Below are 72,089 nucleotides of genomic sequence, written 5' to 3'. Positions count from 1 at the left end.
TGATACTGCTACTGTCTACAGTCAGTCAGGGAACATGATACTGCTGCTGACTACAGTCAGTCAGGGAACATGATACTGCTGCTGTCTACAGTCAGTCAGGGAGCATGATACTGCTGCTGTCTACAGTCAGGGAACATGATACTGCTGCTGACTACAGTCAGGGAACATGATACTGCTGCTGTCTACAGTCAGGGAACATGATACTGCTGCTGTCTACAGTCAGGGAACATGATACTGCTGCTGTCTACAGTCAGTCAGGGAGCACGATCCTGCTGCTGACTACAGTCAGGGAACATGATACTGCTGCTGACTACAGTCAGTCAGGGAACATGATACTGCTGCTGACTACAGTCAGGGAACATGATACTGCTGCTGTCTACAGTCAGTCAGGGAGCATGATACTGCTGCTGACTACAGTCAGGGAGCATGATACTGCTACTGTCTACAGTCAGTCAGGGAACATGATACTGCTACTGTCTACAGTCAGTCAGGGAGCATGATACTGCTGCTGACTACAGTCAGGGAGCATGATACTGCTGCTGACTACAGTCAGTCAGGGAACATGATACTGCTGCTGTCTACAGTCAGGGAACATGATACTGCTACTGTCTACAGTCAGGGAACATGATACTACTGCTGACTACAGTCAGGGAGCATGATACTGCTGCTGACTACAGTCAGTCAGGGAACATGATACTGCTGCTGTCTACAATCAGGGAACATGATACTGCTACTGTCTACAGTCAGGGAGCATGATACTGCTGCTGTCTACTGTCAGGGAGCATGATACTGCTGCTGACTACAGTCAGGGAACATGATACTACTGCTGACTACAGTCAGGGAACATGATACTGCTGCTGACTACAGTCAGTCAGGGAACATGATACTGCTGCTGTCTACAGTCAGTCAGGGAACATGATACTGCTGCTGACTACAGTCAGGGAACATGATACTGCTGCTGTCTACAGTCAGTCAGGGAGCATGATACTGCTGCTGACTACAGTCAGGGAGCATGATACTGCTGCTGTCTACAGTCAGTCAGGGAGCATGATACTGCTGCTGACTACAGTCAGTCAGGGAGCATGATACTGCTGCTGTGTACAGTCAGTCAGGGAGCATGATACTGCTGCTGTCTACAGTCAGGGAGCATGATACTGCTGCTGTCTACAGTCAGTCAGGGAGCATGATACTGCTGCTGACTACAGTCAGGGAGCATGATACTGCTGCTGACTACAGTCAGGGAACATGATACTGCTGCTGTGTACAGTCAGTCAGGGAGCATGATACTGCTGCTGTCTACAGTCAGGGAGCATGATACTGCTGCTGTCTACAGTCAGTCAGGGAGCACGATACTGCTGCTGTCTACAGTCAGGGAGCATGATACTGCTGCTGTCTACAGTCAGGGAGCATGATACTGCTGCTGTCTACAATCAGTCAGGGAACATGATACTGCTGCTGGCTACAGTCAGGGAACATGATACTACTGCTGTCTACAGTCAGGGAACATGATACTGCTGCTGACTACAGTCAGGGAACATGATACTGCTGCTGACTACAGTCAGGGAACATGATACTGCTGCTGGCTACAGTCAGGGAACATGATACTGCTGCTGACTACAGTCAGTCAGGGAACATGATACTGCTGCTGTCTACAGTCAGTCAGGGAACATGATACTGCTGCTGACTACAGTCAGGGAACATGATACTGCTGCTGACTACAGTCAGGGAACATGATACTGCTGCTGACTACAGTCAGGGAACATGATACTGCTGCTGGCTACAGTTAGGGAGCATGATACTGCTGCTGTCTACAGTCAGGGAACATGATACTGCTGCTGACTACTGTCAGGGAGCATGATACTGCTGCTGACTACAGTCAGGGAGCATGATACTGCTGCTGTCTACAGTCAGGGAACATGATACTGCTGCTGTCTACAGTCAGTCAGGGAACATGATACTGCTGCTGTCTACAGTCAGGGAGCATGATACTGCTGCTGTCTACAGTCAGTCAGGGAACATGATACTGCTGCTGGCTACAGTCAGGGAACATGATACTGCTGCTGACTACAGTCAGGGAACATGATACTGCTGCTGGCTACAGTCAGTCAGGGAGCATGATACTGCTGCTGACTACAGTCAGGGAACATGATACTGCTGCTGTCTACAGTCAGTCAGGGAGCATGATACTGCTGCTGTCTACAGTCAGGGAGCATGATACTGCTGCTGACTACAGTCAGGGAACATGATACTGCTGCTGTCTAAAGTCAGGGAACATGATACTGCTGCTGTCTACAGTCAGTCAGGGAGCATGATACTGCTGCTGTCTACAGTCAGGGAACATGATACTGCTGCTGTCTACAGTCAGTCAGGGAACATGATACTGCTGCTGTCTACAGTCAGTCAGGGAACATGATACTGCTGCTGTCTACAGTCAGGGAACATGATACTGCTGCTGTCTACAGTCAGTCAGGGAGCATGATACTGCTGCTGACTACAGTCAGGGAACATGATACTGCTGCTGTCTACAGTCAGTCAGGGAGCATGATACTGCTGCTGACTACAGTCAGGGAACATGATACTGCTGCTGTCTACAGTCAGTCAGGGAGCATGATACTGCTGCTGTCTACAGTCAGTCAGGGAACATGATACTGCTGCTGTCTACAGTCAGGGAGCATGATACTGCTGCTGTCTACAGTCAGTCAGGGAGCATGATACTGCTGCTGACTACAGTCAGGGAACATGATACTGCTGCTGTCTACAGTCAGGGAACATGATACTGCTGCTGACTACAGTCAGGGAGCATGATACTGCTGCTGACTACAGTCAGGGAGCATGATACTGCTGCTGTCTACAGTCAGTCAGGGAACATGATACTGCTGCTGTCTACAGTCAGGGAACATGATACTGCTGCTGTCTACAGTCAGTCAGGGAGCATGATACTGCTGCTGTCTACGGTCAGTCAGGGAACATGATACTGCTGCTGTCTACAGTCAGGGAGCATGATACTGCTGCTGTCTACAGTCAGTCAGGGAGCATGATACTGCTGCTGACTACAGTCAGGGAGCATGATACTGCTGCTGTCTACAGTCAGTCAGGGAACATGATACTGCTGCTGTCTACAGTCAGGGAGCATGATACTGCTGCTGACTACAGTCAGTCAGGGAGCATGATACTGCTGCTGACTACAGTCAGTCAGGGAACATGATACTGCTGCTGACTACAGTCAGGGAACATGATACTGCTGCTGACTACAGTCAGGGAGCATGATACTGCTGCTGGCTACAGTCAGGGAACATGATACTGCTGCTGTCTACAGTCAGTCAGGGAACATGATACTGCTGCTGTCTACAGTCAGGGAGCATGATACTGCTGCTGTCTACAGTCAGGGAGCATGATACTGCTGCTGGCTACAGTCAGGGAACATGATACTGCTGCTGTCTACAGTCAGGGAGCATGATACTGCTGCTGTCTACAGTCAGTCAGGGAACATGATACTGCTGCTGTCTACAGTCAGGGAGCATGATACTGCTGCTGTCTACAGTCAGGGAGCATGATACTGCTGCTGGCTACAGTCAGGGAACATGATACTGCTGCTGTCTACAGTCAGTCAGGGAACATGATACTGCTGCTGTCTACAGTCAGGGAGCATGATACTGCTGCTGTCTACAGTCAGGGAACATGATACTGCTGCTGTCTACAGTCAGGGAACATGATACTGCTGCTGTCTACAGTCAGTCAGGGAACATGATACTGCTGCTGTCTACAGTCAGGGAACATGATACTGCTGCTGTCTACAGTCAGTCAGGGAACATGATACTGCTGCTGTCTACAGTCAGGGAGCATGATACTGCTGCTGTCTACAGTCAGTCAGGGAGCATGATACTGCTGCTGACTACAGTCAGGGAACATGATACTGCTGCTGTCTACAGTCAGGGAACATGATACTGCTGCTGACTACTGTCAGGGAACATGATACTGCTGCTGACTACAGTCAGGGAACATGATACTACTGCTGTCTACAGTCAGGGAACATGATACTGCTGCTGACTACAGTCAGGGAACATGATACTGCTGCTGACTACAGTCAGGGAGCATGATACTGCTGCTGGCTACAGTCAGTCAGGGAACATGATACTGCTGCTGACTACAGTCAGGGAACATGATACTGCTGCTGTCTACAGTCAGGGAACATGATACTGCTGCTGTCTACAGTCAGGGAACATGATACTACTGCTGGCTACAGTCAGGGAACATGATACTGCTGCTGTCTACAGTCAGTCAGGGAACATGATACTGCTGCTGACTACAGTCAGGGAACATGATACTGCTGCTGTCTACAGTCAGGGAACATGATACTGCTGCTGTCTACAGTCAGGGAGCATGATACTGCTGCTGTCTACAGTCAGTCAGGGAACATGATACTGCTGCTGTCTACAGTCAGTCAGGGAACATGATACTGCTGCTGACTACAGTCAGTCAGGGAACATGATACTGCTGCTGTCTACAGTCAGGGAACATGATACTGCTGCTGACTACAGTCAGGGAACATGATACTGCTGCTGGCTACAGTCAGGGAACATGATACTGCTGCTGACTACAGTCAGGGAACATGATACTGCTGCTGACTACAGTCAGGGAACATGATACTACTGCTGTCTACAGTCAGGGAACATGATACTGCTGCTGTCTACAGTCAGGGAGCATGATACTGCTGCTGTCTACAGTCAGGGAACATGATACTGCTGCTGTCTACAGTCAGGGAACATGATACGGCTGCTGTCTACAGTCAGGGAACATGATACTGCTGCTGGCTACAGTCAGGGAACATGATACTGCTGCTGACTACAGTCAGGGAGCATGATACTGCTGCTGGCTACAGTCAGTCAGGGAACATGATACTGCTGCTGACTACAGTCAGGGAACATGATACTGCTGCTGACTACAGTCAGGGAACATGATACTACTGCTGTCTACAGTCAGGGAACATGATACTGCTGCTGTCTACAGTCAGGGAGCATGATACTGCTGCTGGCTACAGTCAGTCAGGGAACATGATACTGCTGCTGACTACAGTCAGGGAACATGATACTACTGCTGTCTACAGTCAGGGAACATGATACTGTTGCTGACTACAGTCAGGGAACATGATACTACTGCTGTCTACAGTCAGGGAGCATGATACTGCTGCTGGCTACAGTCAGTCAGGGAACATGATACTGCTGCTGACTACAGTCAGGGAACATGATACTACTGCTGTCTACAGTCAGGGAACATGATACTGCTGCTGTCTACAGTCAGGGAACATGATACTGCTGCTGACTACAGTCAGGGAACATGATACTGCTGCTGACTACAGTCAGGGAGCATGATACTGCTGCTGACTACAGTCAGGGAACATGATACTGCTGCTGTCTACAGTCAGGGAACATGATACTGCTGCTGTCTACAGTCAGGGAACATGATACTGCTGCTGTCTACAGTCAGGGAACATGATACTGCTGATGGCTACAGTCAGGGAGCATGATACTGCTGCTGGCTACAGTTAGGGAGCATGATACTGCTGCTGTCTACAGTCAGGGAACATGATACTGCTGCTGACTACTGTCAGGGAGCATGATACTGCTGCTGTCTACAGTCAGGGAACATGATACTGCTGCTGTCTACAGTCAGGGAACATGATACTGCTGCTGACTACAGTCAGGGAGCATGATACTGCTGCTGTCTACAGTCAGGGAACATGATACTGCTGCTGACTACTGTCAGGGAGCATGATACTGCTGCTGTCTACAGTCAGGGAACATGATACTGCTGCTGTCTACAGTCAGGGAACATGATACTGCTGCTGACTACTGTCAGGGAGCATGATACTGCTGCTGACTACAGTCAGGGAACATGATACTGCTGCTGTCTACAGTCAGGGAACATGATACTGCTGCTGTCTACAGTCAGGGAACATGATACTACTGCTGACTACAGTCAGGGAACATGATACTGCTGCTGGCTACAGTCAGGGAGCATGATACTGCTGCTGACTACAGTCAGGGAACATGATACTGCTGCTGTCTACAGTCAGGGAGCATGATACTGCTGCTGTCTACAGTCAGGGAGCATGATACTGCTGCTGTCTACAGTCAGTCAGGGAACATGATACTGCTGCTGTCTACAGTCAGGGAACATGATACTGCTGCTGTCTACAGTCAGGGAGCATGATACTGCTGCTGACTACAGTCAGGGAACATGATACTGCTGCTGACTACAGTCAGGGAACATGATACTGCTGCTGACTACAGTCAGGGAACATGATACTGCTGCTGGCTACAGTCAGGGAGCATGATACTGCTGCTGACTACAGTCAGTCAGGGAACATGATACTGCTGCTGACTACAGTCAGGGAGCATGATACTGCTGCTGACTACAGTCAGGGAACATGATACTGCTGCTGACTACAGTCAGTCAGGGAACATGATACTGCTGCTGTCTACAGTCAGGGAACATGATACTGCTGCTGACTACAGTCAGGGAACATGATACTGCTGCTGACTACAGTCAGTCAGGGAACATGATACTACTGCTGTCTACAGTCAGGGAACATGATACTGCTGCTGACTACAGTCAGTCAGGGAACATGATACTACTGCTGTCTACAGTCAGGGAACATGATACTGCTGCTGACTACAGTCAGGGAACATGATACTGCTGCTGGCTACAGTCAGGGAGCATGATACTGCTGCTGACTACAGTCAGTCAGGGAACATGATACTGCTGCTGACTACAGTCAGGGAGCATGATACTGCTGCTGACTACAGTCAGTCAGGGAACATGATACTACTGCTGTCTACAGTCAGGGAACATGATACTGCTGCTGACTACAGTCAGGGAACATGATACTGCTGCTGGCTACAGTCAGGGAGCATGATACTGCTGCTGACTACAGTCAGTCAGGGAACATGATACTGCTGCTGACTACAGTCAGGGAGCATGATACTGCTGCTGACTACAGTCAGTCAGGGAACATGATACTGCTGCTGTCTACAGTCAGGGAACATGATACTGCTGCTGACTACAGTCAGGGAACATGATACTGCTGCTGTCTACTGTCAGGGAACATGATACTGCTGCTGGCTACAGTCAGTCAGGGAGCATGATACTGCTGCTGACTACAGTCAGTCAGGGAACATGATACTGCTGCTGACTACAGTCAGTCAGGGAACATGATACTGCTGCTGTGTACAGTCAGTCAGGGAGCATGATACTGCTGCTGACTACAGTCAGGGAGCATGATACTGCTGCTGTCTACAGTCAGTCAGGAACCATATGAGAGATATGACTGCTTGGCTATAATGTTTTTCAGCTGCTCACACAGAAAACAGACCCAGAAATAAAATGTTACATTTTCAGGTTGATCTGTTAAACATGACAGACACCTTAAAGAGAAGTGCTCTCTGCACGGAGCATTGTGTAGGAGGGAGACAGGCAAACATTTTGTTAATACACAGAAGACACAGTATAATACCATGATCTTTAATTGATGGTCTGGTGACCCGTGAAATGTTGTTGTGGATGTATCCTAGCAACCAGTACATGCAAACAGCCAATGGCAGTGATTCTGGAGGGAGAGAGATAACAGATTATTTACACTCAGATTCTTACTGTAGGTTACTGCAGTGGAGCTTTATATCCCTTTTCCTGTGAGTGTAAAATGGTAAAGGGATTGACCTGTTATCTGTGGAACCTGGTGTTGTCGTACTGTGGAGTCCTTTCATCTTGTATAATAATAACATTCATAAATGTATTGTACATTTTGAAGTCACCAAAAGCAGGACATGAAAATACATCCTTCATCTTAACGATATGCCAGACCAGTCTAAAAGCCCTATTTCTAGAAACACAATACAGTAATAACATTAACAGCCTGGTATCACAGTAACGATATGCCAGACCAGTCTAAAAGCCCTATTTCTAGAAACACAATACAGTAATAAGCATAACAGCCTGGTATCACAGTAACTAGGGGTGGCAGGTAGCCTAGTGGTTAGAGAGTTGGACCAGTAACCAGCAGGTAGCCTAGTGGTTAGAGTGTTGGACCAGTAACCAGCAGGTAGCCTAGTGGTTAGAGCGTTGGGCCAGTAACCAGCAGGTAGCCTAGTGGTCAGAGCGTTGGTCCAGTAACCAGCAGGTAACCTAGTGGTTAGAGCGTTGGTCCAGTAACCAGCAGGTAACCTAGTGGTTAGAGCGTTGGTCCAGTAACCAGCAGGTAGCATAGTGGTTAGAGCGTTGGTCCAGTAACCAGCAGGTAGCATAGTGGTTAGAGCGTTGGTCCAGTAACCTGCAGGTAGCCTAGTGGTTAGAGCGTTGGTCCAGTAACCAGCAAGTAGCCTAGTGGTTAGGGCGTTGGAAAGGTAACCAGCAGGTAGCCTAGTGGTTAGAGCGTTGGTCCAGTAACCAGCAGGTAGCCTAGTGGTTAGAGCGTTGGTCCAGTAACCGAAAGGTTTCTGAGATCCCTGAGCTGACAAGGTAAAATTCTGCCTCTGAACTGTTCCTAGGCCGTCATTGTGTCATGACCGTCTGAAGAAGTGGACCAAAGCGCAGCGTGGTGAGTGTACATTTTTTGTTTATTTATATAAATGTCGCCAACCAAACAAGAAACAAAGAAACGACCGTGAAGCTTACAAGGGCTATAGTGCCTCTAACAAAGTTAACTACCCACAATAACAAAAGGAAAAAAGGTTGCCTAAGTATGATTCCCAATCAGAGACAACGATAGACAGCTGTCCCTGATTGAGAACCATACCCGGCCAAAACATAGAAACACAAAACATAGAAATCAGAACATAGAATTCCCACCCAAATCACACCCTGACCAAACCAAAATAGAGACATAACAAGTCTCTTTAAGGTCAGGGTGTGTCACATTGAAAATAAGAATTTGTTCTTAACTGACTTGCCTAGTTAGATAAAGGTTAAACGTATATATTTTTTTTTAACTACAGGGTCAAGCGATTTACTTCTCCATACTGAATCATGTCCAGTGGACAGCAGATCATTCACCCAAAGTGTTTTCTAATCGTCAGCTGCTGAACTAGCCCAGCTGTGAAACCTAGGAGTCAAATTCAACTGACCAGGGTATTCATCAATACCCTATGTAAAACCACTACGACTGTCCCAAAGGACACCCTATTACCCACATAGGGCTCTGGTCATCAGTAGTCAGACTCTGAGTCTCTCGCCCCAAGCTGTAAGAAATCCAGATAGCTCTGTAATTTTAGCAGCCTTTCTACCTTTAGAACGACGGAGAACAAAAATAATATGGGGGTCCGTCGTGAAGTCTGTATTTTAGAAAGCAGCCACAGACAGAAACGCTTCTTTGTTTTAAAGTATGTGAGGCTGTCCTAGCTGTCTCAATGAGGAACCCATCTTCTCTCTGTCTCCCTGTTATCTATACCTTCCCTGTTCCTCTGTCTCCCTGTTATCTATACCTTCCCTGTTCCTCTGTCTCCCTGTTATCTATACCTTCCCTGTTCCTCTGTCTCCCTGTTATCTATAACTTCCCTGTTCCTCTGTCTCCCTGTTATCTATACCTTCCATGTTCCTATGTCTCCCTGTTATCTATACCTTCCATGTTCCTCTGTCTCCCTGTTATCTATACCTTCCATCTTCTCTCTGTCTCCCTGTTATCTATCCCTTCCATCTTCTCTCTGTCTCCCTGTTATCTATACCTTCCCTGTTCCTCTGTCTCCCTGTTATCTATACCTTCCATGTTCCTCTGTCTCCCTGTTATCTATACCTTCCATGTTCCTCTGTCTCCCTCTGTCTACCTTCCCTGTTCCTTTGTCTCCCTGTTATCTACACCTTCCCTGTTCCTTTGTCTCCTCCAAGAGGGCAAGACTGTTTCTTCTCCAGTTAGGTCATGGAATGTCTGAGCATGTTGGAGGCAAGAGGACCATCTAAAGGACACCCTATTCCCTATATAAACAGTGATACCCTATTCCCTATTTAAACAGTGATACCATATTCCCTATTTAAACAGTGATACCCTATTCCCTATACATACAGTGATACCCTATTCCCTATATATACAGTGATACCCTATTCCCTATATATACAGTGATACCCTATTCCCTATATATACAGTGATACCCTATTCCCTATAAATACAGTGATACCCTATTCCCTATATATACAGTGATACCCTATTCCCTATATATACAGTGACACACTATTCCCTAAAATATTTAGATGGGCAAAAGAACACAGACACTGGAAGGCCAACATCCCGGAATCGCCTCTTCACTGTTGACATTGAGACGGGTGTTTTGCGGGTACTATTTAATGAAGCTGCCAGTTGAGGACTTGTGGGGCATCTGTTTCTCAAACTAGACACTCTAATATACTTGTCCTCTTTTTCAGTTGTGCACCGGGGCCTCCCACTCCTCTTTCTATTCTGGTTAGAGCAAGTTTGCGCTGTTCTGTGAATTGAGTACACAGCAATGTACGAGACCTTCAGTTTCTTGCCAACTTCTCGCATGGAATAGCCTTCATTTCTCAGAACAAGAATAGACTGCCGAGTTTCAAAATAAAAATATTTGTTTTTGTATATTGTGAGCCTGTATTCGAACCCACAAATGATGATGCTCTAGATACTCAACTAGTCTAAAGAAGGCCAGTTGTATTGCTTCTTTAATCAGGACAGTTTTCAGCTGTGCTAACAGAAAAAGGGTTTTCCAATGATCAATTAGCCTTTTAAAATGATCAACTTGGATTAGCTAACACAACTTGCCATTGGAACACAGGAGTGATGGATGCTGATAATGGGCCTCTGTACACCTAGTATGTAGATATTCCATTCAATATCAGCCGTTTCCAGCTACAATGGTCATTTACAACAATAACAATGTCTACACTGTATTTCTGATCAATTTGATGTTATTTTAATAGACCCATTTTTTTTTGCTTTTCTTTCAAAAACAAGGACATTTCTAAGTGACCCCATAGATATATATATTTACCTCCCAAATATATGGGGGACATTCAAGTGACTTCAAATTTTGAATGGTGGTGTATGTGTATATATTTAAATTTTTTTGGGCCTTGCCTGTTTTGAATGTTATTTTGGCATTAATACGTGTCACATATCAGTTTGCAAACAATGTAAACAAATATATATAATTGAGGTAATAAAGCCGCATACAAACATGGTCTCTTTTTGGTTTTCTTGAGTAAGGCAGCTCCAAAATGAGGGTGTTTCAGCCTAGCTGTAACGGCTGTCAGACGAGCGACTCTGGCAGCTCAGGACAGACGGGCGACTCTGGCAGCACTGGACAGGAGGAAGACTCTGGCAGCGCTGGACAGGCGGGAGCACCTGTAGGAAGGAGACGGAGAGACAGCCTGGTGCGGGGGGCTGCCACTGGAGGGCTGGTGGAGGTGGCACCGGATAGACCGGACCATGGAGGCGCACTGGAGGTCTCGAGCACCGAGCCTGCACAACCCTACCTGGCTGAATGCTCCCCGTAGCCAGGCCAGTGCGGCGACGTGGAATAGACCGCACTGGGCTGTGCTGGCGAACCGGGGACACCATGCGTAGGGTTGGTGCCATGTACCCCGGCCCGAGGAGACGCACTGGAGACAAGATGCGCTGAGCCGGCTTCATGGCACCTGGCTCGATGCCCACTCTAGCCCGGCCGATACGAGGCGCTGCTATGTACCGCACCGGGCTATGCCTACGCACCGGGGACACCGTGCACCTCACGGCATAAAACGGTGCCTGCCCGGTCCCTCTTTTTCCACGGTAAGCACGGGGAGTTGGCGCAGGTTTCCTACCTGACTTCGCCACCCCCAATACATTTTTGGGGCTGCCTCTCTTGCTTCCAACCGCGCTGCCGTGCTGCCTCCTCATACCACCGCCTCTCAGCTTTCGTTGCCTCCAGCTCAGCCTTGGGGCCGTCCAGAATCTCCTCCCATGACCAGGAGTCCTGAGATCGCTGCTGCTGCCCGATACCACTCTGCTTGGTCCTTTGGTGGTGAGTTTTTCTGTAATGGCTGTCTTCCTCTGACGAGGAGGAGTAGTAAGGATCGGAGGACGAAGGCGCAGCGTGGTACGTGTTCATGCTTTCTATTAAAACAAGCGAACACTGAAACAAAACAATAAATGAGAGGTGAAATAACCAACCGAAACAGTTCCATGTGGAACACATAGACACAGAAAATAACCAACCGAAACAGTTCCATGTGGAACACACAGACACAGAAAATAACCAACCGAAACAGTTCCGTGTGGAACACACAGACACAGAAAATAACCAACCGAAACAGTTCCGTGTGGAACACACAGACACAGAAAATAACCAACCGAAACAGTTCCGTGTGGAAAGCACAGACACAGAAAATAACCAACCGAAACAGTTCCGTGTGGAACACACAGACACAGAAAATAACCAACCGAAACAGTTCCGTGTGGAACACACAGACACAGAAAAAAAACACCAACGAAACAGTTCCGTGTGGAACACACAGACACAGAAAATAACCAACCGAAACAGTTCCGTGTGGAAAGCACAGACACAGAAAATAACCAACCGAAACAGTTCCGTGTGGAACACACAGACACAGAAAATAACCAACCGAAACAGTTCCGTGTGGAACACACAGACACAGAAAAAAAACACCAACGAAACAGTTCCGTGTGGAACACACAGACACAGAAAATAACCAACCGAAACAGTTCCGTATGGAACACACAGACACAGAAAATAAACACCAACCGAAACAGTTCCGTGTGGAACACACAGACACAGAAAATAAACACCAACGAAACAGTTCCGTGTGGAACACACAGACACAGGAAATAACCAACCGAAACAGTTCCGTGTGGAACACACAGACACAGAAAATAACCAACCGAAACAATTCCGTGTGGAACACACAGACACAGAAAATAACCAACCGAAACAGTTCCGTGTGGAACACACAGACACAGACAAAAACCAACCGAAACAGTTCCGTGTGGAACACACAGACACAGAAAATAACCAACCGAAACAGTTCTGTGTGGAACACACAGACACAGAAAATAACCAACCGAAACAGTTCCGTGTGGAACACACAGACACAGAATATAAACACCAACGAAACAGTTCCATGTGGACACACAGACACAGAAAATAACCAACCGAAACATTTCCGTGTGGAACACACAGACACAGAAAATAACCAACCGAAACAGTTCCGTGTGGAGCACACAGACACAGAAAATAACCAACCGAAACATTTCCGTGTGGAACACACAGACACAGAAAATAACCAACCGAAACAGTTCCGTGTGGAACACACAGACACAGAAAATAACCAACCGAAACAGTTCTGTGTGGAACACACAGACACAGAAAATAACCAACCGAAACAGTTCCGTGTGGAACACACAGACAGAGAATATAAACACCAACGAAACAGTTCCATGTGGACAAACAGACACAGAAAATAACCAACCGAAACATTTCCGTGTGGAACACACAGACACAGAAAATAACCAACCGAAACAGTTCCGTGTGGAACACACAGACACAGAAAATAACCAACCGAAACAGTTCCGTGTGGAACACACAGACACAGAAAATAACCAACCGAAACAGTTCCGTTTGGAACACACAGACACAGAAAATAACCAACCGAAACAGTTCCATGTGGAACACACAGACACAGAAAATAACCAACCGAAACAGTTCCGTGTGGAACACACAGACACAGAAAATAACCAACCGAAACAGTTCCATGTGGAACACACAGACACAGAAAATAACCAACCGAAACAGTTCCGTGTGGAACACACAGACACAGAAAATAAACACCAACCGAAACAGTTCCATGTGGAACACACAGACACAGAAAATAACCAACCGAAACAGTTCCATGTGGAACACACAGACACAGAATATAACCAACCGAAACAGTTCCATGTGGAACACACAGACACAGAAAATAACCAACCGAAACAGTTCCGTGTGGAACAAACAGACACAGAAAATAACCAACCGAAACAGTTCCGTGTGGAACACACAGACACAGAAAATAACCAACCAAAACAGTTCCGTGTGGAACACACAGACACAGAAAATAACCAACCGAAACAGTTCCGTGTGGAACACACAGACACAGAATATAAACACCAACCGAAACAGTTCCGTGTGTAACACACAGACACAGAAAATAACCAACCGAAACAGTTCCGTGTGGAACACACAGACACAGAAAATAACCAACCGAAACAGTTCCGTGTGGAAAGCACAGACACAGAAAATAACCAACCGAAACAGTTCCGTGTGGAAAGCACAGATACAGAAAATAACCAACCGAAACAGTTCCGTGTGTAACACACAGACACAGAAAATAACCAACCGAAACAGTTCCGTGTGGAACACACAGACAGAGAATATAAACACCAACCGAAACAGTTCCGTGTGTAACACACAGACACAGAAAATAACCAACCGAAACAGTTCCGTGTGGAACACACAGACACAGAAAATAACCAACCGAAACAGTTCCGTGTGGAACACACAGACACAGAAAATAACCAACCGAAACAGTTCCGTGTGGAACACACAGACACAGAATATAAACACCAACCGAAACAGTTCCGTGTGTAACACACAGACACAGAAAATAACCAATAGAAACAGTTCCGTGTGGAACACACATACACAAAAAATAAACACCAACCGAAACAGTTCCGTGTGGAACACACAGACACAGAAAATAACCAACCGAAACAGTTCCGTGTGGAACACACAGACACAGAATATAAACACCAACCGAAACAGTTCCGTGTGTAACACACAGACACAGAAAATAACCAACCGAAACAGTTCCGTGTGGAACACACAGACACAGAAAATAACCAACCGAAACAGTTCCGTGTGGAACACACAGACAGAGAATATAAACACCAACCGAAACAGTTCCGTGTGGAAGACACAGACACAAAAAATAAACACCAACCGAAACAGTTCCGTGTGGAACACACAGACACAGAAAATAACCAACCGAAACAGTTCCATGTGGAACACACAGACACAGAAAATAACCAACCGAAACATTTCCGTGTGGAACACACAGACACAGAAAATAACCAACCGAAACAGTTCCGTGTGGAACACACAGACACAGAAAATAACCAACCGAAACAGTTCCGTGTGGTACACACAGACACAGAAAATAACCAACCGAAACAGTTCCGTGTGGAACACACAGACACAGAAAATAAACACCAACGAAACAGTTCCGTGTGGAACACACAGACACAGGAAATAACCAACCGAAACAGTTCCGTGTGGAACACACAGACACAGAAAATAACCAACCGAAACAGTTCCGTATGGAACACACAGACACAGAAAATAAACACCAACCGAAACAGTTCCGTGTGGAACACACAGACACAGAAAATAAACACCAACGAAACAGTTCCGTGTGGAACACACAGACACAGGAAATAACCAACCGAAACAGTTCCGTGTGGAACACACAGACACAGAAAATAACCAACCGAAACAATTCCGTGTGGAACACACAGACACAGAAAATAACCAACCGAAACAGTTCCGTGTGGAACACACAGACACAGACAAAAACCAACCGAAACAGTTCCGTGTGGAACACACAGACACAGAAAATAACCAACCGAAACAGTTCTGTGTGGAACACACAGACACAGAAAATAACCAACCGAAACAGTTCCGTGTGGAACACACAGACACAGAATATAAACACCAACGAAACAGTTCCATGTGGACACACAGACACAGAAAATAACCAACCGAAACATTTCCGTGTGGAACACACAGACACAGAAAATAACCAACCGAAACAGTTCCGTGTGGAGCACACAGACACAGAAAATAACCAACCGAAACATTTCCGTGTGGAACACACAGACACAGAAAATAACCAACCGAAACAGTTCCGTGTGGAACACACAGACACAGAAAATAACCAACCGAAACAGTTCTGTGTGGAACACACAGACACAGAAAATAACCAACCGAAACAGTTCCGTGTGGAACACACAGACAGAGAATATAAACACCAACGAAACAGTTCCATGTGGACAAACAGACACAGAAAATAACCAACCGAAACTTTTCCGTGTGGAACACACAGACACAGAAAATAACCAACCGAAACAGTTCCGTGTGGAACACACAGACACAGAAAATAACCAACCGAAACAGTTCCGTGTGGAACACACAGACACAGAAAATAACCAACCGAAACAGTTCCGTTTGGAACACACAGACACAGAAAATAACCAACCGAAACAGTTCCATGTGGAACACACAGACACAGAAAATAACCAACCGAAACAGTTCCGTGTGGAACACACAGACACAGAAAATAACCAACCGAAACAGTTCCATGTGGAACACACAGACACAGAAAATAACCAACCGAAACAGTTCCGTGTGGAACACACAGACACAGAAAATAAACACCAACCGAAACAGTTCCATGTGGAACACACAGACACAGAAAATAACCAACCGAAACAGTTCCATGTGGAACACACAGACACAGAATATAACCAACCGAAACAGTTCCATGTGGAACACACAGACACAGAAAATAACCAACCGAAACAGTTCCGTGTGGAACAAACAGACACAGAAAATAACCAACCGAAACAGTTCCGTGTGGAACACACAGACACAGAAAATAACCAACCAAAACAGTTCCGTGTGGAACACACAGACACAGAAAATAACCAACCGAAACAGTTCCGTGTGGAACACACAGACACAGAATATAAACACCAACCGAAACAGTTCCGTGTGTAACACACAGACACAGAAAATAACCAACCGAAACAGTTCCGTGTGGAACACACAGACACAGAAAATAACCAACCGAAACAGTTCCGTGTGGAAAGCACAGACACAGAAAATAACCAACCGAAACAGTTCCGTGTGGAAAGCACAGATACAGAAAATAACCAACCGAAACAGTTCCGTGTGTAACACACAGACACAGAAAATAACCAACCGAAACAGTTCCGTGTGGAACACACAGACAGAGAATATAAACACCAACCGAAACAGTTCCGTGTGTAACACACAGACACAGAAAATAACCAACCGAAACAGTTCCGTGTGGAACACACAGACACAGAAAATAACCAACCGAAACAGTTCCGTGTGGAACACACAGACACAGAAAATAACCAACCGAAACAGTTCCGTGTGGAACACACAGACACAGAATATAAACACCAACCGAAACAGTTCCGTGTGTAACACACAGACACAGAAAATAACCAACCGAAACAGTTCCGTGTGGAACACACATACACAAAAAATAAACACCAACCGAAACAGTTCCGTGTGGAACACACAGACACAGAAAATAACCAACCGAAACAGTTCCGTGTGGAACACACAGACACAGAATATAAACACCAACCGAAACAGTTCCGTGTGTAACACACAGACACAGAAAATAACCAACCGAAACAGTTCCGTGTGGAACACACAGACACAGAAAATAACCAACCGAAACAGTTCCGTGTGGAACACACAGACAGAGAATATAAACACCAACCGAAACAGTTCCGTGTGGAAGACACAGACACAAAAAATAAACACCAACCGAAACAGTTCCGTGTGGAACACACAGACACAGAAAATAACCAACCGAAACAGTTCCATGTGGAACACACAGACACAGAAAATAACCAACCGAAACATTTCCGTGTGGAACACACAGACACAGAAAATAACCAACCGAAACAGTTCCGTGTGGAACACACAGACACAGAAAATAACCAACCGAAACAGTTCCGTGTGGTACACACAGACACAGAAAATAACCAACCGAAACAGTTCCGTGTGGAACACACAGACACAGAAAATAAACACCAACGAAACAGTTCCGTGTGGAACACACAGACACAGGAAATAACCAACCGAAACAGTTCCGTGTGGAACACACAGACACAGAAAATAACCAACCGAAACAGTTCCGTATGGAACACACAGACACAGAAAATAAACACCAACCGAAACAGTTCCGTGTGGAACACACAGACACAGAAAATAAACACCAACGAAACAGTTCCGTGTGGAACACACAGACACAGGAAATAACCAACCGAAACAGTTCCGTGTGGAACACACAGACACAGAAAATAACCAACCGAAACAATTCCGTGTGGAACACACAGACACAGAAAATAACCAACCGAAACAGTTCCGTGTGGAACACACAGACACAGACAAAAACCAACCGAAACAGTTCCGTGTGGAACACACAGACACAGAAAATAACCAACCGAAACAGTTCTGTGTGGAACACACAGACACAGAAAATAACCAACCGAAACAGTTCCGTGTGGAACACACAGACACAGAATATAAACACCAACGAAACAGTTCCATGTGGACACACAGACACAGAAAATAACCAACCGAAACATTTCCGTGTGGAACACACAGACACAGAAAATAACCAACCGAAACAGTTCCGTGTGGAGCACACAGACACAGAAAATAACCAACCGAAACATTTCCGTGTGGAACACACAGACACAGAAAATAACCAACCGAAACAGTTCCGTGTGGAACACACAGACACAGAAAATAACCAACCGAAACAGTTCTGTGTGGAACACACAGACACAGAAAATAACCAACCGAAACAGTTCCGTGTGGAACACACAGACAGAGAATATAAACACCAACGAAACAGTTCCATGTGGACAAACAGACACAGAAAATAACCAACCGAAACATTTCCGTGTGGAACACACAGACACAGAAAATAACCAACCGAAACAGTTCCGTGTGGAACACACAGACACAGAAAATAACCAACCGAAACAGTTCCGTGTGGAACACACAGACACAGAAAATAACCAACCGAAACAGTTCCGTTTGGAACACACAGACACAGAAAATAACCAACCGAAACAGTTCCATGTGGAACACACAGACACAGAAAATAACCAACCGAAACAGTTCCGTGTGGAACACACAGACACAGAAAATAACCAACCGAAACAGTTCCATGTGGAACACACAGACACAGAAAATAACCAACCGAAACAGTTCCGTGTGGAACACACAGACACAGAAAATAAACACCAACCGAAACAGTTCCATGTGGAACACACAGACACAGAAAATAACCAACCGAAACAGTTCCATGTGGAACACACAGACACAGAATATAACCAACCGAAACAGTTCCATGTGGAACACACAGACACAGAAAATAACCAACCGAAACAGTTCCGTGTGGAACAAACAGACACAGAAAATAACCAACCGAAACAGTTCCGTGTGGAACACACAGACACAGAAAATAACCAACCAAAACAGTTCCGTGTGGAACACACAGACACAGAAAATAACCAACCGAAACAGTTCCGTGTGGAACACACAGACACAGAATATAAACACCAACCGAAACAGTTCCGTGTGTAACACACAGACACAGAAAATAACCAACCGAAACAGTTCCGTGTGGAACACACAGACACAGAAAATAACCAACCGAAACAGTTCCGTGTGGAAAGCACAGACACAGAAAATAACCAACCGAAACAGTTCCGTGTGGAAAGCACAGATACAGAAAATAACCAACCGAAACAGTTCCGTGTGTAACACACAGACACAGAAAATAACCAACCGAAACAGTTCCGTGTGGAACACACAGACAGAGAATATAAACACCAACCGAAACAGTTCCGTGTGTAACACACAGACACAGAAAATAACCAACCGAAACAGTTCCGTGTGGAACACACAGACACAGAAAATAACCAACCGAAACAGTTCCGTGTGGAACACACAGACACAGAAAATAACCAACCGAAACAGTTCCGTGTGGAACACACAGACACAGAATATAAACACCAACCGAAACAGTTCCGTGTGTAACACACAGACACAGAAAATAACCAACCGAAACAGTTCCGTGTGGAACACACATACACAAAAAATAAACACCAACCGAAACAGTTCCGTGTGGAACACACAGACACAGAAAATAACCAACCGAAACAGTTCCGTGTGGAACACACAGACACAGAATATAAACACCAACCGAAACAGTTCCGTGTGTAACACACAGACACAGAAAATAACCAACCGAAACAGTTCCGTGTGGAACACACAGACACAGAAAATAACCAACCGAAACAGTTCCGTGTGGAACACACAGACAGAGAATATAAACACCAACCGAAACAGTTCCGTGTGGAAGACACAGACACAAAAAATAAACACCAACCGAAACAGTTCCGTGTGGAACACACAGACACAGAAAATAACCAACCGAAACAGTTCCATGTGGAACACACAGACACAGAAAATAACCAACCGAAACATTTCCGTGTGGAACACACAGACACAGAAAATAACCAACCGAAACAGTTCCGTGTGGAACACACAGACACAGAAAATAACCAACCGAAACAGTTCCGTGTGGTACACACAGACACAGAAAATAACCAACCGAAACAGTTCCGTGTGGAACACACAGACACAGAAAATAACCAACCGAAACAGTTCCGTGTGGAACACACAGACACAGAAAATAACCAACCGAAACAGTTCCGTGTGGAACACACAGACACAGAAAATAAACACCAACCGAAACAGTTCCATGTGGAACACACAGACACAGAAAATAACCAACCGAAACAGTTCCATGTGGAACACACAGACACAGAATATAACCAACCGAAACAGTTCCGTGTGGAACACACAGACACAGAAAATAACCAACCGAAACAGTTCCGTGTGGAACACACAGACACAGAAAATAACCAACCGAAACAGTTCCGTGTGGAACACACAGACACAGAATATAAACACCAACCGAAACAGTTCCGTGTGTAACACACAGACACAGAAAATAACCAACCGAAACAGTTCCGTGTGGAACACACAGACACAGAAAATAACCAACCGAAACAGTTCCGTGTGGAACACACAGACACAGAATATAAACACCAACCGAAACAGTTCCGTGTGTAACACACAGACACAGAAAATAACCAACCGAAACAGTTCCGTGTGGAACACACAGACACAAAAAATAACCAACCGAAACAGTTCCATGTGGAACACACAGACACAGAAAATAACCAACCGAAACATTTCCGTGTGGAACACACAGACACAGAAAATAACCAACCGAAACAGTTCCGTGTGGAACACACAGACACAGAAAATAACCAACCGAAACAGTTCCGTGTGGTACACACAGACACAGAAAATAACCAACCGAAACAGTTCCGTGTGGAACACACAGACACAGAAAATAACCAACCGAAACAGTTCCGTGTGGAACACACAGACACAGAAAATAACCAACCGAAACAGTTCCGTGTGGAACACACAGACACAGAAAATAAACACCAACCGAAACAGTTCCATGTGGAACACACAGACACAGAAAATAACCAACCGAAACAGTTCCATGTGGAACACACAGACACAGAATATAACCAACCGAAACAGTTCCGTGTGGAACACACAGACACAGAAAATAACCAACCGAAACAGTTCCGTGTGGAACACACAGACACAGAAAATAACCAACCGAAACAGTTCCGTGTGGAACACACAGACACAGAATATAAACACCAACCGAAACAGTCCCGTGTGTAACACACAGACACAGAAAATAACCAACCGAAACAGTTCCGTGTGGAACACACAGACACAGAAAATAACCAACCGAAACAGTTCCGTGTGGAACACACAGACACAGAATATAAACACCAACCGAAACAGTTCCGTGTGTAACACACAGACACAGAAAATAACCAACCGAAACAGTTCCGTGTGGAACACACAGACACAAAAAATAAACACCAACCGAAACAGTTCCGTGTGGAACACACAGACACAGACAAAAACCAACCGAAACAGTTCCGTGTGGAACACACAGACACAGACAAAAACCAACCGAAACAGTTCCGTGTGTAACACACAGACACAGAAAATAACCAACCAAAACAGTTCCGTGTGGAACACACAGACAGAGAATATAAACACCAACCGAAACAGTTCCGTGTGGAACACACAGACACAAAAAATAACCAACCGAAACAGTTCCGTGTGGAACACACAGACACAGAAAATAACCAACCGAAACAGTTCCGTGTGGAACACACAGACACAGAAAATAACCAACCGAAACAGTTCCGTGTGGAACACACAGACACAGAAAATAACCAACCGAAACAGTTCCGTGTGGAACACACAGACACAGAAAATAACCAACCGAAACAGTTCCGTGTGGAACACACAGACACAGAAAATAACCAACCGAAACAGTTCCGTGTGGAACACACAGACACAGAAAATAACCAACCGAAACAGTTCCGTGTGGAACACACAGACACAGAAAATAAACACCAACCGAAACAGTTCCATGTGGAACACACAGACACAGAAAATAACCAACCGAAACAGTTCCATGTGGAACACACAGACACAGAATATAACCAGCCGAAACAGTTCCGTGTGGAACACACAGACACAGAAAATAACCAACCGAAACAGTTCCGTGTGGAACACACAGACACAGAAAATAACCAACCGAAACAGTTCCGTGTGGAACACACAGACACAGAAAATAACCAACCGAAACAGTTCCGTGTGGAACAAACAGACACAGAAAATAACCAACCGAAACAGTTCCGTGTGGAACACACAGACACAGAAAATAACCAACCTAAACAGTTCCGTGTGGAACACACAGACACAGAAAATAACCAACCGAAACAGTTCCGTGTGGAACACACAGACACAGAATATAAACACCAACCGAAACAGTTCCGTGTGTAACACACAGACACAGAAAATAACCAACCGAAACAGTTCCGTGTGGAAAGCACAGACACAGAAAATAACCAACCGAAACAGTTCCGTGTGGAACACAGACACCGAATATAAACACCAACCGAAACAGTTCCGTGTGGAACACACAGACACAGAAAATAACCAACCGAAACAGTTCCGTGTGGAACACACAGACACAGAAAATAACCAACCGAAACAGTTCCGTGTGGAACACACAGACACAGAATATAAACACCAACCGAAACAGTTCCGTGTGTAACACACAGACACAGAAAATAACCAACCGAAACAGTTCCGTGTGGAACACACAGACACAAAAAATAAACACCAACCGAAACAGTTCCGTGTGGAACACACAGACACAGACAAAAACCAACCGAAACAGTTCCGTGTGGAACACACAGACACAGACAAAAACCAACCGAAACAGTTCCGTGTGTAACACACAGACACAGAAAATAACCAACCGAAATAGTTCCGTGTGGAACACACAGACAGAGAATATAAACACCAACCGAAACAGTTCCGTGTGGAACACACAGACACAGAAAATAACCAACCGAAACAGTTCCGTGTGGAACACACAGACACAGAAAATAACCAACCGAAACAGTTCCGTGTGGAACACACAGACACAGAAAATAACCAACCTAAACAGTTCCGTGTGGAACACACAGACACAGAAAATAACCAACCGAAACAGTTCCGTGTGGAACACACAGACACAGAAAATAACCAACCGAAACAGTTCCGTGTGGAACACACAGACACAGAAAATAACCAACCGAAACAGTTCCGTGTGGAACACACAGACACAGAAAATAACCAACCGAAACAGTTCCGTGTGGAACACACAGACACAAAAAATAAACACCAACCGAAACAGTTCCGTGTGGAACACACAGACACAGAAAATACACACCCACGAAACACAAGTGGGAAAAGGCTACCAAAGTATGATTCTCAATGAGAGACAACTAATGACACCTGACTCTGATTGAGAACCATACTAGTCCAAACGCAAACACAACATAGAACACGGAACATAGACAACCCACCCAACTTACGTCCTGACCATACTAAAAAAAGACATAACAAAGGAACTAAGGTCAGAACGTGATACTAGCTCAGTGCTTTCTGTGTTGGTCGGGCTTTCCAAGAAGGCTCAAGATCATTGGCCACAGATAGAATGACATCAAATCACATTCTCTCTACAGTAGCTTTTATTGGACTCATCATGTCAACATCTTACTTTCAAAATCTCAGCTGTCAGACATCATCCGTTGTCATCAAGTCGACAATCTACTGGCAAATCCATTTTAATCCTTGTAATATGAAGAGAAATAATGAAGGGAAATTAGAGACTAAGAACCGCTGCGCCTCCTTCACAAGGTGAGTTCAAAAATGTATTTTATGCTGCTGCATAATGATGTAATATGTCAGGGAGATATGTATACTGTAGATAAGTAATACTAAGTGTATGAAGTGTATGTTGTGCAGTAATATGTCAGGGAGATATGTATACTGTAGATAAGTAATACTAAGTGTATGTTGTGCAGTAATATGTCAGGGAGATATGTATACTGTAGATAAGTAAAACTAAGTGTATGTTGTGCAGTAATATGTCAGGGAGATATGTATACTGTAGATAAGTAATACTAAGTGTATGTTGTGCAGTAATATGTCAGGGAGATATGTATACTGTAGATAAGTAATACTAAGTGTATGTTGTGCAGTAATATGTCAGGGAGATATGTATACTGTAGATAAGTAATACTAAGTGTATGTTGTGCAGTAATATGTCAGGGAGATATGTATACTGTAGCTAAGAGAGTAATACTAAGTGTATGTTGTGCAGTAATATGTCAGGGAGATATGTATACTGTAGCTAAGAAAGTAATACTAAGTGTATGTTGTGCAGTAATATGTCAGGGAGATATGTATACTGTAGCTAAGAGAGTAATACTAAGTGTATGTTGTGCAGTAATATGTCAGGGAGATATGTATACTGTAGCTAAGAAAGTAATACTAAGTGTATGTTGTGCAGTAATATGTCAGGGAGATATGTATACTGTAGATAAGTAATACTAAGTGTATGTTGTGCAGTAATATGCAGGGAGATATGTATACTGTAGATAAGTAATACTAAGTGTATGTTGTGCAGTAATATGTCAGGGAGATATGTATACTGTAGATAAGTAATACTAAGTGTATGTTGTGCAGTAATATGCAGGGAGATATGTATACTGTAGATAGGAAAGTAATACTAAGTGTATGTTTTGCAGTAATATGTCAGGGAGATATGTATACTGTAGATAAGTAATACTAAGTGTATGTTGTGCAGTAATATGTCAGGGAGATATGTATACTGTAGATAAGTAATACTAAGTGTATGTTGTGCAGTAATATGTCAGGGAGATATGTATACTGTAGATAAGAAAGTAATACTAAGTGTATGTTGTGCAGTAATATGCAGGGAGATATGTATACTGTAGCTAAGAAAGTAATACTAAGTGTATGTTGTGCAGTAATATGTCAGGGAGATATGTATACTGTAGATAAGTAATACTAAGTGTATGTTGTGCAGTAATATGCAGGGAGATATGTATACTGTAGATAAGTAATACTAAGTGTATGTTGTGCAGTAATATGTCAGGGAGATATGTATACTGTAGATAAGTAATACTAAGTGTATGTTGTGCAGTAATATGTCAGGGAGATATGTATACTGTAGATGACAAAGTAATACTAAGTGTATGTTGTGCAGTAATATGCAGGGAGATATGTATACTGTAGATAAGAGAGTAATACTAAGTGTATGTTGTGCAGTAATATGCAGGGAGATATGTATACTGTAGATAAGAGAGTAATACTAAGTGTATGTTGTGCAGTAATATGCAGGGAGATATGTATACTGTAGATAGGAAAGTAATACTAAGTGTATGTTGTATAGTAATATGTCAGGGAGATATGTATACTGTAGATAAGAGAGTAATACTAAGTGTATGTTGTGTAGTAAGCTGTTAGTAGCCCATGTGTCTCACCCTAATAATTTGGTCTGTTTTCACCAACTCGGTATTGTAAACACGTCATTCGTGGCCGGTGCTTGTTTGCCAACTTCTTTTGTACAGTTTTGTCAGTGCTACATATAGTAGTGGTGGCGCTTGACATGTGCAAATTCAGCACACACAACATTTTACAATAGAATTGTGTTATTCTACGTGTCAAATACTGTAAGAGCTTTCATAGTCTGAGATTCATTTAATTTTTATTTTTACAGGGACAGTGCACATTAATCAACGTTTCAGTAAAAGTGCCGGGTTTTAGCCAGCCGGCTAATTTTCAACCACAGTCCCTGGGCAGGTTATTAAAAACAATTACAATATAGACAATCATTGAGCAGTGACCACATGCAGAGCAACATAGGACAAGCAAGACATAGCATACAGACAGAGCAACATAGGACAAGCAAGACGTAGCATGCAGACAGAGCAACATAGAACAAGCAAGACGTAGCATGCAGACAGAGCAACATAGAACAAGCAAGACGTAGCATGCAGACAGAGCAACATAGGACAAGCAAGACGTAGCATGCAGACAGAGAAACATAGAACAAGCAAGACGTAGCATACAGACAGAGCAACATAGAACAAGCAAGACGTAGCATGCAGACAGAGCAACATAGAACAAGCAAGACGTAGCATACAGACAGAGCAACATAGGACAAGCAAGACGTAGCATACAGACAGAGCAACATAGACCAAGCAAGATGTAGCATACAGACAGAGCAACATAGAACAAGCAAGATGTAGCATACAGACAGAGCAACATAGGACAAGCAAGACATAGCACACAGACAGAGCAACATGGCACAAAAAGCAACAAGACAAAATCCATAAAAGCAACAAGTATTTCCACACCTCACAAGCTACAGACAACAGACAACATGGAAAGCAGTAATACACAGCTAGGGACCATGATCACAAATCTGATTGACCTTTAGCCATGTCTTCATGCATTTTGTGAAAGTGTGATATGTGGTGCAGTTATGTGTGTCTGATGGCAGTGTATTCGAGACATGGGAAGCTCTCACTGAGAAAGCAGATTGACTAAAGGTGCTTTTCCTTAATTAAGGGAACTATACAGTCACCTCTCATGGCAGACCTTATGGACCTGCTGCCATATGTTTGGGTTTTCTGTTTAACTAAATCAAATCAAATCAAATGTATTTGTCACATACACATGGTTAGCAGATGTTATTGCGAGTGTAGCGAAATGCTTGTGCTTCTAGTTCCGACAGTGCAGTAATATTTAACAAGTAATCTAACAATTTCACAACAACTACCTTATACACACAAGTGTAAAGGAATTAATAAGAATATGTACATAAAAATATAAATGGATGGTGGTAACTTGTAACTAGTGTGATTACTAAGCTAGCAAGCTAGCAAGTTAACGTCATTTCCGGTCACGACTTGCAGACTTGTTTTTGAGTTGCTGTGCGTTTTGTTGCCAACCTGTTTTGCTACCTGACAAATTTACGGTTTTTACTTTTTAATTACCGTTTATATTTTAGTTTTTTCCTACTCAACTTTTTCACTCCGGACGCTTTATCTGGACACGATTCGTCAGGACCTCCAACAGCCGAAGCTAAGTAGTAACATTAACATGATGCCTTCTAATTGTAGTCGCTGTACTCGCCTTAAGGCGAGGATAGCTGTGCTACAAGCCCAGCTTCAGACGCAATCGCTAGGCAAGGGTAATTTCAGTGTAGGAAAGGATGAAACAGCGTCTGTGCCACCAGTAAGTACAGATAGTAGTATAAATCCCCTGGCACAGTCCCCGCAGCCGGACAACTTTCTCACGGTTTCTGGAAGGAAATGCTGTAGGAACGCTCAACCGGTGTCGCTCATTCAGCCGACAGAAACTTTCAACCGGTTTTCCCCATTAAGCAGCGGGTCGGAGTCAGAGGCCGAGTCTTCTCTGGTCTCTACTCCTCCCGTTACGGGGTCTGAGACGCCGAAGCTTCCCACCATTAGCTCTGACAAATTGAAAACTCTAGTCATTGGCGACTCCATTACCCGCAGTATTAGACTTGAGAATCATCCAGCGATCATACACTGTTTACCGGGGGGCAGGGCTACCGACGTTAAGGCTAATCTGAAGATGGTGCTGGCTAAAGCTAAAACTGGCGAGTGTAGAGAGTATAGAGATATTGTTATCCACGTCGGCACCAACGATGTTAGGATGAAACAGTCAGAGATCACCAAGCGCAACATAGCTTCTGCGTGTAAATCAGCTAGAAAGATGTGTCGGCATCGAGTAATTGTCTCTGGCCCCCTCCCAGTTAGGGGGAGTGATGAGCTCTACAGCAGAGTCTCACAACTCAATCGCTGGTTGAAAACTGTTTTCTGCCCCTCCCAAAAGATAGAATTTGTAGATAATTGGCCCTCTTTCTGGGACTCGCCCACAAACAGGACCAAGCCTGACCTGCTGAGGAGTGACGGACTCCATCCTAGCTGGAGGGGTGCTCTCATTTTATCTACCAACATAGACAGGGCTCTAACTCCTCTAGCTCCACAATGAAATAGGGTGCAGGCCAGGCAGCAGGCTGTTAGCCAGCCTGCCAGCATAGTGGAGTCTGCCACTAGCACAGTCAGTGTAGTCAGCTCAGCTATCACCATTGAGACCGTGTCTGTGCCTCGACCTGGGTTGGGCAAAACTAAACATGGCGGTGTTCGCCTTAGCAATCTCACTAGGATAAAGACCACCTCCATTCCTGTCATTATTGAAAGAGATCATGATACCTCACATCTCAAAATAGGGCTACTTAATGTTAGATCCCTTACTTCAAAGGCAATTATAGTCAATGAACTAATCACTGATCATAATCTTGATGTGATTGGCCTGACTGAAACATGGCTTAAGCCTGATGAATTTACTGTGTTAAATGAGGCCTCACCTCCTGGCTACACTAGTGACCATATCCCCCGTGCATCCCGCAAAGGCGGAGGTGTTGCTAACATTTACGATAGCAAATTTCAATTTTCAAAAAAAAAAATGACGTTTTCGTCTTTTGAGCTTCTAGTCATGAAATCTATGCAGCCTACTCAATCACTTTTTATAGCTACTGTTTACAGGCCTCCTGGGCCATATACAGCGTTCCTCACTGAGTTCCCTGAATTCCTATCGGACCTTGTAGTCATAGCGGATAATATTCTAATCTTTGGTGACTTTAATATTCACATGGAAAAGTCCACAGACCCACTCCAAAAGGCTTTCGGAGCCATCATCAACTCAGTGGGTTTTGTCCAACATGTCTCTGGACCCACTCACTGTCACAGTCATACGCTGGACCTAGTTTTGTCCCATGGAATAAATGTTGTGGATCTTAATGTTTTTCCTCATAATCCTGGACTATCGGACCACCATTTTATTACGTTTGCAATTGCAACAAATAATCTGCTCAGACCCCAACCAAGGATCATCAAAAGTCGTGCTATAAATTCACAGACAACACAAAGATTCCTTGATGTCCTTCCAGACTCCTTCTGCCTACCCAAGGACGCCAGAGGACAAAAATCAGTTAACCACCTAACTGAGGAACTCAACTTAACCTTGCGCAATACCCTAGATGCAGTTGCACCCCTAAAAACTAAAAACATTTCTCATAAGAAACTAGCTCCCTGGTACACAGAAAATACCCGAGCTCTGAAGCAAGCTTCCAGAAAATTGGAACGGAAATGGCGCCACACCAAACTGGAAGTCTTCCGACTAGCTTGGAAAGACAGTACTGTGCAGTACCGAAGAGCCCTTACTGCTGCTCGATCATCCTATTTTTCTAACTTAATTGAGGAAAATAAGAACAATCCGAAATTCCTTTTTGATACTGTCGCAAAGCTAACTAAAAAGCAGCATTCCCCAAGAGAGGATGACTTTCACTTTAGCAGTGATAAATTCATGAACTTCTTTGAGGAAAAGATTATGATTATTAGAAAGCAAATTACGGACTCTTCCTTAAATCTGCGTATTCCTTCAAAGCTCAGTTGTCCTGAGTCTGCACAACTCTGCCAGGACCTAGGATCAAGAGAGACACTCAAGTGTTTTAGTACTATATCTCTTGACACAATGATGAAAATAATCATGGCCTCTAAACCTTCAAGCTGCATACTGGACCCTATTCCAACTAAACTACTGAAAGAGCTGCTTCCTGTGCTTGGCCCTACTATGTTGAACATAATAAACGGCTCTCTATCCACCGGATGTGTACCAAACTCACTAAAAGTTGCAGTAATAAAGCCTCTCTTGAAAAAGCCAAACCTTGACCCAGAAAATATAAAAAACTATCGGCCTATATCGAATCTTCCATTCCTCTCAAAAATTTTAGAAAAGGCTGTTGCGCAACAACTCACTGCCTTCCTGAAGACAAACAATGTATACGAAATGCTTCAGTCTGGTTTTAGACCCCATCATAGCACTGAGACGGCACTTGTGAAGGTGGTAAATGACATTTTAATGGCATCGGACCGAGGCTCTGCATCTGTCCTCGTGCTCCTAGACCTTAGTGCTGCTTTTGATACCATCGATCACCACATTCTTTTGGAGAGATTGGAAACCCAAATTGGTCTACACGGACAAGTTCTGGCCTGGTTTAGATCTTATCTGTCGGAAAGATATCAGTTTGTCTCTGTGAATGGTCTGTCCTCTGACAAATCAACTGTAAATTTCGGTGTTCCTCAAGGTTCCGTTTTAGGACCACTATTGTTTTCACTATATATTTTACCTCTTGGGGATGTTATTCGAAAACATAATGTTAACTTTCACTGCTATGCAGATGACACACAGCTGTACATTTCAATTAAACATGGTGAAGCCCCAAAATTGCCCTTGCTAGAAGAATGTGTTTCAGACATAAGGAAGTGGATGGCTGCAAACTTTCTACTTTTAAACTCGGACAAAACAGAGATGCTTGTTCTAGGTCCCAAGAAACAAAGAGATCTTCTGTTGAATCTGACAATTAATCTTAATGGTTGTACAGTCGTCTCAAATAAAACTGTGAAGGACCTCGGCGTTACTCTGGACCCTGATCTCTCTTTTGAAGAACATATCAAGACCATTTCAAAGACAGCTTTTTTCCATCTACGTAACATTGCAAAAATCAGGAACTTTCTGTCCAAAAATGATGCAGAAAAATTAATCCATGCTTTTGTCACTTCCAGGTTAGACTACTGCTATGCTCTACTCTCCGGCTACCCGGATAAAGCACTAAATAAACTTCAGTTAGTGCTAAATACGGCTGCTAGAATCCTGACTAGAACCAAAAAATTTGATCATATTACTCCAGTGCTAGCCTCTCTACACTGGCTTCCTGTCAAAGCAAGGGCTGATTTCAAGGTTTTACTGCTAACCTACAAAGCATTACATGGGCTTGCTCCTATCTATCTCTCTGATTTGGTCCTGCCGTACATACCTACACGTACGCTACGGTCACAAGACGCAGGCCTCCTAATTGTCCCTAGAATTTTTAAGCAAACAGCTGGAGGCAGGGCTTTCTCCTATAGAGCTCCATTTTTATGGAACGGTCTGCCTACCCATGTCAGAGACGCAAACTCGGTCTCAACCTTTAAGTCTCTACTGAAGACTCATCTCTTCAGTGGGTCATATGATTGAGTGTAGTCTGGCCCAGGAGTGGGAGGGTGAACGGAAAGGCTCTGGAGCAACGAACCACCCTTGCTGTCTCTGCCTGGCCGGTTCCCCTCTTTCCACTGGGATTCTCTGCCTCTAACCCTATTACAGGGGCTGAGTCACTGGCTTTACTGGGGCTCTCTCATGCCGTCCCTGGAGGAGGTGCGTCACCTGAGTGGGTTGAGTCACTGATGTGGTCATCCTGTCTGGGTTGGCGCCCCCCCCCCCCCCCCCCTTAAGTTGTGCCGTGGCGGAGGTCTTTGTGGGCTATACTCAGCCTTGTCTCAGGATGGTAAGTTGGTGGTTGAAGATATCCCTCTAGTGGTGTGGGGGCTGTGCTTTGGCAAAGTGGGTGGGGTTATATCCTTCCTGTTTGGCCCTGTCCGGGGGTGTCCTCGGAGTGGGCCACAGTGTCTCCTGACCCCTCCTGTCTCAGCCTCCAGTATTTATGCTGCAGTAGTTTATGTGTCGGGGGGCTAGGGTCAGTTTGTTATATCTGGAGTACTTCTCCTGTCCTATTCGGTGTCCTGTGTGAATCTAAGTGTGCGTTCTCTAATTCTCTCCTTCTCTCTTTCTCTCTCTCGGAGGACCTGAGCCCTAGGACCATGCCCCAGGACTACCTGACATGATGACTCCTTGCTGTCCCCAGTCCACCTGGCTGTGCTGCTGCTCCAGTTTCAACTGTTCTGCCTTATTATTATTTGACCATGCTGATCATTTATGAACATTTGAACATCTTGGCCATGTTCTGTTATAATCTCCACCCGGCACAGCCAGAAGAGGACTGGCCATCCCACATATGCTCTCTCTAATTCTCTCTTTCTTTCTCTCTCTCGGAGGACCTGAGCCCTAGGACCATGCCCCAGGAATACCTGACATGATGACTCCTTGCTGTCCCCAGTCCACCTGACTGTGCTGCTGCTCCAGTTTCAACTATTCTGCCTTATTATTATTCGACCATGCTGGTCATTTATGAACATTTGAACATCTTGACCATGTTTTGTTATAATCTCCACCCGGCACAGCCAGAAGAGGACTGGCCACCCCACATAGCCTGGTTCCTCTCTAGGTTTCTTCCTAGGTTTTGGCCTTTCTAGGGAGTTTTTCCTAGCCACCGTGCTTCTTCACCTGCATTGCTTGCTGTTTGGGGTTTTAGGCTGGGTTTCTGTACAGCACTTTGAGATATCAGCTGATGTACGAAGGGCTATATAAAATAAATTTGATTTGATTTGATTTGATTTGATTTGATGAGCGATGGCCGAACGGCATAGGCAAGACACAGTAGATGGTATAGAGTACAGTATAGGCATTTGAGATGAGTAGTGTAGGGTATGTAAACATTATATAAAGTGGCATAGTTTAAAGTGACTAGTGATACATTTATTACATTACAGATGTTGTTTCCTAACCTCACCACCTGGGGCTGGCCCGTCAGGAAGTCCAGGACACAGTTTCACAGGGCGGGATCGAGACCCAGGGTCTGGAGCTTAACGACGACTTTGGAGGGTACTATGGTGTTAACAGTTTGAAGAAACACTTAGAAAATAAAGGAGAGCTCAGATGGAAAAATATGTATGTCCAACGTTTTGACAGTCAAGCTGTCTTCATCATCAAATACAGTATATATACAGAGAGAGGAGTGATGCAAGATATGTAAACATTATTCAAGTGATTAGTGATCCATTTATTCCAGTCTGTGTATGTAGACAGCAGCCTCCCTGAGTTAGTGGTGGCTGTTTAACAGTCTGTTGGCCTTGAGATAGAAGCTGTTTTTCTGTCTCTCGGTCCCAGCTTTGATGGACCTGTACTGACTGAGCTGTAGTTGATGAACAGCATTCTTACATTGGTATTCCTCTTGTCCAGATGGGTTAGGGCAGTGTGCAGTGTGATTGTGATTGCGTCGTCTGTAGACCTATTGGGGCGGTAAGCCTTGACTAGTCTCTCAAAGCACTTCATGATGACGGAAGTGAGTGCTACAGGGTGGTAGTCATTTAGCTCAGTTACCTTAGCTTTCTTGGGAACAGGAACAATGGTGGCCCTCTTGAAGCATGTGGGAACAGCAGACTGGGATAAGGGTTGATTGAATAAACACACCAGCTGGTTGGCGCATGCTCTGAGGACACTGCTAGGGATCCCGTCTGGGCCGGCAGCCTTGCAAGGGTTAACACGTTCAAATGCTTTACTCATGTTGGCTGCGGTGAAGGAGAAGACAGACTGAATGGGTTTTAATGTTTTACAGCAAGCTTGGGCCCAACTAGTCAAGCAGTATGTTAAGTGGGGGAGTATCATAGATTTGAAGAACAGTTTTGCTACCTCTGTAGTCAAACAATTTCATATAAATCGGAAATTAGCTAGGTTGAATTTGGTTATTTGAGTTTCCTTTTTCACCTGCTTTTTAAAGGTTCTTTGCATTGCACATATATCAATGTATCATCTGCATACATTTGTACTTCAGACCCAGTCCAGACAGAAGGCCGATCATTAATGTACAGGCTGAACAGGAGGGGCCCCAGTGTTGACCCTTGGGGCACTCCCACATCATAGCTAAGAGAGGGCGACAGCTCATTGCTCACTCTAACACACTGAGTTCTGTCTTCAAGATATGATTTTATCCATCTAAAAGCATTGGGGGAATTGTTGAACTTGGACAATTTTGTGATTAGAACCTCATGGTTAACAGTTTCAAAAGTCTGTTTATATGCCCCCTTTATTTTTCCTACGGTTCTGACTTGTATAGGAAGTACACTGTTAGAACGGCCCATGTTCTGATTTCTGTGACTGTACATTTCAAAAGTGCTGAACGAATAGTTATATTGACTACATTCGTCGTCGCTTGCTCATTAATGTCTTGATTAAAATGCTCGTTATTGTTAGTAGAAACCACATTTGTACATCTCAATTGTTAGTAGAAACCACATTTGTACATCTCAATTGTTAGTAGAAACCACATTTGTACATCTAAATTGTTAGTAGAAACCACATTTGTACATCTCAATTGTTAGTAGAAACCACATTTGTACATCTAAATTGTTAGTAGAAACCACATTTGTACATCTCAATTGTTAGTAGAAACCTCATTTGTACATCTAAATGGTCAGTAGAAACCACATTTGTACATCTCAATTGTTAGTAGAAACCACATTTGTACATCTAAATTGTTAGTTGAAAGCACATTTGTTGAAGCAAGTCAGCCATATCAGCGAAATTTTTTTAAAGGCAGTAAGTGAGGCTGAATTAACTGTTTCGCTCCCAGACAAGGCTCCGCTGATAGCCAAGTGTAACAGTGGTAAGGTGTTGTGACTCTGCTGATAACCAGGTGTAACAGTGGTAAGGTGTTGGGACTCTGCTGATAACCAGGTGTAACAGTGGTAAGGTGTTGGAACTCTGCTGTTGGGACTCTGCTGATAACCAGGTGTAACAGTGGTAAGGTGTTGGGACTCTGCTGATAACCAGGTGTAACAGTGGTAAGGTGTTGGAACTCTGCTGTTGGGACTCTGCTGATAACCAGGTGTAACAGTGGTAAGGTGTTGTGACTCTGCTGATAACCAGGTGTAACAGTGGTAAGGTGTTGGGACTCTGCTGATAACCAGGTGTAACAGTGGTAAGGTGTTGGGACTCTGCTGTTGGGACTCTGCTGATAACCAGGTGTAACAGTGGTAAGGTGTTGGGACTCTGCTGATAACCAGGTGTAACAGTGGTAAGGTGTTGGGACTCTGCTGTTGGGACTCTGCTGATAACCAGGTTTAACAGTGGTAAGGTGTTGGAACTCTGCTGATAACTAGGTGTAACAGTGGTAAGGTGTTGGGACTCTGCTATTGGGTCTCTGTTATTGGGACAGCTTTATGTAGACCCTAACAGTGTGTGGGCACCGTCTGTCACCATTATAATGCAATTAATATAATGTTTAGTGTTGTGGCTTTGCATGCATGCTTCCCGAATGTTATTTTGTTGTCCCCACCAAGATGTACGTGCTAAAATCTCTACAAAATAGGGAATAGGGTGCCATTTTGAACACAGCCAAGGGGAACATTTAATTGGCTTCACAGCTAAAAGCAGAAGTGTATTATATTAATACATATTAAAACCAGAAGGATCATTAATGCAGCTACAGTTGACGTCAGAAGTTTACGTACCCCTTAGCCAAATATATTTAAACTCAGTTTTTCACAATTCCTGATATTTAATCCCTAGTAAATATTGTCAGTTAGGTCAGTTAGGATCAACACTTTATTTTAAGAATGTGAAATGTCAGAATAATAGTAGTGATTTATTGCAGCTTTTATTAATTTCGTCACATTCCCACTGGGTCAGAAATGTACATACACTCATTAAGTATTTGGTAGCATTGCCTTTAAATTGATTAACTTGGGTCAAACGTTTCAGGTAGCCTTCATGATGCCATCTATTTTGTGAAGTGCACCAGTCCCTCCTGCAGCAAATCACCCACACAACATGATGCTGCCACCCCCGTGCTTCACTGTTGGGATGGTGTTCTTCGGCTTACAAGCCTCCCCCTTTTTCCTCAAAACATAACGATGGTTTTTATGGCCAAACAGTTCTCTTTTTGTTTCATCAAACCAGAGGACATTTCTCCAAAAAGTATGATCTTTGTCCCCATGTGCAAACCATAGTCTGCCTTTTTTATGGCGGGTTTGGAGCAGTGGCCTCTTCCTTGCTGAGCGGCCTTTCAGGTTATGTTGTTTTACTGTGGATATAGATAATTTTGTACCTGTTTCCTCCAGCATCTTCACAAGGTCCTTTGCTGTTGTTCTGGAATTGATTTTCACTTTTCGCACCAAAGTATGTTCATCTCTGAGACAGAACATGTCTCCTTCCTGAGCGGTATGACGGCTGCGTGGTCCCATGGTGTTTATACTTGCGTACTATTGTTTATACAGATGAACGTGGTACCTTCAGGCGTTTGGAAATTTCTCCCTAGGATGAACCAGACTCGTGGAGGTCAACAATTTATTTTCTGAGGTCTTGGCTGATTTCTTTAGATTTTTCCATGATGTCAGTCAACGATGCCCTGAGTTTGAAGGTAGGCCTTGAAATACATCCACAGGTACACCTCTAATTGACTCAAATGATGTCAATTAGGCCATCAGAAGCTTCTAAAGCCATGACATAGTTTTCTGGAATTTTCCAAGCTGTTTAAAGGCACAGTCAATTTAGTGTATGTAAACTTCTGACCCACTGGAATTGTGATACAGTGAATTATAAATTAAATAATCTGTCTTTAAACAATTGTTGTAAAAATGACTTGTGTCATGCACAAAGTAGATGTCCTAACCGACTTGCCAAAACTGTAGATTGTTAACCGGAATTTGTGAAGTGGTTGAAAAACGAGTTTTAATGACTGCAACCTAAGTGTATGTAAACTTCCGACTTCAACTGTATGTGTAATCAGACATTGCCTTGTAGTCTTGAGGGGAGGGAGGGATGCAGAACACTCTATGTGCTACAGCTTGGTACAGGACACCAAGTGAAGCCGTAATGCAGTAACATGTACAAGAAGTTAACACAGACTTTTAGTGTTGCTGCAGCCATCAGTCATTCAGGTCCACCTCTGTTTAGTCGCCGAGGCCCAGTCACCCCATCTGGTTGAGTTATGAAACCAGTCCCAGTCACCCCGTCTGGTTGAGTTCTGAAACCAGTCCCAGTCACCCCATCTGGTTTAGTTCTGAAACCAGTCCCAGTCACCCCATCTGGTTGAGTTCTGAAACCAGTCCCAGTCACCCCATCTGGTTGAGTTCTGAAACCAGTCCCAGTCACCCCATCTGGTTGAGTTATGAAACCAGTCCCAGTCACCCCATCTGGTTGAGTTATGAAACCAGTCCCAGTCACCTCATCTGGTTGAGTTATGAAACCAGTCTCAGTCACCCTATCTGGTTTAGTTCTGAAACCAGTCCCAGTCACCCCATCTGGTTGAGTTACGAAACCAGTCCCAGTCACCCCATCTGGTTGAGTTATGGAACCAGTCTCAGTCACCCCATCTGGTTGAGTTCTGAAACCAGTCTCAGTCACCCCATCTGGTTGAGTTCTGAAACCAGTCCCAGTCACCCCATCTGGTTGAGTTATGAAACCAGTCCCAGTCACCCCATCTGGTTGAGTTATGAAACCAGTCCCAGTCACCCCATCTGGTTGAGTTTTGAAACCAGTCCCAGTCACCCCATCTGGTTGAGTTCTGAAACCAGTCTGAGTCACACCAAATAATCCACCTGACTGTCTTCGTTTTATCAGTCAGCTCTGATTTACTACCTTCAAAGTACAACAATTGGCAGACATTGGATGTATTTTGTATGGACGATTAGATTAGAGGCATGATGGAAGGTGTGAATGGAGGCATGATGGAAGGATAGAATAGAGGCATGATGGAAGGTGTGAATAGAGGCATGATGGAAGGATAGAATGGAGGCATGATGGAAGGATAGAATGGAGGCATGATGGAAGGTGTGAATGGAGGCATGATGGAAGGATAGAATGGAGGCATGATGGAAGGTTAGAATGGAGGCATGATGGAAGGTTTGAATGGAGGCATGATGGAAGGTTTGAATGGAGGCATGATGGAAGGTGTGAATGGAGGCATGATGGAAGGATTGAATGGAGGCATGATGGAAGGATAGAATGGAGGCATGATGGAAGGTTTGAATGGAGGCATGATGGAAGGTGTGAATGGAGGCATGATGGAAGGATAGAATGGAGGCATGATGGAAGGTGTGAATGGAGGCGTGATGGAAGGATAGAATGGAGGCATGATGGAAGGTGTGAATGGAGGCATGATGGAAGGATTGAATGGAGGCATGATGGAAGGTGTGAATGGAGGCATGATGGAAGGTGTGAATGGAGGCATGATGGAAGGTGTGAATGGAGGCGTGATGGAAGGATTGAATGGAGGCATGATGGAAGGTGTGAATGGAGGCATGATGGAAGGTGTGAATGGAGGCATGATGGAAGGTGTGAATGGAGGTGTGATGGAAGGATTGAATGGAGGCATGATGGAAGGTGTGAATGGAGGCATGATGGAAGGATAGAATGGAGGCATGATGGAAGGTTTGAATGGAGGCATGATGGAAGGTGTGAATGGAGGTGTGATGGAAGGATTGAATGGAGGCATGATGGAAGGTGTGAATGGAGGCATGATGGAAGGTGTGAATGGAGGCATGATGGAAGGTGTGAATGGAGGCATGATGGAAGGTGTGAATGGAGGCATGATGGAAGGATAGAATGGAGGCATGATGGAAGGTGTGAATGGAGGCATGATGGAAGGTGTGAATGGAGGCATGATGGAAGGTGTGAATGGAGGCATGATGGAAGGTGTGAATGGAGGCATGATGGAAGATGTGAATGGAGGCATAATGGAAGGTGTGAATGGAGGCATGATGGAAGGATAGAATGGAGATATGATGGAAGGTGTGAATGGAGGTGTGATGGAAGGATAGAATGGAGGCATGATGGAAGGTGTGAATGGAGGCATGATAGAAGGTGTGAATGGAGGCATGATGGAAGGTGTGAATGGAGGCATGATGGAAGATGTGAATGGAGGCATAATGGAAGGTGTGAATGGAGGCATGATGGAAGGTGTGAATGGAGGCATGATGGAAGGTGTGAATGGAGCCATAATGGAAGTTGTGAATTGAAGGAAAATAAAAATTACTATGGTACCTAGCCCGAGGTACTCTTGGATGCAGCTTCACCAGCAACTCTCTCTCTGTCTCTGTCTCTGTCTCTGTCTCTCTCTACCTCTGTCTCTCTGTCTCTCTCTCTGTCTCTCTCTCTCTGTCTCTCTCTCTGTCTCTCTCTCTCTCTCTCTCTCTGTCTCTCTGTCTCTCTCTCTCTCTCTCTCTCTGTCTCTCTGTCTCTCTCTCTCTCTGTCTCTCTGTCTCTGCTGTCCTTTCCTCGCCTTAGGCAAACCTACTCTTCACCACTTGTATTATATTAAACTGCTGAAAAGAGAAAGAGAGACAGGATAAGAAGTGGAGACAGACGGTAAAGTATTTGCTTGAGAAAATCCTTCCACACACTTTTTTTGTTTTGTTTTGGAAGGCAGCCTAAAAAATGTGCCTGTCGCAGATGTTCAGACAGAAGGCGTTTGCATGCTGTTGGATAATACAGCACCAGACGGGACTCAGTATGACCACCTCAATAACCAGTAAGCAACACTCTCTGTGAGCGTGGTACCGAGCCAACTCTACCTTCTGTTTTAGAGGGGAACTTGTACCCTGTGAGTTGAGACATACCTTGATGATACTTCTGCTCTGCCCTGCCCGTGCTGCACGACTCATAATGATAGTGATAATTATAATAATAGGGCTCAGTAGATAATGGTCTGGTGGTTGGATGGCATGGGAGGGAGGAGAGGGGAATGGAGGGAAGGGAAGGGAAGGAGAGAGAAGAGGGGAAAGAGGAAGAGAGGAGAGGGGCGAGAGGAAGAGAGGAGAGATGAGATGGAGGAGAGGAAAGAGGAGAGAGGGGAGAGAGAGGAGAGAGGAGAGAGAGAGGAAGAGAGGAAGAGGGAAGAGGGGGGAGAGAGAGAGAGAGATGTGTACCAAACTCACTAAAAGTGGCAGTAAAAAAGCCTCTCTTGAAAAAGCCAAACCTTGACCCAGAAAATATAAAAAACTATCGGCCAATATCGAATCTTCCATTCCTCTCAAAAATTTTAGAAAAGGCTGTTGCGCAGCAACTCACTGCCTTCCAGAAGACAAACAATGTATACAAAATGCTTCAGTCTGGTTTTAGACCCCATCATAGCACTGAGACTGCACTTGTGAAGGTGGTAAATTACCTTTTAATGGCATCAGACAGACCGAGGCTCTGCATCTGTTCTCCTTCTCCTAGACTAGACCTTAGTGCTGCTTTTGATACCATCGATCACCACATTCTTTTGGAGAGATTGGAAACCCAAATTTGTCTACACGGAAAGTTCTGGCCTGGTTTAGATCTTATCTGTAGGAAAGATATCAGTTTGTCTCTGTGAATGGTTTGTCCTCTGACAAATCAACTGTAAATTTTGGTGTTCCTCAAGGTTCTGTTTTAGGACCACTATTGTTTTCACTATATATTTTACCTCTTGGGGATGTCATTCGAAAACATAATGTTAACTTTCACTGCTATGTGGATGATACACAGCTGTACATTTCAATGAAACATGGTGATGCCCCAAACTTGCCCTCGCTAGAAGCATGTGTATCAGACATAAGGAAGTGGATGGCTGCAAACTTTCTTCTTTTAAACTCGGACAAAACAGAGATGCTTGTTCTAGGTCCCATGAAACAAAAAGATCTTCTGTTGAATCTTACAATTAATCTTAATGGTTGTACAGTCGTATCAAATAAAACTGTGAAGGACCTCGGATTTACTCTGGACCCTGATCTCTCTTTTGAAGAAGACTGTTTCAAGGACAGCTTTTTTCCATCTACGTAACATTGCAAAAAGTTAGAAACTTTCTGTCCAAAAATGATGCATAAAAATGAATCCATGCTTTTGTCACTTCTAGGTTAGACTACTGCAATGCTCTACTCTCCGGCTACCCGGATAAAGCACTAAATTAACTTCAGTTAGTGCTAAATACGGCTGCTAGAATCCTGACTAGAACCAACAAATTTGATCATATTACCCCAGTGCTAGCCTCCCTACACTGGCGTCCTGTCTTGGCAAGGGCTGATTTCAAGGTTTTACTGCTAACCTACAAAGCATTACATGGGCTTGCTCCTACCTATCTCTCTGATTTGGTCCTGCCATACATACCTACATGTACGCTACGGTCACAAGACGCAGGCCTCCTAATTGTCCCTAGAATTTCTAAGCAAACAGCTGGAGGCAGGGCTTTCTCCTATAGAGCTCCATTTTTATGGAATGGTTTCCCTACCCATGTGAGATGCAAACTCGGTCTCAACCTTTAAGTCTCTACTGAAGACTCATCTCTTCAGTGGGTCATATGATTGAGTGTAGTCTTGTCCAGGAGTGTGAAAGTGAACGGAAAGGCTCTGGAGCAACAAACCGCCCTTGCTGTCTCTGCCTGGCCGGTTCCCCTCTTTCCGCTGGGATTCTCTGCCTCTAACCCTATTACAGGGGCTGAGTCACTGGCTTACTAGGGCTCTTTCATACCATCCCTAGGAGGGGTGCGTCACTTGAGTGGGTTGAGTCACTGATGTGATCTTCCTGTCTGGGTTGACGCCCCCCCTTGGGTTGTGCCGTGGCGGAGACCTTTGTGGGCTATACTCAGCCTTGTCTCAGGATGGTAGGTTGGTGGTTGAATATATCCCTCTAGTGGTGTGGGGGCTGTGCTTTGGCAAAGTGGGTGGGGTTATATCCTTCCTGTTTGGCCCTGTCCGGGGGTGTCATCGGATGGGGCCACAGTGTCTCCTGACCCCTCCTGTCTCAGCCTCCAGTGTTTATGCTGCATTAGTTTATGTGTCGGGGGGCTAGAGGTCAGTTTGTTATATCTGGAGTACTTCTCCTGTTTTATCCGGTGTCCTGTGTGAATTTAAGTATGCTCTCTCTAATTCTCTCTTTCTTTCTTTCTTTCTCTCGGAGGAACTGAGTCCTAGGACCATGCCTCAGGACTACCTGACATGATGACTCCTTGCTGTCCCCAGTCCACCTGGCCATGCTGCTGCTCCAACTGCTGTTTCAACTTTTCTGCTTGTGATTATTATTATTTGACCATGCTGGTCATTTATGAACATTTTGGCCAAGCTCTGTTATAATCTCCACCCGGCACAGCCAGAAGAGGACGGGCCACCCCACATAGCCTGGTTCCTCTCTAGGTTTCTTCCAGGGTTTTGGCCTTTCTAGGTCGTTTTTCCTAGCCACCGTGCTTCTACACCTGCATTGCTTGCTGTTTGGGGTTTTAGGCTGGGTTTCTGTACAGCACTTTGAGATATCAGCTGATGTACGAAGGGCTATATAAATAAATTTGATTTGAGAGAGAGGGAGGGAGAAGAGGAGAGGGGAGCTCAGCACTAAATGTCCTAAAATTGAGTGACAGTAGAATGTGTGAGGAACATCGTGAAATAAAGATAGAAGACCTCTGAGTCTAAAGGTTGATGAAGACCTCTTAGTCTAAAGGTTGATGAAGACCTCCGAGTCTAAAGGTTGATGAAGACCTCTGAATCTAAAGGTTGATCAAGACCTCTGAGTCTAAAGGTTGATAAAGACCTCTGAGTCTAAATGTTGATGAAGTCCTCTGAGTCTAAAGGTAGATGAAGACCTCTGAGTCTAAAGGTTGATGAAGACCTCTGAGTTTAATGGTTGCAGAGCCTCCATCAGCCTCCATCTGCCCAGGCTGTGTTTCATCGCTGAACCAGCCTCCATCTACCCAGGCTGTGTTTCACTCCTCCATCATGCCTCCATCTACCCAGGCTGTGTTTCCCTCCTCCATCAGCCTCCATCTACCCAGGCTGTGTTTCCCTCCACCATCAGCCTCCATCTATACAGGCTGTGTTTCCCTCCTCCATCAGCCTCCATCTATCCAGGCTGTGTTTCACCGCTGCACCAGCCTCCATCAGCCTCCATCTATCCAGGCTGTGTTTCCCTCCTCCATCAGCCTCCATCTATCCAGGCTGTGTTTCTCCGCTGCACCAGACTCCACCAGCCTCCATCTATCCAGGCTGTGTTTCACCACTGCACCAGCCTCCATCTACCCAGGCTGTGTTTCTCTGCTGCACCAGCCTCCACCAGCCTCCATCTATCCAGGCTGTGTTTCTCCTCTGCACCAGCCTCCACCAGCCTCCATCTATCCAGGCTGTGTTTCACCACTGCACCAGCCTCCATCTACCCAGGCTGTGTTTCTCCTCTGCACCAGCCTCCACCAGCCTCCATCTATCAATCAATCAAATTTATTTTATATAGCCCTTCGTACATCAGCTGATATCTCAAAGTGCTGTACAGAAACCCAGCCTAAAACCCCAAACAGCAAGCAATGCAGGTGAAGAAGCACGGTGGCTAGGAAAAACTCCCTAGAAAGGCCAAAACCTAGGAAGAAACCTAGAGAGGAACCAGGCTATGTGGGGTGGCCAGTCCTCTTCTGGCTGTGCCGGGTGGAGATTATAACAAAACATGGTCAAGATGTTCAAATGTTCATAAATGACCAGCATGGTCGAATAATAATAAGGCAGAATAGTTGAAACTGGAGCAGCAGCACAGTCAGGTGGACTGGGGACAGCAAAGAGTCATCATGTCAGGTATTCCTGGGGCATGGTCCTAGGGCTCAGGTCCTCCGAGAGAGAGAAAGAAAGAGAGAATTAGAGAGAGCATATGTGGGATGGCCAGTCCTCTTCTGGCTGTGCCGGGTGGAGATTATAACAGAACATGGCCAAGATGTTCAAATGTTCATAAATGATCAGCATGGTTGAATAATAATAAGGCAGAACAGTTGAAACTGGAGCAGCAGCACAGCCAGGTGGACTGAGGACAGCAAGGAGTCATCATGTCAGGTAGTCCTGGGGCATGGTCCTAGGGCTCAGGTCCTCCGAGAGAGAGAAAGAGAGAAGGAGAGAATTAGAGAACGCACACTTAGATTCACACAGGACACCGAATAGGACAGGAGAAGTACTCCAGATATAACAAACTGACCCTAGCCCCCCGACACATAAACTACTGCAGCATAAATACTGGAGGCTGAGACAGGAGGGGTCAGGAGACACTGTGGCCCACTCCGAGGACACCCCCGGACAGGGCCAAACAGGAAGGATATAACCCCACCCACTTTGCCAAAGCACAGCCCCCACACCACTAGAGGGATATCTTCAACCACCAACATACCATCCTGAGACAAGGCTGAGTATAGCCCACAAAGACCTCCGCCACGGCACAACTTAAGGGGGGGGGGGGGGGGGGGGGCGCCAACCCAGACAGGATGACCACATCAGTGACTCAACCCACTCAGGTGACGCACCCCCTCCAGGGACGGCATGAGAGAGCCCCAGTAAAGCCAGTGACTCAGCCCCTGTAATAGGGTTAGAGGCAGAGAATCCCAGTGGAAAGAGGGGAACCGGCCAGGCAGAGACAGCAAGGGTGGTTCGTTGCTCCAGAGCCTTTCCGTTCACCCTCCCACTCCTGGGCCAGACTACACTCAATCATATGACCCACTGAAGAGATGAGTCTTCAGTAGAGACTTAAAGGTTGAGACCGAGTTTGCGTCTCTGACATGGGTAGGCAGACCGTTCCATAAAAATGGAGCTCTATAGGAGAAAGCCCTGCCTCCAGCTGTTTGCTTAAAAATTCTAGGGACAATTAGGAGGCCTGCGTCTTGTGACCGTAGCGTACGTGTAGGTATGTACGGCAGGACCAAATCACAGAGATAGATAGGAGCAAGCCCATGTAATGCTTTGTAGGTTAGCAGTAAAACCTTGAAATCAGCCCTTGCTTTGACAGGAAGCCAGTGTAGAGAGGCTAGCACTGGAGTAATATGATCAAATTTTTTGGTTCTAGTCAGGATTCTAGCAGCCGTATTTAGCACTAACTGAAGTTTATTTAGTGCTTTATCCGGGTAGCCGGAGAGTAGAGCATAGCAGTAGTCTAACCTGGAAGTGACAAAAGCATGGATTAATTTTTCTGCATCATTTTTGGACAGAAAGTTCCTGATTTTTGCAATGTTACGTAGATGGAAAAAAGCTGTCCTTGAAATGGTCTTGATATGTTCTTCAAAAGAGAGATCAGGGTCCAGAGTAACGCCGAGGTCCTTCACAGTTTTATTTGAGACGACTGTACAACCATTAAGATTAATTGTCAGATTCAACAGAAGATCTCTTTGTTTCTTGGGACCTAGAACAAGCATCTCTGTTTTGTCCGAGTTTAAAAGTAGAAAGTTTGCAGCCATCCACTTCCTTATGTCTGAAACACATTCTTCTAGCAAGGGCAATTTTGGGGCTTCACCATGTTTAATTGAAATGTACAGCTGTGTGTCATCCGCATAGCAGTGAAAGTTAACATTATGTTTTCGAATAACATCCCCAAGAGGTAAAATATATAGTGAAAACAATAGTGGTCCTAAAACGGAACCTTGAGGAACACCGAAATTTACAGTTGATTTGTCAGAGGACAGACCATTCACAGAGACAAACTGATATCTTTCCGACAGATAAGATCTAAACCAGGCCAGAACTTGTCCGTGTAGACCAATTTGGGTTTCCAATCTCTCCAAAAGAATGTGGTGATCGATGGTATCAGGCTGTGTTTCACCGCTGCACCAGCCTCCATCAGCCTCCATCTACCCAGGCTGTGTTTCCCTCCTCCATCAGCCTCCATCTATCCAGGCTGTGTTTCCCTCCTCCATCAGCCTCCATCTACCCAGGCTGTGTTTCTCCGCTGCACCAGCCTCCACCAGCCTCCATCTATCCAGGCTGTGTTTCACCACTGCACCAGCCTCAATCTACCCTGTTAGCTGTGTTAGCTGTGTATCTGCTAGCTATGTATCTGCTAGTTGTGTATCTGCTAGCTGTGTATCTGCTAGCTGTGTATCTGCTAGCTGTGTATCTGTTAGCTGTGTATCTGCTAGCTGTGTATCTGTTAGTTGTGTATCTGCTAGCTGTGTATCTGTTAGCTGTGCCACTAGAGATTCTGGGTTTGAGTCCAGGCTCTGTCTTAGCCGGCCGCGACCGAGAGACCCATGGGGTGGCACAAAATTTGCTCAGCGTCGTCCTGGTTAGGGGAAGGTTTGGCTGGCAGGGATGTCCTTTCCCATCGCGCACTAGCGACTCCTGTGGTGGGCCGTGCGCAATGCATGCTGACACGGTTGCCAGGTGTATGGTGTTTCCTCCGACACATTGGTGCGGCTGGCTTCCTGGTTAAGTGGGCATTGTGTCAATAAGCAGTGAGGCTTGGCTGGGTTGTGTTTCGGAGGACGCACGGCTCTCGACCTTCACCTCTCCCGAGTCCGTACGGGAGTTGCAGCGATGAGACAAGACTGTAACTACCAATTGGACGCCACAAAATCAGGGAGAAAAAGGAGTTAAAAGAAGGTTCTGTATCAACTTTTATTTTCAACATATAGTTAAATGCACTAACGAGGAACAATGGGTAAATATTGAAGATGTGCATGCTCATCCCCAGAATCTTTTCACGTTTCTATTTTCAAAAGATAAATCTAAGAACATTAACAACTTCATAGCTAAAACAGTTTAACAATATGGAAGAAGATGAAACGTATTTTACAAGAACCCCTATCACTCCCTAACACAACCTTTTGGAACAATGCTTTTCACAATTCACTGATAAATTGGTCCACATGGAAAACTAAAGGCATTTAAACCATAAATGACTTGGTCACAGGAAATAAATGTTTTTCCATGACAGAATTACAAAGTAATTTTGGACTGACCAATGTAGCTTAAAAGTTACATATCACAAATGTTGATTAGATATACCGTCACGTTCTGACCTTTATTTCCTTTGTTTTGTATTTATTTGGTATGGTCAGGGCGTGAGTTGGGTGGGCAGTCTATGTTTGTTTTTCTATGATTTGGGTATTTCTATGTTTCGGCCTAGTATGGTTCTCAATCAGAGGCAGGTGTCATTAGTTGTCTCTGATTGAGAATCATACTTAGGTAGCCTGGGTTTCACTGTGTGTTTGAGGGTGATTGTTCCTGTCTCTGTGTTTTGCACCAGATAGGGCTGTTTCTGGTTTTCCACATTTTTGTAGTGTTCGTGTTTATTGTTTTTTCATTAAACATGAATCAATATAACCACGCTGCGTTTTGGTCCGCCTCTACTTCACCACAGGAAAACCCTTACAGAATCACCCACCACAACAGGACCAAGCGACGTGGTAACGGGCAACGGCAAAAGCAGCAGCAGGAGAAGGTACAGAGGCAGCAGCAGCAGCAGCAGCAGCAGTGGGAGAGGCTGCACTACTTGGAGAAATGGACTTGGGAGGAGATTCTAGACTGGAAAGGACCCTGGGCAGAGCCAGGGGAATATTGCCGCCCCAAAGCCGAGCTGGAGGCAGCAAAAGCAGAGAGGCGGCATTATGAGGAGCTAGCACGGCAGAGCGGATGGAAGCCCGAGAGTCAGCCCCAAACATTTCTTGGGGGGGGCCACACAGGAAGTGTGGCGAAGCCAGGTGGGAGAACTGCGCCAACTTCGTGTGCTTACCGGGGGGCGAGAGAGACCGGTCAGGCACCGTGTTATGCGGTGGAGCGCACGGTGTCCCCAGTGCGGGTGCATAGCCCGGTACATTTCAGCTCCGCGTATCGGCCGGGCTAGAGTGGGCATCGAGCCAAGTGCCATGAAGCCGGCTCTACGCATCTGGTCTCCAGTGCGTCTCCTTGGGCCGGCATACATGGCACCAGCCTTGCGCACGGTGTCCCGGGTTCGCCTGCGTAGCCCAGTGCGGGCTATTCCAACTCGCCGCACTGGCAGGGTGACCAGGACCATTCAACCAGGTAAGGTAGGGCAGGCTCGGTGCTCCAGAGCTCCAGTGTGCCTGCACGGTCCGGTCTATCCGTCACCACCTCCACGCACAAGCCCTCCGGTGGCAGCCCCCCGCACCAGGCTGTCTCTCTGTCTCATCCCTACAGGTGCTCCTTCCTCTCCAGCGTTGCCGGAGCTTCCCGTCTGCCCAGCGCCGCCTGAGCCGCCCGTCTGCCCAGCGCCGCCTGAGCCGCCCGTCTGCCCAGCGCCGCCTGAGCCGCCCGTCTGCCCAGCGCCGCCTGAGCCGCCCGTCTGCCCAGCGCCGCCTGAGCCGCCCGTCTGCCCAGCGCCGCCTGAGCCGCCCGTCTGCCCAGCGCCGCCTGAGCCGCCCGTCTGCCCAGCGCCGCCTGAGCCGCCCGTCTGCCCAGCGACGCCTGAGCCGCCCGTCTGCCCAGCGCCGCCTGAGCCGCCCGTCTGCCCAGCGCCGCCTGAGCCGCCCGTCTGCCCAGTGCCGCCAGTCTGCCCAGCGCCGCCAGCGCCGCCAGTGCCGCCAGTAGCCGCCAGTGCCGCCAGTCTGCCAGTAGCCGCCAGTCTGCCAGGAGCCGCCAGTGCCGCCAGTCAGCCAGGGGCCGCCAGTCAGCCAGGCGCCGCCAGTGCCGCCATTCAGCCAGGGGCCGCCAGTGCCGCCATTCAGCCAGGGGCCGCCAGTGCCGCCAGTCAGCCAGGGGCCGCCAGTCAGCCCGGAGCCCCTCAGCCCAGAGGCGCCAGAGCCCCTCTGTCCCGAGCAGCTGCCCCTCTGTCCCGAGCAGCTGCCCCTCTGTCCCGATCAGCTGCCCCTCTGTCCCGAGCAGCTGCCCCTCTGTCCCGAGCAGCTGCCCCTCTGTTCAGTGGGGTCATTGAGAGGGGATGCCAGGGTAGAGAGCCACGGAGGCGGACAATGAGGCGGACTAAGACAATAGTGAAGTGGGGTCCGCGTCCCGCGCCAGAGTCGCCACCGCGGACGGACGCCCGCCCAGACCCTCCCCTATAGGTCAAGGTTTTGCGTCCGGAGTCTGCCCCTTTGGGCGGGGGGGGGGGCGGGGGGGCGGGTACTGTCACGTTCTGACCTTTATTTCCTTTGTTTTGTATTTATTTTGTATGGTCAGGGCGTGAGTTGGGTGGGCAGTCTATGTTTGTTTTTCTATGATTTGGGTATTTCTATGTTTCGGCCTAGTATGGTTCTCAATCAGAGGCAGGTGTCATTAGTTGTCTCTGATTGAGAATCATATTTAGGTAGCCTGGGTTTCACTGTGTTGGTGGGTGATTGTTCCTGTCTCTGTGTTTTGCACCAGATAGGGCTGTTTTTGGTTTTCCACATTTATTGTTTTGTAGTGTTCGTGTTTATCGTTTTTTCATTAAACATGAATCAATATAAGCACGCTGCGTTTTGGTCCGCCTCTACTTCACCACAGGAAAACCCTTACATATACAGTATTTTGGACATCAGAGCAATCCTATTTGAGTTAGAAAAGGATATTGTCACGCCCTGGCCTTAGTATTCTGTGTTTTCTTTATTATTTTGGTTAGGCCAGGGTGTGACATTGGTGATTTATTGTGTTTCGTCTTGTCTAGGGGTTTATTAGATTGTGTTCAGTTTAGTTGTCTAGGTAAGTCTATGGTTGCCTAGAGTGGTTCTCAATCAGAGGCAGGTGTTTATCGTTGTCTCTGATTGGGAACCATATTTAGGCAGCCATATTCTTTAGGTATCTTGTGGGTGATTGTTCCTGTCTCTGTGTTTTGCACCAGTTAGGACTGTTTCGGAATTTCCACGGTTTCTTATTTTGTATATTGTTCACGGTTTCATCTTTCATTAAAGATGTTTATGAATAACCACGCTGCATTTTGGTCCGCCTCTCCTTCCCAGGAAGAAAACCGTTACAGATATTCATATGACAGGTAAGCTAGACAAAGCCTTGAAGAGAGCCTATCCAACTGAAAATCTCTTAGAAAAACATATTAACTATTGGAACCAAGACTTAAATAACATTGTTGCCTAATGACGCTGGAGTCGAGAAGTCTGATATTATTGCCTACCTGTAAGGACCAATGCTGGAGTAGAGAAGCAGGTACGTGGAGTCAACATTTAATTGGAATAGACATGGAACAAGACATGAACAGCACACGGGTTTACAAGGACAGACGACAATGAATGCAGAAGTGGGGAATGGAGCTGGGGAACAGACAGGTATGGCTAATGGTAATAAAAAAGTTGATCTAGTCCAGGTGAGTCCAATGAAATGCTGATGCGCGTAATGAGGGAAGGCAGGTGTGTGTAATGCTGGTGGCAGGTGTGTGTAATGCTGGTGGCAGGTGTGTGTAATGCTGGTGGCAGGAGTGTGTAATGCTGGTGGCAGGAGTGTGTAATGCTGGTCAGCCTGGCGTGACGAGGGAAGGAGTGTGTAATGCTGGGCAGCCTGGCGTGATGAGGGAAGGAGTGTGTAATGCTGGTGGCAAGAGTGTGTAATGCTGGTGGCAGGAGTCTGTAATGCTGGTCAGCCTGGCGTGACGAGGGCAGGAGTGTGTAATGCTGGGCAGTCTGTCGTGACGAGGGAAGGAGAGTGAAATGCTGGGCAGTCTGGCGTGACGAGGGAAGGAGAGTGAAATGCTGGGCAGTCTGGCGTGACGAGGGAAGGAGTGTGTAATGCTGGTGGCAGGAGTGTGTAATGCTGGGCAGCCTGGCGTGACGAGAGAAGGAGTGTGTAATGCTGGGCAGCCTGGCGTGACGAGGGAAGGAGTGTGTAATGCTGGTGGCAGGAGTGTGTAATGCTGGTCAGCCTGGCGTGACGAGGGAAGGAGTGTGTAATGCTGGGCAGCCTGGCGTGACGAGGGAAGGACTGTGTAATGCTGGTCAGCCTGGCGTGATGAGGGAAGGGGTGTGTAATGCTGGTGGCAGGAGTGTGTAATGCTGGTGGCAGGAGTGTGTAATGCTGGTGGCAAGAGTGTGTAATGCTGGTGGCAGGAGTGTGTAATGCTGGTCAGCCTGGCGTGACGAGGGAAGGAGTGTGTAATGCTGGGCAGCCTGGCGTGATTAGGGAAGGGTGTGTAATGCTGGTGGCAGGAGTGTGTAATGCTGGTGGCAGGAGTGTGTAATGCTGGAGGCAAGAGTGTGTATTGCTGGGCAGCCTGGCGTGATGAGGGAAGGAGAGTGTAATGCTGGTGGAAGGACTGTGTAATGCTGGTGGCAGGAGTGTGTAATGCTGGTGGCAGGAGTGTGTAATGCTGGGCAGTCTGGCGTGACGAGGGAAGGAGTGTGTAATACTTGGCAGTCTGGCGTGATGAGGGAAGGAGTGTGTAATGCTGGGCAGCCTGGCGTGACGAGGGAAGGAGTGTGTAATGCTGGTGGCATGAGAGTGTAATGCTGGTGGCAGGAGTGTGTAATGCTGGTGGCAGGAGTGTGTAATGCTGGTGGCATGTTCTGACCTTTATTTCCTTTGTTTTGTATTTATTTTGTATGGTCAGGGCGTGAGTTGGGTGGGCAGTCTATGTTTGTTTTTCTATGATTTGGGTATTTCTATGTTTCGGCCTAGTATGGTTCTCAATCAGAGGCAGGTGTCATTAGTTGTTGTCTGATTGAGAATCATATTTAGGTAGCCTGGGTTTCACTGTGTTGGTGGGTGATTGTTCCTGTCTCTGTGTTTTGCACCAGATAGGGCTGTTTTTGGTTTTCCACATTTATTGTTTTGTAGTGTTCGTGTTTATCGTTTTTTCATTAAACATGAATCAATATAAGCACGCTGCGTTTTGGTCCGCCTCTACTTCACCACAGGAAAACCCTTACATATACAGTATTTTGGACATCAGAGCAATCCTATTTGAGTTAGAAAAGGATATTGTCACGCCCTGGCCTTAGTATTCTGTGTTTTCTTTATTATTTTGGTTAGGCCAGGGTGTGACATGGGTGATTTATTGTGTTTCGTCTTGTCTAGGGGTTTATTAGATTAGATTGTGTTCAGTTTAGTTGTCTAGGTAAGTATATGGTTGCCTAGAGTGGTTCTCAATCAGAGGCAGGTGTTTATCGTTGTCTCTGATTGGGAACCATATTTAGGCAGCCATATTCTTTAGGTATCTTGTGGGTGATTGTTCCTGTCTCTGTGTTTTGCACCAGTTAGGACTGTTTCGGAATTTCCACGGTTTCTTATTTTGTATATTGTTCACGGTTTCATCTTTCATTAAAGATGTTTATGAATAACCACGCTGCATTTTGGTCCGCCTCTCCTTCCCAGGAAGAAAACCGTTACAGATATTCATATGACAGGTAAGCTAGACAAAGCCTTGAAGAGAGCCTATCCAACTGAAAATCTCTTAGAAAAACATATTAACTATTGGAACCAAGACTTAAATAACATTGTTGCCTAATGACGCTGGAGTCGAGAAGTCTGATATTATTGCCTACCTGTAAGGACCAATGCTGGAGTAGAGAAGCAGGTACGTGGAGTCAACATTTAATTGGAATAGACATGGAACAAGACATGAACAGCACACGGGTTTACAAGGACAGACGACAATGAATGCAGAAGTGGGGAATGGAGCTGGGGAACAGACAGGTATGGCTAATGGTAATAAAAAAGTTGATCTAGTCCAGGTGAGTCCAATGAAATGCTGATGCGCGTAATGAGGGAAGGCAGGTGTGTGTAATGCTGGTGGCAGGTGTGTGTAATGCTGGTGGCAGGTGTGTGTAATGCTGGTGGCAGGTGTGTGTAATGCTGGTGGCAGGAGTGTGTAATGCTGGTGGAAGGACTGTGTAATGCTGGGCAGCCTGGCGTGACGAGGGAAGGAGTGTGTAATGCTGGGCAGCCTGGCGTGATGAGGGAAGGAGTGTGTAATGCTGGTGGCAGGAGTGTGTAATGCTGGTGGCAGGAGTCTGTAATGCTGGTCAGCCTGGCGTGACGAGGGCAGGAGTGTGTAATGCTGGGCAGTCTGTCGTGACGAGGGAAGGAGAGTGAAATGCTGGGCAGTCTGGCGTGACGAGGGAAGGAGAGTGAAATGCTGGGCAGTCTGGCGTGACGAGGGAAGGAGTGTGTAATGCTGGTGGCAGGAGTGTGTAATGCTGGGCAGCCTGGCGTGACGAGAGAAGGAGTGTGTAATGCTGGGCAGCCTGGCGTGACGAGGGAAGGAGTGTGTAATGCTGGTGGCAGGAGTGTGTAATGCTGGTCAGCCTGGCGTGACGAGGGAAGGAGTGTGTAATGCTGGGCAGCCTGGCGTGACGAGGGAAGGACTGTGTAATGCTGGTCAGCCTGGCGTGATGAGGGAAGGGGTGTGTAATGCTGGTGGCAGGAGTGTGTAATGCTGGTGGCAGGAGTGTGTAATGCTGGTGGCAGGAGTGTGTAATGCTGGTCAGCCTGGCGTGACGAGGGAAGGAGTGTGTAATGCTGGGCAGCCTGGCGTGATTAGGGAAGGGTGTGTAATGCTGGTGGCAGGAGTGTGTAATGCTGGTGGCAGGAGTGTGTAATGCTGGTGGCAGGAGTGTGTAATGCTGGAGGCAAGAGTGTGTATTGCTGGGCAGCCTGGCGTGATGAGGGAAGGAGAGTGTAATGCTGGTGGAAGGACTGTGTAATGCTGGTGGCAGGAGTGTGTAATGCTGGTGGCAGGAGTGTGTAATGCTGGGCAGTCTGGCGTGACGAGGGAAGGAGTGTGTAATACTTGGCAGTCTGGCGTGATGAGGGAAGGAGTGTGTAATGCTGGGCAGCCTGGCGTGACGAGGGAAGGAGTGTGTAATGCTGGTGGCATGAGAGTGTAATGCTGGTGGCAGGAGTGTGTAATGCTGGTGGCAGGAGTGTGTAATGCTGGTGGCATGTTCTGACCTTTATTTCCTTTGTTTTGTATTTATTTTGTATGGTCAGGGCGTGAGTTGGGTGGGCAGTCTATGTTTGTTTTTCTATGATTTGGGTATTTCTATGTTTCGGCCTAGTATGGTTCTCAATCAGAGGCAGGTGTCATTAGTTGTTGTCTGATTGAGAATCATATTTAGGTAGCCTGGGTTTCACTGTGTTGGTGGGTGATTGTTCCTGTCTCTGTGTTTTGCACCAGATAGGGCTGTTTTTGGTTTTCCACATTTATTGTTTTGTAGTGTTCGTGTTTATCGTTTTTTCATTAAACATGAATCAATATAAGCACGCTGCGTTTTGGTCCGCCTCTACTTCACCACAGGAAAACCCTTACATATACAGTATTTTGGACATCAGAGCAATCCTATTTGAGTTAGAAAAGGATATTGTCACGCCCTGGCCTTAGTATTCTGTGTTTTCTTTATTATTTTGGTTAGGCCAGGGTGTGACATGGGTGATTTATTGTGTTTCGTCTTGTCTAGGGGTTTATTAGATTGTGTTCAGTTTAGTTGTCTAGGTAAGTCTATGGTTGCCTAGAGTGGTTCTCAATCAGAGGCAGGTGTTTATCGTTGTCTCTGATTGGGAACCATATTTAGGCAGCCATATTCTTTAGGTATCTTGTGGGTGATTGTTCCTGTCTCTGTGTTTTGCACCAGTTAGGACTGTTTCGGTATTTCCACGGTTTCTTATTTTGTATATTGTTCACGGTTTCATCTTTCATTAAAGATGTTTATGAATAACCACGCTGCATTTTGGTCCGCCTCTCCTTCCCAGGAAGAAAACCGTTACAGATATTCATATGACAGGTAAGCTAGACAAAGCCTTGAAGAGAGCCTATCCAACTGAAAATCTCTTAGAAAAACATTAACTATTGGAACCAAGACTTAAATAACATTGTTGCCTAATGACGCTGGAGTCGAGAAGTCTGATATTATTGCCTAAGGTATGTAAGGACCAATGCTGGAGTAGAAAAGCAGGTACGTGGAGTCAACATTTAATTGGAATAGACATGGAACAAGACATGAACAGCACACAGGTTTACAAGGACAGACAACAATGAATGCAGAAGTGGGGAATGGAGCTGGGGAACAGACAGGTATGGCTAATGGTAATAAAAAAGTTGATCTAGTCCAGGTGAGTCCAATGAAATGCTGATGCGCGTAATGAGGGAAGGCAGGTGTGTGTAATGCTGGTGGCAAGTGTGTGTAATGCTGGTGGCAGGTGTGTGTAATGCTGGTGGCAGGAGTCTGTAATGCTGGTGGCAGGAGTCTGTAATGCTGGTCAGCCTGGCGTGACGAGGGAAGGAGTGTGTAATGCTGGGCAGTCTGGCGTGACGAGGGAAGGAGAGTGAAATGCTGGGCAGTCTGGCGTGACGAGGGAAGGAGAGTGAAATGCTGGGCAGTCTGGCGTGACGAGGAAAGGAGTGTGTAATGCTGGTGGCAGGAGTGTGTAATGCTGGGCAGCCTGGCGTGACGAGAGAAGGAGTGTGTAATGCTGGGCAGCCTGGCGTGACGAGGGAAGGACTGTGTAATACTGGTCAGCCTGGCGTGATGAGGGAAGGGGTGTGTAATGCCGGTTGGCAGGAGTGTGTAATGCTGGTGGCAGGAGTGTGTAATGCTGGTGGCAAGAGTGTGTAATGCTGGTGGCAGGAGTGTGTAATGCTGGTCAGCCTGGCGTGATGAGGGAAGGAGTGTGTAATGCTGGGCAGCCTGGCGTGATGTGGGAAGGGGTGTGTAATGCTGGTGGCAGGGTTGTGTAATGCTGGTGGCAGGGGTGTGTAATGCTGGTGGCAGGAGTGTGTAATGCTGGTGGCAGGAGTGTGTAATGCTGGTGGCAGGAGTGTGTAATGCTGGTCAGCCTGGCGTGACGAGGGAAGGAGTTTGTAATGCTGGTGGCAGGAGTGTGTAATGCTGGTGGCAGGTGTGTGTAATGCTGGTGGCAGGTGTGTGTAATGCTGGTGGCAGGAGTCTGTAATGCTGGTGGCAGGAGTCTGTAATGCTGGTCAGCCTGGCGTGACGAGGGAAGGAGTGTGTAATGCTGGGCAGTCTGGCGTGACGAGGGAAGGAGAGTGAAATGCTGGGCAGTCTGGCGTGACGAGGGAAGGAGAGTGAAATGCTGGGCAGTCTGGCGTGACGAGGAAAGGAGTGTGTAATGCTGGTGGCAGGAGTGTGTAATGCTGGGCAGCCTGGCGTGACGAGAGAAGGAGTGTGTAATGCTGGGCAGCCTGGCGTGACGAGGGAAGGACTGTGTAATGCTGGTCAGCCTGGCGTGATGAGGGAAGGGGTGTGTAATGCTGGTGGCAGGAGTGTGTGATGCTGGTGGCAGGAGTGTGTAATGCTGGTGGTAGGAGTGTGTAATGCTGGTGGCAAGAGTGTGTAATGCTGGTGGCAGGAGTGTGTAATGCTGGTCAGCCTGGCGTGATCAGGGAAGGAGTGTGTAATGCTGGGCAGCCTGGCGTGATGTGGGAAGGGGTGTGTAATGCTGGTGGCAGGGGTGTGTAATGCTGGTGGCAGGGGTGTGTAATGCTGGTGGCAGGAGTGTGTAATGCTGGTGGCAGGAGTGTGTAATGCTGGTGGCAGGAGTGTGTAATGCTGGTCAGCCTGGCGTGACGAGGGAAGGAGTTTGTAATGCTGGTGGCAGGAGTGTGTAATGCTGGTGGCAGGTGTGTGTAATGCTGGTGGCAGGTGTGTGTAATGCTGGTGGCAGGTGTGTGTAATGCTGGTGGCAGGAGTCTGTAATGCTGGTGGCAGGAGTCTGTAATGCTGGGCAGCCTGGCGTGACGAGGGCAGGAGTGTGTAATGCTGGGCAGTCTGTCGTGACGAGGGAAGGAGAGTGAAATGCTGGGCAGTCTGGCGTGACGAGGGAAGGAGAGTGAAATGCTGGGCAGTCTGGCGTGACGAGGAAAGGAGTGTGTAATGCTGGTGGCAGGAGTGTGTAATGCTGGGCAGCCTGGCGTGACGAGAGAAGGAGTGTGTAATGCTGGGCAGCCTGGCGTGACGAGGGAAGGACTGTGTAATGCTGGTCAGCCTGGCGTGATGAGGGAAGGGGTGTGTAATGCTGGTGGCAGGAGTGTGTAATGCTGGTGGCAGGAGTGTGTAATGCTGGTGGCAAGAGTGTGTAATGCTGGTGGCAGGAGTGTGTAATGCTGGGCAGCCTGGCGTGATGTGGGAAGGGGTGTGTAATGCTGGTGGCAGGGGTGTGTAATGCTGGTGGCAGGAGTGTGTAATGCTGGTGGCAGGAGTGTGTAATGCTGGTGGCAGGAGTGTGTAATGCTGGTCAGCCTGGCGTGACGAGGGAAGGAGTTTGTAATGCTGGTGGCAGGAGTGTGTAATGCTGGTGGAATGAGTGTGTAATGCTGGGCAGCCTGGCGTGATGAGGGAAGGAGTGTGTAATGCTGGTGGCAGGAGTGTGTAATGCTGGTGGAAGGAGTGTGTAATGCTGGGCAGTCTGGCGTGATGAGGGAATGAGTGTGTAATGCTGGACAGCCTGGCGTGATGAGGGAAGGAGTGTGTAATGCTGGTGGCAGGAGTGTGTAATGCTGGTGGCAGGAGTCTGTAATGCTGGTGGCAGGAGTGTGTAATGCTGGTGGCAAGAGTGTGTAATGCTGGTGGCAGGAGTGTGTAATGCTGGTCAGCCTGGCGTGACGAGAGAAGGAGTGTGTAATGCTGGGCAGCCTGGCGTGATGAGGGAAGGAGTGTGTAATGCTGGTGGCAGGAGTGTGTAATGCTGGTGGCAGGAGTCTGTAATGCTGGTCAGCCTGGCGTGACGAGGGCAGGAGTGTGTAATGCTGGGCAGTCTGTCGTGACGAGGGAAGGAGAGTGAAATGCTGGGCAGTCTGGCGTGACGAGGGAAGGAGAGTGAAATGCTGGGCAGTCTGGCGTGACGAGGGAAGGAGTGTGTAATGCTGGTGGCAGGAGTGATGAGGGAAGGAGTGTGTAATGCTGGTGGCAGGAGTGTGTAATGCTGGTGGCATGAGAGTGTAATGCTGGTGGCATGAGAGTGTAATGCTGGTGGCAGGAGTGTGTAATGCTGGTGGCAGGAGTGTGTAATGCTGGTGGCAGGAGTGTGTAATGCTGGTGGCAGGAGTGTGTAATGCTGGTGGCAGGAGTGTGTAATGCTGGAGGCAAGAGTGTGTATTGCTGGGCAGCCTGGCGTGATGAGGGAAGGAGAGTGTAATGCTGGGCAGTCTGGCGTGACGAGGAAAGGAGTGTGTAATGCTGGTGGCAGGAGTGTGTAATGCTGGGCAGCCTGGCGTGACGAGAGAAGGAGTGTGTAATGCTGGGCAGCCTGGCGTGACGAGGGAAGGACTGTGTAATGCTGGTCAGCCTGGCGTGATGAGGGAAGGGGTGTGTAATGCTGGTGGCAGGAGTGTGTGATGCTGGTGGCAGGAGTGTGTAATGCTGGTGGTAGGAGTGTGTAATGCTGGTGGCAAGAGTGTGTAATGCTGGTGGCAGGAGTGTGTAATGCTGGTCAGCCTGGCGTGATCAGGGAAGGAGTGTGTAATGCTGGGCAGCCTGGCGTGATGTGGGAAGGGGTGTGTAATGCTGGTGGCAGGGGTGTGTAATGCTGGTGGCAGGGGTGTGTAATGCTGGTGGCAGGAGTGTGTAATGCTGGTGGCAGGAGTGTGTAATGCTGGTGGCAGGAGTGTGTAATGCTGGTCAGCCTGGCGTGACGAGGGAAGGAGTTTGTAATGCTGGTGGCAGGAGTGTGTAATGCTGGTGGCAGGTGTGTGTAATGCTGGTGGCAGGTGTGTGTAATGCTGGTGGCAGGTGTGTGTAATGCTGGTGGCAGGAGTCTGTAATGCTGGTGGCAGGAGTCTGTAATGCTGGGCAGTCTGAGGTGACGAGGGAAGGAGAGTGAAATGCTGGGCAGTCTGGCGTGACGAGGGAAGGAGAGTGAAATGCTGGGCAGTCTGGCGTGACGAGGAAAGGAGTGTGTAATGCTGGTGGCAGGAGTGTGTAATGCTGGGCAGCCTGGCGTGACGAGAGAAGGAGTGTGTAATGCTGGGCAGCCTGGCGTGACGAGGGAAGGACTGTGTAATGCTGGTCAGCCTGGCGTGATGAGGGAAGGGGTGTGTAATGCTGGTGGCAGGAGTGTGTAATGCTGGTGGCAGGAGTGTGTAATGCTGGTGGCAAGAGTGTGTAATGCTGGTGGCAGGAGTGTGTAATGCTGGGCAGCCTGGCGTGATGTGGGAAGGGGTGTGTAATGCTGGTGGCAGGGGTGTGTAATGCTGGTGGCAGGAGTGTGTAATGCTGGTGGCAGGAGTGTGTAATGCTGGTGGCAGGAGTGTGTAATGCTGGGCAGCCTGGCGTGATGAGGGAAGGAGTGTGTAATGCTGGTGGCAGGAGTGTGTAATGCTGGTGGAAGGAGTGTGTAATGCTGGGCAGTCTGGCGTGATGAGGGAATGAGTGTGTAATGCTGGACAGCCTGGCGTGATGAGGGAAGGAGTGTGTAATGCTGGTGGCAGGAGTGTGTAATGCTGGTGGCAGGAGTCTGTAATGCTGGTGGCAGGAGTGTGTAATGCTGGTGGCAGGAGTCTGTAATGCTGGTGGCAAGAGTGTGTAATGCTGGTGGCAGGAGTGTGTAATGCTGGTCAGCCTGGCGTGACGAGAGAAGGAGTGTGTAATGCTGGGCAGCCTGGCGTGATGAGGGAAGGAGTGTGTAATGCTGGTGGCAGGAGTGTGTAATGCTGGTGGCAGGAGTCTGTAATGCTGGTCAGCCTGGCGTGACGAGGGCAGGAGTGTGTAATGCTGGGCAGTCTGTCGTGACGAGGGAAGGAGAGTGAAATGCTGGGCAGTCTGGCGTGACGAGGGAAGGAGAGTGAAATGCTGGGCAGTCTGGCGTGACGAGGGAAGGAGTGTGTAATGCTGGTGGCAGGAGTGATGAGGGAAGGAGTGTGTAATGCTGGTGGCAGGAGTGTGTAATGCTGGTGGCATGAGAGTGTAATGCTGGTGGCATGAGAGTGTAATGCTGGTGGCAGGAGTGTGTAATGCTGGTGGCAGGAGTGTGTAATGCTGGTGGCAGGAGTGTGTAATGCTGGTGGCAGGAGTGTGTAATGCTGGTGGCAGGAGTGTGTAATGCTGGAGGCAAGAGTGTGTATTGCTGGGCAGCCTGGCGTGATGAGGGAAGGAGAGTGTAATGCTGGTGGAAGGACTGTGTAATGCTGGTGGCAGGAGTGTGTAATGCTGGTGGCAGGAGTGTGTAATGCTGGGCAGTCTGGCGTGACGAGGGAAGAGTGTGTAATTCTGGGCAGCCTGGCGTGATGAGGGAAGGAGTGTGTAATGCTGGGCAGCCTGACGTGATGAGGGAAGGAGTGTGTAATACTTGGCAGTCTGGCGTGATGAGGGAAGGAGTGTGTAATGCTGGGCAGCCTGGCGTGACGAGGGAAGGAGTGTGTAATGCTGGTGGCATGAGAGTGTAATGCTGGTGGCAGGAGTGTGTAATGCTGGTGGCAGGAGTGTGTAATGCTGGTGGCAGGAGTGTGTAATGCTGGTGGCAGGAGTGTGTAATGCTGGTCAGCCTGGCGTGACGAGGGAAGGAGTTTGTAATGCTGGGCAGTCTGGCGTGACGAGGGAAGGAGTGTGTAATGCTGGGCAGCCTGGCGTGACGAGGGAAGGAGTGTGTAATGCTGGGCAGCCTGGCGTGACGAGGGAAGGAGTGTGTAATGCTGGGCTGCCTGGCGTGACGAGGGAAGGAGAGTGTAATGCTGGTCAGCCTGGCGTGACGAGGGAAGGAGTGTGTAATGCTGGGCAGCCTGGCATGATGAGGGAAGGAGTGTGTAATGCTGGGCAGCCTGGTGTGATGAGGGAAGGAGTGTGTAATGCTGGGCAGCCTGGCGTGATGAGGGAAGGAGTATGTAATGCTGGGCAGCGTGACGAGGGAAGGAGTGTGTAATGCTGGGCAGCCTGGCGTGATGAGGGAAGGAGTGTGTAATGCTGGGCAGCGTGACGAGGGAAGGAGTGTGTAATGCTGGTGGCAGGAGTGTGTAATGCTGGGCAGCCTGGCGTGACGAGGGAAGAGTGTGTAATTCTGGGCAGCCTGGCGTGACGAGTTAAGGAATGTGTAATGCTGGGTAGCCTGGCGTGATGAGGGAAGGAGTGTGTAATGCTGGGCAGCCTGACGTGATGTGGGAAGGAGTGTGTAATGCTGGGCAGCCTGGCGTGACGAGGGAAGGAGTGTGTAATGCTGGGCAGCCTGGCGTGATGAGGGAAGGAGTGTGTAATGCTGGTGGCAGGAGTGTGTAATGCTGGTGGCAAGAGTGTAATGCTGGGCAGCCTGACGTGATGAGGGAAGGAGTGTGTAATGCTGGTGGCAGTAGTGTGTAATGCTGGGCAGCTTGGCGTGACGAGGGAAGGAGTGTGTAATGCTGGTGCAGGAGTGTGTAATGCTGGTCAGCCTGGCGTGACGAGGGAGGGAGTGTGTAATGCTGGGCAGCCTGGCGTGATGAGGGAAGGAGTGCGTAATGCTGGGCAGCCTGGCGTGACGAGGGAAGGAGTGTGTAATGCTGGCCAGCCTGGCACCCTCAAGTGCCAGGGGGGAAGAGCTGGAGCAGACAGGACACTAACAAAATTCTCTGGTTGGTTTAAAATGTGTACTTGAAAATGTGTACTGGACATGACTAAATATGGTATTTTCTCTAATTTTTGCAAACATTTTTCAGATGGACTATATACTTTATTTATTCATTGAATAGTTCTTCCATCGATCAGGTTCCCACTTATACATATCTGGGCTTTTGGATTGACGTGGATTTAATGTTTAAAAAAAACACTGACGAGCTAGTTAAAAAGTGGCCTTATTTTATAGAAATACATATTGTCTTTCCTTAAACATCAGGAAGCAGATAGAACAGTCAACTTTCCTGCCAGTTCTTGACTATGGTGACACATTTTACCAGATTACAGCAGCCGGTACTCTTGGATGCTGTTTACCATAGTGCCCTTCACTTTATCGCAAGTGACAGCTTTAATACTCATCACTGCGTCCTAAACCAACAAGTTGGCTGTTCCTCATTAAAGTCCCCTAGATCACTTCACTATTCCCTTTTTGTTTACAACGCTCTGATACACAAGTTTCCCACTTACCTAACTTTATTGTTGAAGTGTAAAAACACAAGTTACCAAACACGTTCACAGTGTTGGTTTAACGATGGAGGTTCCTCGGGGCTTCACCAAATTATGTAAATGCACTTCACTGCTGGAACCATTTGCAGAACTCATTACAGTTAGATGTTCTGGTGCCGCTCAGGCAGTTTGGGTTTTAATTGAGGACCTAGTAGCTGAGGACTAGAACTCTTTTTTTTTCATAATTGTTGTGTTTTGTATTGATTGTTGTTTAGTTTTTACATTGTATTGGTTGTTGTATTGATGTGACCAGGACAGCCTTGGTAATGAGACCATTGGATTGATGTGACCAGGACAGCCTTGGCAATGAGACCATTGTATTGATGTGACCAGGACAGCCTTGGCAATGAGACCATTGTGTTGATGTGACCAGGACAGCCTTGGCAATGAGACTATTGCATTGATGTGACCAGGACAGCCTTGGCAATGAGACCATTGTGTTGATGTGACCAGGACAGCCTTGGTAATGAGACAATTGTATTGATGTGGCCAGGACAGCCTTGGTAATGAGACCATTGTATTGATGTGACCAGGACAGCCTTGGTAATGAGACCATTGTATTGATGTGACCAGGACAGCCTTGGCAATGAGACCATTGTATTGATGTGACCAGGACAGCCTTGGCAATGAGACCATTGTGTTGATGTGACCAGGACAGCCTTGGTAATGAGACAATTGTATTGATGTGGCCAGGACAGCCTTGGTAATGAGACCATTGTATTGATGTGACCAGGACAGCCTTGGTAATGAGACCATTGTATTGATGTGACCAGGACAGCCTTGGTAATGAGACCATTGTATTGATGTGACCAGGACAGCCTTGGTAATGAGACCATTGTATTGATGTGGCCAGGACAGCCTTGGTAATGAGGCCATAGTATTGATGTGACCAGGACAGCCTTGGTAATGAGACCATTGTATTGATGTGACCAGGACAGCCTTGGTAATGAGACCATTGTATTGATGTGACCAGGACAGCCTTGGTAATGAGACCATTGTATTTATGTGACCAGCACAGCCTTGGTAATGCGACCATTGTATTGATGTGACCAGGACAGCCTTGGTAATGAGACCATTGTATTGATGTGACCAGGACAGCCTTGGTAATGAGACCATTGTATTGATGTGACCAGGACAGCCTTGGTAATGAGACCATTGTATTGATGTGACCAGGACAGCCTTGGCAATGAGACCATAGTATTGATGTGACCAGGACAGCCTTGGTAATGAGACCATTGTATTGATGTGACCAGGACAGCCTTGGTAATGAGACCATTGGATTGGTTGATGTATTGATGTGACCAGGACAGCCTTGGTAATGAGACCATTGTATTGATGTGGCCAGGACAGCCTTGGTAATGAGACCATTGTATTTATGTGGCCAGGACAGCCTTGGTAATGAGACCATTGTATTTATGTGACCAGGACAGCCTTGGTAATGAGACCATTGTATTGATGTGACCAGGACAGCCTTGGTAATGAGACCATTGTATTGATGTGACCAGGACAGCCTTGGTAATGAGACCATTGTATTGATGTGGCCAGGACAGGCTTGGTAATGAGGCCATAGTATTGATGTGACCAGGACAGCCTTGGTAATGAGACCATTGTATTGATGTGACCAGGACAGCCTTGGTAATGAGACCATTGTATTGATGTGACCAGCACAGCCTTGGTAATGAGACCATTGTATTGATGTGACCAGGACAGCCTTGGTAATGAGACCATTGTATTGATGTGACCAGGACAGCCTTGGTAATGAGACCATTGTATTGTTGTGACCAGGACAGCCTTGGTAATGAGACCATTGTATTGATGTGACCAGGACAGCCTTGGCAATGAGACCATAGTATTGATGTGACCAGGACAGCCTTGGTAATGAGACCATTGTATTGATGTGACCAGGACAGCCTTGGCAATGAGACCATTGTATTGATGTGACCAGGACAGCCTTGGTAATGAGACCATTGTATTGATGTGACCAGGACAGCCTTGGTAATGAGACCATTGTATTGATGTGACCAGGACAGCATTGGTAATGAGGCCATAGTATTGATGTGACCAGGACAGCCTTGGTAATGAGACCATTGTATTGATGTGACCAGGACAGCCTTGGTAATGAGACCATTGTATTGATGTGACCAGGACAGCCTTGGTAATGAGACCATTGTATTGATGTGACCAGGACAGCCTTGGGAATGAGACCATTGTATTGGTTGATGTATTGATGTGACCAGGACAGCCTTGGTAATGAGACCATTGTATTGGTTGATGTATTGATGTAACCAGGACAGCCTTGGGAATGAGACCATTGTATTGATGTGACCAGGACAGCCTTGGTAATGAGACCATTGTATTGATGTGACCAGGACAGCCTTGGTAATGAGACCATTGTATTGATGTGGCCAGGACAGCCTTGGTAATGAGACCATTGTATTGATGTGACCAGGACAGCCTTGGGAATGAGACCATTCTATTGATGTGACCAGGACAGCCTTGGTAATGAGACCATTGTATTGATGTCACCAGGACAGCCTTGGGAATGAGACCATTGAATTGATGTGACCAGGACAGCCTTGGTAATGAGACCATTGTATTGATGTGACCAGGACAGCCTTGGTAATGAGACCATTGTATTGATGTGACCAGGAAAGCCTTGGTAATGAGACCATTGTATTGATGTGACCAGGACAGCCTTGGTAATGAGACCATTGTATTGATGTGACCAGGACAGCCTTGGTAATGAGACCATTGTATTGATGTGACCAGGACAGCCTTGGCAATGAGACCATAGTATTGATGTGACCAGGACAGCCTTGGTAATGAGACCATTGTATTGATGTGACCAGGACAGCCTTGGTAATGAGACCATTGGATTATTTGATGTATTGATGTGACCAGGACAGCCTTGGCAATGAGACCATTGTATTGATGTGACCAGGACAGCCTTGGTAATGAGACCATTGTATTGATGTGACCAGGACAGCCTTGGTAATGAGACCATTGTATTGATGTGACCAGGACAGCCTTGGTAATGAGACCATTGTATTGATGTGACCAGGACAGCCTTGGTAATGAGACCATTGTATTGATGTGGCCAGGACAGCCTTGGTAATGAGGCCATAGTATTGATGTGACCAGGACAGCCTTGGTAATGAGACCATTGTATTGATGTGATCAGGACAGCCTTGGTAATGAGACCATTGTATTGATGTGACCAGGACAGCCTTGGTAATGAGACCATTGTATTGATGTCACCAGGACAGCCTTGGGAATGAGACCATTGGAATGATGTGACCAGGACAGCCTTGGTAATGAGACCATTGTATTGATGTGACCAGGACAGCCTTGGTAATGAGACCATTGTATTGATGTGACCAGGACAGCCTTGGTAATGAGACCATTGTATTGATGTGACCAGGACAGCCTTGGTAATGAGACCATTGTATTGATGTGACCAGGACAGCCTTGGTAATGAGACCATTGCATTGATGTGACCAGGACAGCCTTGGTAATGAGACCATTGTATTGATGTGACCAGGACAGCCTTGGTAATGAGACCATTGTATTGATGTGACCAGGACAGCCTTGGTAATGGGACCATTGTATTGATGTGACCAGGACAGCCTTGGTAATGAGACCATTGTATTGATGTGACCAGGACAGCCTTGGTAATGAGACCATTGTATTGATGTGACCAGGACAGCCTTGGTAATGAGACCATTGTATTGATGTGACCAGGACAGGCTTGGTAATGAGGCCATAGTATTGATGTGACCAGGACAGCCTTGGTAATGAGACCATTGTATTGATGTGACCAGGACAGCCTTGGTAATGAGACCATTGTATTGATGTGACCAGCACAGCCTTGGTAATGAGACCATTGTATTGATGTGACCAGGACAGCCTTGGTAATGAGACCATTGTATTGATGTGACCAGGACAGCCTTGGTAATGAGACCATTGTATTGTTGTGACCAGGACAGCCTTGGTAATGAGACCATTGTATTGATGTGACCAGGACAGCCTTGGCAATGAGACCATAGTATTGATGTGACCAGGACAGCCTTGGTAATGAGACCATTGTATTGATGTGACCAGGACAGCCTTGGCAATGAGACCATTGTATTGATGTGACCAGGACAGCCTTGGTAATGAGACCATTGTATTGATGTGACCAGGACAGCCTTGGTAATGAGACCATTGTATTGATGTGACCAGGACAGCATTGGTAATGAGGCCATAGTATTGATGTGACCAGGACAGCCTTGGTAATGAGACCATTGTATTGATGTGACCAGGACAGCCTTGGTAATGAGACCATTGTATTGATGTGACCAGGACAGCCTTGGTAATGAGACCATTGTATTGATGTGACCAGGACAGCCTTGGTAATGAGACCATTGTATTGATGTGACCAGGACAGCCTTGGGAATGAGACCATTGTATTGGTTGATGTATTGATGTGACCAGGACAGCCTTGGTAATGAGACCATTGTATTGGTTGATGTATTGATGTGACCAGGACAGCCTTGGGAATGAGACCATTGTATTGATGTGACCAGGACAGCCTTGGTAATGAGACCATTGTATTGATGTGACCAGGACAGCCTTGGTAATGAGACCATTGTATTGATGTGGCCAGGACAGCCTTGGTAATGAGACCATTGTATTGATGTGACCAGGACAGCCTTGGGAATGAGACCATTCTATTGATGTGACCAGGACAGCCTTGGTAATGAGACCATTGTATTGATGTCACCAGGACAGCCTTGGGAATGAGACCATTGAATTGATGTGACCAGGACAGCCTTGGTAATGAGACCATTGTATTGATGTGACCAGGACAGCCTTGGTAATGAGACCATTGTATTGATGTGACCAGGAAAGCCTTGGTAATGAGACCATTGTATTGATGTGACCAGGACAGCCTTGGTAATGAGACCATTGTATTGATGTGACCAGGACAGCCTTGGTAATGAGACCATTGTATTGATGTGACCAGGACAGCCTTGGCAATGAGACCATAGTATTGATGTGACCAGGACAGCCTTGGTAATGAGACCATTGTATTGATGTGACCAGGACAGCCTTGGTAATGAGACCATTGGATTATTTGATGTATTGATGTGACCAGGACAGCCTTGGCAATGAGACCATTGTATTGATGTGACCAGGACAGCCTTGGTAATGAGACCATTGTATTGATGTGACCAGGACAGCCTTGGTAATGAGACCATTGTATTGATGTGACCAGGACAGCCTTGGTAATGAGACCATTGTATTGATGTGACCAGGACAGCCTTGGTAATGAGACCATTGTATTGATGTGGCCAGGACAGCCTTGGTAATGCCATAGTATTGATGTGACCAGGACAGCCTTGGTAATGAGACCATTGTATTGATGTGATCAGGACAGCCTTGGTAATGAGACCATTGTATTGATGTGACCAGGACAGCCTTGGTAATGAGACCATTGTATTGATGTCACCAGGACAGCCTTGGGAATGAGACCATTGTATTGATGTGACCAGCACAGCCTTGGTAATGAGACCATTGTATTGATGTGACCAGGACAGCCTTGGTAATGAGACCATTGTATTGATGTGACCAGGACAGCCTTGGTAATGAGACCATTGTATTGATGTGACCAGGACAGCCTTGGTAATGAGACCATTGTATTGATGTGACCAGGACAGCCTTGGTAATGAGACCATTGCATTGATGTGACCAGGACAGCCTTGGTAATGAGACCATTGTATTGATGTGACCAGGACAGCCTTGGTAATGAGACCATTGTATTGATGTGACCAGGACAGCCTTGGTAATGAGACCATTGTATTGATGTGACCAGGACAGCCTTGGTAATGAGACCATTGTATTGATGTCACCAGGACAGCCTTGGTAATGAGACCATTGTATTGATGTGGCCAGGACAGCCTTGGTAATGAGGCCATAGTATTGATGTGACCAGGACAGCCTTGGTAATGAGACCATTGTATTGATGTGACCAGGACAGCCTTGGTAATGAGACCATTGTATTGATGTGACCAGGACAGCCTTGGTAATGAGACCATTGTATTGATGTGACCAGCACAGCCTTGGTAATGAGACCATTGTATTGATGTGACCAGGACAGCCTTGGTAATGAGACCATTGTATTGATGTGACCAGGACAGCCTTGGTAATGAGACCATTGTATTGATGTGACCAGGACAGCCTTGGTAATGAGACCATTGTATTGATGTGACCAGGACAGCCTTGGTAATGAGACCATTGTATTGATGTGACCAGGACAGCCTTGGTAATGAGACCATTGGATTATTTGATGTATTGATGTGACCAGCACAGCCTTGGCAATGAGACCATTGTATTGATGTGACCAGGACAGCCTTGGTAATGAGACCATTGTATTGATGTGACCAGGACAGCCTTGGTAATGAGACCATTGTATTGATGTGACCAGGACAGCCTTGGTAATGAGACCATTGTATTGATGTGACCAGGACAGCCTTGGTAATGAGACCATTGTATTGATTTGACCAGGACAGCCTTGGTAATGAGACCATTGTATTGATGTGACCAGGACAGCCTTGGTAATGAGACCATCGTATTGATGTGACCAGGACAGCCTTGGTAATGAGACCATTGTATTGATGTGACCAGTACAGCCTTGGGAATGAGACCATTGGAATGATGTGACCAGGACAGCCTTGGGAATGAGACCATTGTATTGATGTGACCAGGACAGCCTTGGTAATGAGACCATTGTATTGATGTGACCAGGACAGCCTTGGTAATGAGACCATTGTATTGATGTGACCAGGACAGCCTTGGGAATGAGACCATTGTATTGATGTGATCAGGACAGCCTTGGTAATGAGACCATTGTATTGATGTGACCAGGACAGCCTTGGTAATGAGACCATTGTATTGATGTCACCAGGACAGCCTTGGGAATGAGACCATTGGAATGATGTGACCAGGACAGCCTTGGTAATGAGACCATTGTATTGATGTGACCAGGACAGCCTTGGTAATGAGACCATTGTATTGATGTGACCAGGACAGCCTTGGTAATGAGACCATTGTATTGATGTGACCAGGACAGCCTTGGCAATGAGACCATTGTATTGATGTGACCAGGACAGCCTTGGTAATGAGACCATTGCATTGATGTGACCAGGACAGCCTTGGTAATGAGACCATTGTATTGATGTGACCAGGACAGCCTTGGTAATGAGACCATTGTATTGATGTGACCAGGACAGCCTTGGTAATGGGACCATTGTATTGATGTGACCAGGACAGCCTTGGTAATGAGACCATTGTATTGATGTCACCAGGACAGCCTTGGTAATGAGACCATTGTATTGATGTGGCCAGGACAGCCTTGGTAATGAGGCCATAGTATTGATGTGACCAGGACAGCCTTGGTAATGAGACCATTGTATTGATGTGACCAGGACAGCCTTGGTAATGAGACCATTGTATTGATGTGACCAGGACAGCCTTGGTAATGAGACCATTGTATTGATGTGACCAGCACAGCCTTGGTAATGAGACCATTGTATTGATGTGACCAGGACAGCCTTGGTAATGAGACCATTGTATTGATGTGACCAGGACAGCCTTGGTAATGAGACCATTGTATTGATGTGACCAGGACAGCCTTGGTAATGAGACCATTGTATTGATGTGACCAGGACAGCCTTGGTAATGAGACCATTGTATTGATGTGACCAGGACAGCCTTGGTAATGAGACCATTGTATTGATGTGACCAGGACAGCCTTGGTAATGAGACCATCGTATTGATGTGACCAGGACAGCCTTGGTAATGAGACCATTATATTGATGTGACCAGGACAGCCTTGGGAATGAGACCATTGGAATGATGTGACCAGGACAGCCTTGGGAATGAGACCATTGTATTGATGTGACCAGGACAGCCTTGGTAATGAGACCATTGTATTGATGTGACCAGGACAGCCTTGGTAATGAGACCATCGTATTGATGTGACCAGGACAGCCTTGGTAATGAGACCATTGTATTGATGTGACCAGGACAGCCTTGGGAATGAGACCATTGGAATGATGTGACCAGGACAGCCTTGGGAATGAGACCATTGTATTGATGTGACCAGGACAGCCTTGGTAATGAGACCATTGTATTGATGTCACCAGGACAGCCTTGGTAATGAGACCATTGTATTGATGTGACCAGGACAGCCTTGGTAATGAGACCATTGTATTGATGTGACCAGGACAGCCTTGGTAATGAGACCATTGTATTGATGTGGCCAGGACAGCCTTGGTAATGAGACCATTGTATTGATGTGACCAGGACAGCCTTGGTAATGAGACCATTCTATTGATGTGACCAGGACAGCCTTGGTAATGAGACCATCGTATTGATGTGACCAGGACAGCCTTGGTAATGAGACCATTGTATTGATGTCACCAGGACAGCCTTGGGAATGAGACCATTGGAATGATGTGACCAGGACAGCCTTGGTAATGAGACCATTGTATTGATGTGACCAGGACAGCCTTGGTAATGAGACCATTGTATTGATGTGACCAGGACAGCCTTGGTAATGAGACCATTGTATTGATGTGACCAGGACAGCCTTGGTAATGAGACCATTGTATTGATGTGACCAGGACAGCCTTGGTAATGAGACCATTGCATTGATGTGACCAGGACAGCCTTGGTAATGAGACCATTGTATTGATGTGACCAGGACAGCCTTGGTAATGAGACCATTGTATTGATGTGACCAGGACAGCCTTGGTAATGGGACCATTGTATTGATGTGACCAGGACAGCCTTGGTAATGAGACCATTGTATTGATGTCACCAGGACAGCCTTGGGAATGAGACCATTGGATTGATGTGACCAGGACAGCCTTGGGAATGAGACCATTGTATTGATGTGACCAGGACAGCCTTGGGAATGAGACCATTGTATTGATGTGACCAGGACAGCCTTGGTAATGAGACCATTGTATTGATGTGACCAGGACAGCCTTGGTAATGAGACCATTGTATTGATGTGACCAGGACAGCCTTGGTAATGAGACCATTGTATTGATGTGACCAGGACAGCCTTGGTAATGAGACCATTGTATTGATGTGACCAGGACAGCCTTGGTAATGAGACCATTGTATTGATGTGACCAGGACAGCCTTGGTAATGAGACCATTGTATTGATGTGACCAGGACAGCCTTGGTAATGGGACCATTGTATTGATGTGACCAGGACAGCCTTGGTAATGAGACCATTGTATTGATGTCACCAGGACAGCCTTGGGAATGAGACCATTGGATTGATGTGACCAGGACAGCCTTGGGAATGAGACCATTGTATTGATGTGACCAGGACAGCCTTGGTAATGAGACCATTGTATTGATGTGACCAGGACAGCCTTGGTAATGAGACCATTGTATTGATGTGACCAGGACAGCCTTGGGAATGAGACCATTGTATTGATGTGACCAGGACAGCCTTGGTAATGAGACCATTGTATTGATGTGACCAGGACAGCCTTGGTAATGAGACCATTGTATTGTCAAGACATTTCCACTTCCCTCTCAGCCCTCAACTCTGACCAAAAAACACTGTTTTGCCAACAAACAGCCTTAGTGCCTTGCTAAACGAACACATCTTGTGACTGTACTCACCATCAGGCAGATTACCACCTGTGATAAACAAATACCCCCAAAGATGTTTTGCAATTCATTTGTGGAAATGTGTTGTTCCAAAGCCGTTACGGATAGCGATACACAGAGCACCAAGGTGTAATGACAGTGTGTAGAAGCTGTAAAACAGTGGCTCACTAACACCATTCTGGAGGATGAGTATCCTTGTGCCTAAATAGCAGCGCAGTGTCTCGGTAAATAAACCTTTACTATGGCAAGGAGAATGGGCTACATCCCAAATCGCAACCTATGCCCTACATAGTGCACTACTTTTGACCAGGGCACACAGGGTACTATATAGGGAATAGGGTGCCATTAGAGGGTACAGACAAGGACGTAGTGACTCCCATTCTGCAGGCTGTGTCAGTACCTCTGTCCCTCCAGTGTTGGACAGTAGAGAACTCCATCTAAAAATCCAAGAGGAATGTCGGCATTTTCAGAGGCATAGGAAGGGGAGTCCTGGAGAGATTACGGTGAAGTGAAAAGCAGCCAC

The sequence above is a fragment of the Oncorhynchus mykiss genome, chromosome 18 (assembly GCF_057628025.1).
Source record: "Oncorhynchus mykiss isolate SJ-2025 chromosome 18, ASM5762802v1, whole genome shotgun sequence".
Lineage (NCBI taxonomy): Eukaryota > Metazoa > Chordata > Actinopteri > Salmoniformes > Salmonidae > Oncorhynchus > Oncorhynchus mykiss.
Note: the sequence above shows the minus strand (reverse complement) of the source record.